At 41.0% G+C, this 72089-nt stretch overlaps 3 protein-coding genes across 5 annotated transcripts in view; 2 read left to right on the top strand and 1 right to left on the bottom strand.

Annotated features, from left to right (window-relative positions):
• The window catches only part of LOC106091151 (uncharacterized), a 613012-nt gene extending 606977 nt beyond the window's left edge, over positions 1-6035 (top strand). For 2 of the 3 annotated variants that reach the window (XM_059361085.1, XM_059361084.1), the window contains 3 exons: positions 4473-4679; positions 5207-5408; positions 5485-6035. In XM_059361085.1, the coding sequence (XP_059217068.1) occupies positions 4473-4679; positions 5207-5408; positions 5485-5590 (515 nt within the window). In that variant the 3' untranslated portion in view covers positions 5591-6035. The remainder of the gene's footprint in view (positions 1-4472; positions 4680-5206; positions 5409-5484) is intronic. The other variant, XM_059361086.1, reaches the window with a different exon arrangement.
• A 24638-nt stretch (positions 6036-30673) lies between these two features.
• LOC106091149 (zinc finger protein Xfin) lies at positions 30674-48836 on the bottom strand. Its single transcript, XM_059370767.1, has 4 exons — positions 48139-48836; positions 47775-48079; positions 41794-42135; positions 30674-30967 (listed from the first exon to the last, which is right to left on the bottom strand). Exons 1-4 carry the CDS (start codon positions 48791-48793, stop codon positions 30833-30835), a joined length of 1437 nt encoding a protein of 478 aa, XP_059226750.1. The 5' UTR covers positions 48794-48836; the 3' UTR covers positions 30674-30832.
• A 2861-nt stretch (positions 48837-51697) lies between these two features.
• LOC106091150 (COP9 signalosome complex subunit 3) lies at positions 51698-59505 on the top strand. Its single transcript, XM_013257582.2, has 10 exons — positions 51698-52064; positions 52184-52338; positions 52410-52503; positions 53477-53721; positions 53790-53987; positions 54072-54251; positions 54345-54476; positions 58764-58946; positions 59016-59083; positions 59156-59505. Exons 1-10 carry the CDS (start codon positions 52010-52012, stop codon positions 59169-59171), a joined length of 1326 nt encoding a protein of 441 aa, XP_013113036.1. The 5' UTR covers positions 51698-52009; the 3' UTR covers positions 59172-59505.
• The last annotated feature ends 12584 nt before the right edge of the window (positions 59506-72089 follow it).

Here is a 72089-nt window from a genome sequence, read left to right as displayed (position 1 = left end):
ACTGCTGAAATGATTGAGAAGATAATTTTAAATCGAATGAGGACATTTATTCCAGTTAAGACTACAACGGCTAAATCAGACGATAAAAGTTGGTATAACCAGACATGCAGAGATGCTGTCAGATCTAAAGGGATGCCACTTAGGAACTGGCGCTTGGATAAAAATGCCAAAACTGAACTGCTGCGCAAGCAGGCAAGAGTTTCGTGTGGCAATGTGCTTAGGCGCGAAAAATTTCTTTAGGAACACGAGGCGGTAAGAGCTTTTGGTTGTTCGTGAAAAGGGCAAAGGGTAGTTCTTAATCTATTCCAACTACTGTTAAGGACGATCAAATGTTCACTGACCCGGTTGGTAAGGCTAACCTGTTGGCTGATATATTTGCAGGGAACTCTTCCCTGCTGGATAGCAATCAACCACTCCTCTCAATCGAAAATGTATCTGGCGTCATGCCCCAGATATTTTTTCGAACTCGTGGAGTTAAAAGGGTTCTTGAGAATCTAGACGAAAATAAATCCCCGGGCCCAGATGGCATATCAACACTTGTCTTGCGCAAGTGTTCTTCGACGCTCGCTCGTCCATTACGCAAACGTTTAAACTTTGCCTACCGTGCGGGAGTCTTCCCGGCGCGTTGAAAGGTTGCGAACGTTCAGCAAATACTCAAGAAGGGTGAGGCAAAAAACCCTACGAATAATCGGTCAATTGCGATATGCTCCACTTTCTCCAAGGTTATGAAGAACATGGTTAATCACCATCTTGTAAGGTATTTAGAGTCTAATGGCCTTCTTAGCGACCAACAGTATGGGTTCCGCAGAAATCGCTCTAGGGGCGACCTCATGTTACTTCTATCGGAACGTTAGAGTCGCTCAATCCACCAGTTTGGTGAGAGTAAGGTTGTGGCTCTGGATATCTCCAAGGCATTTGATAGGGTCTGACACGGTGCACTACTCTCAAAGCTTGTCGCATTTGGTGTAGGTAATGGCTTCATTCGATTTATTACGAGCTTTCTCAGAGATCGCTCTTTACGGGTCGTTAAAGATGGGTTCTCATCCAATGTGCATAAATTGACCGAAGGTGTACCCCAGGGCTTTGTTCTTTCTTCTTCTCTTTCTCTTATTTTCATCATCGATCTCTTGAGTCAGAATCCGAATCCGATCTACTCATTTGCGAATGACAGTAATCTCTGTCATTCGTACTCATTCGACTATAGGCCGAATCTTTGAGAGATTGAGGACAAGAGGCGGGTTATGGATGATACACTTTGCCAGGTTTTGCTGGCCATTTCTGAGTGGGGTCGAATGAATCGAGTAGATATTTAATGCACGGAAGACTCAGAGCTGTTTATTGTCGCACAAACAATTTGCTGACCCATTACGATCATCTCTATCGATTAACGGGATAGATGTAGAGCAATCAGAAGCTCTTGATGTTCTGGGCACGAAAATACAATGTGATGTCCGTGTATTTGAAGTGCCGAAAGAAGCATTCAAGTGTTTAGGGTTCCTTAAACGGTGTAAGAATGACTTTCATAAGGCCGAAAATGGAGTACAACTCACATGTATGGGCTGGAGCTACTGAATCGTATACAGAGGAGAGCGATGACGTTGATTGGGGACAGTAGGGTATTCAACTCTATTGGCCCCCTTGAACTTCGTCGCAATGTGGATTGTTTGGCGCTGTTCTATCGGTTGTTGTTGTTGTTGTTGTAGCAGTGTGTTAAACACTGAGACGACAGCCCTTGCCGATGAAGAACTCCATCGGGTCAATCCGGTGCGTACAACCGGCTGCCATGGGATTGTTCGTCTGATATTTGTCTTCTTATTCCTGATGTAAGGATGTTTGTCAGGGATACTAGACATTCCAAAAACTCACACCCGTTTGTAATTGATTGGCCAGAGATCTGCACAATGCATTATAGAGAGAATTCGTATTTCGCCCGAACCGTTCGTATGAGGAATCGACTTCCGGCTAATGTTTTTACCAACCACTTTGACATCCAAAGATTTAAGACAAATCTCAATAAGCACTACATCCTTTTCCCTCCGACAACATGCACGTTTTATGGGCTCAAAACCTTAAATCGAGAGATCGGTCTATATGTCAGCTATATCCAAATCTGGACCGATCTGTGCGATATTGCAGAAGTATGTCGAGGGGCTTAACTTAACTCACTGTCCCGAATTTCGGTGGCACAGGACAATGTGCTTTTTATGGGCCCAAAGCCTTAAATCGAGAGATTAGTCCATATGGCAGCTATATCCAAATCTGGACCGATCTGAGCCAAATTTAAGTGGGATAACGAAGGCCCTAACACTACTCATCGTCCCAAATTTCGGCGACATCGGACAATTAATGCGCCTTTTATGGGCTCAAAACCTTAAATCGAGAGATCGGTGTATATGGCAGCTATATCCAAATCTGGACCGACCTGACCCATATTGCAGAAGTATATCGATGGGGTTTATATAGCTCATTGTCCCAAAATTCGGCGACATCGGACAACAAATGCGCCTTTTATGGGCTCAAAACCTTAAATGGAGAGATCGGTCTATATGGCAGCTATATCCAAATCTGGACCGATCTGAGCCAAATTGTAGAAGGATGTCGAGGGGCTTACCTTAACTCACTGTCCCAAATTTTGGCGATGGTTCCAAAACCTTAAATCGAGAGATCGGTCTTATGGCAGCTACATCCAAATCTGGACCGATCTGAGTCATATTGCAGAAGTATGTCGAGGGGCTTAACTTAACTCATTGCCCCAAATTTCGGCGACATCGGACAATAAATGCGCCTTTTATGGCCCAAAACCTTAAATCGAGAGATCGATCTATATGGCAGCTACATCCAAATCTGGACCGATGTGTGCCATATTGCAAAAGTATGTCGAGGGGCTTAACTTAACTCATTGTCCCAAATTTCGGCGACATCGGACAATAAATGCGCCTTTTATGAGCTCAAAACCTTAAATCGAGAGATCGCTCTATATGGCAGCTATATCCAAATCTGGACCGATCTGTGCCATATTGCAGAAGTATGTCGAGGGGCTTAACTTAACTCATTGTCCCAAATTTCGACGACATCGGACAATAAATGAGTCTTTTATGGGCTCAAAACCTTAAACGGAGAGATCGGTCTATATGACAGCGATATCCAAATCTGAACCGATATGGGCCAAATTGCAAATAGATGTCGAAGGGCCTAAGACAATTCACTGTCCCAAATTTCAGCAAAATCGTATAATATTTGTGGTTTTTATGGGCCTAAGACCCTAAATCGGCGGATCAGTCTATATGGGGGCTATATCCAAATTTGGACCGATCTTGACCAAATTGAAGGAGGATGTCACAGGCCCTAAAACAACTCACTGTCCCAAATTTCAGCAAAATTGGATAATAAATGTGGCTTTTATAGGCCTAAGACCCTAAATCGGCGGATCGGTCTATATGGGGGCTATATCTTGATATAGTCCGATATAGCCCATCTTCGAACTTAACCTGCTTATGGACAAAGAAAAGAATCTGTGAAAATGTCAGCTTAATATTTCTATTTTTAAAGGCTGTAGCCTGATTTCAACAAGCAGACAGACAGACGGACGGACATGGCTAGATCGTCTTAGATTTTTACGGTGATCAAGAATATATATACTTTATAGGGTCGAAAACGGATATTTCGATGTGTTGCAAACCAAATGACAAAATTAATATACCCCCATCTTTCGGTGGTGGGTATAAAAAAATATGGACCGATGTGGCCCATTTGCAATCCCCAATGACCAACATCAATATTAAGTAAATTTTGCAAAATTTTGCCCATGAACATTCCACTAAGGAACAGGGCAAAACTTCTCACATATCAATGAATGCAGTCCGATTCAAGTTTTAAGCTCAATGATAGGGGGCCTCCTTTTTATATCCGAGTCCGGACGGCGTGCCGCAGTGCAACACCTCTTTGGAGAGAAGTTTTACATGGCATAGTACCTCACAAATGTTGCCAGCATGAGGAGGGGAAAACCACCGCTGAAAATTTTTTCTGAGGGTCTCGGCAGGATTCGAACCCAGGCGTTCAGCGTCATAGGCGGTCATGCCAACCTCTGCGCTTGATATTTTGCACAGTTGCTTGTGCAAAATATCAAGCGGCCAGCTCTAGGTGGTCGACCGCTATCGTTATTTCGACAGACGGACGAATGGACATGGCTAGATCGACTCAGATCATCGAGACGATCAAGAATATATTTGATTTATGGGGTCTTTGACGAATATTTCGAGATGTTACAAGGGGAATGAATAGATTAGTATACCCCCATCCACAATTTGCTGCTCAATGATATGTTTAGATATGAGAAAAAATATGAACTTAAGTCCTTGTAAAAAAAAGTAAAGTTTAACTTGAAAACACATAGTTTCTATACAATTTACTTGATATCATCCCATTATTCATCACTTTAATAATGACATTGATTTTGTTGTTGTTCGGTTTAGGTTTGACCATCACAGCATGCCCTCTATCGCCGGACTCCAAGGCCTATGAATTTGTGGAGATATTCAGTGCTGGCTGGAATGAGCGTCCCAATTTTGCCATTGCTAATCGTTCCAAAGCCATCAGTGTAGAGTTCCTAAGACCAGAAAATGGTGATTTCTCTTTTAATTGGATGGAATTGATACCTGGGCCAACATTAAGTATTGCAGGTAAGTGCACTTGTGTGTGTTTGTATGTGCTATGATAAATTTTACATGGATGGCAAAAACTAAACCGCACAGTGTCTTGGATTTAATAAAAACTGGATTTTCATAGAATATTTGATTAAGATTGATTTCTAAAGCAGCAAATTATTCAAAATCAACAAGTTTTGCCAAAATACGATAGCTTTTGGAGTTTAACAGATAATTTTAAGAAAATTTTTAGACAAAGCCACTAAAATTGTGGCACTCGATTCATTCGCCAATTCATTGGAATCACTTGATTTTATAGAGGAACCCAAATTATTTCACATATTGGCAAAGAAATCGAATGACCAACTTTAGTGGTTACGGCAGTTGTTTTTAATAGAAAATTTCTTAATTTTTTTCTTTCATATCTTTAACAATTTTCCACACTGTGTTTTTAGTTCAAAATTTCCTTGCCGCTCATAAGGTTGTGTTGTGTGTGTGTTTTGTTTTTAAGCAATTTATAACGTCTTTGTCCTTGACTTTCTTTTTTTCGGCATGCGCTGCAGAAGACTGTCAATTCAAATGTACCGAGCTGAATGCCTGCGTGAATGCAAGTGTCTGGTGTGACGGCATACAACATTGCCCTTCAGGTGATGATGAAACCTTCCTGCAATGTTCGGCCATAATGAAGTTACCCACAGAGATATTGGCCACCCTGTGTCTGATCATAGTGCTCTTCTGTTGTGCATTTGCAGCATTTGCCTACAAGTAAGTGATGAAGTTGATGACGTTGAAAAAGGATTCGAATTTTTTTTATTATATTTTAATGAATTTTTTTTTACAGAAAAATCAAAAGAAAATTTAGAGGCTCTTCAGTGCTGCAAACTCGTCTTAAGTCCCTTAGTTCCATGGACACCGCTGTGTTGGATGAAAAGGAGGTGATTTGCTGACAAAGCGACAATTCTGTGCGATATGTGGAAATAGATAGGGTCACTACAGTCTGACCACATTCTACAACAGCCACCTGGAGAAAATATTGCACAGAATTGTGTCCCTATTTGCAGTAGACTGTTTGTTAAAATGCTAACAAAAAAACAAAAAAAAAACAACAAACAAGCAACAACTATGACTATATACTAACATATATAAATACACACACACACACACACATACATACAAACAAACAAACAAACATACTAACTTAATATAATAATTGAAAAAACTAACTACAGAGACATTACTACAAGAGCATACGAATTAAGAAAGAGAGGTAATGGGAGAGAGCTGCAGAGACCACTCTCTATCTCTCTCTCTCCCTTGGTCACTTGTTTTTAAGGCAACTGTTAAAATGGATATTTTAATTTTCCACTCGATTAAGAACTCAAGTGAGACGACGACGACGACGATAGAGATGAACTGATGAAGGCTCTCTGCAGTATAAGCGGTAGATCAAACACTTTGTTAAAACTCACATATTTTCTACGTAAAATTTCATACATATTAATTTTGTGAATAGTTAAGAACCAAAACTTACTCCTTCAAAAGGTTTTAATTAGAAATACCACAAATGAAAACAAAAAAAAACCAAAAAAAAAAAAAAAACAAACAAAAAACATTTAACCAAAGCAAATGTAAGCAAGAAATCAATGGAAATCTTGACTAAACTCAATGAGATAAGTTAGGCTGACCAAGGTAATGGATACCTCTACATTTTGAAAAACTGACTGATAGCTAAGGGTTAAAATTCGTAAAGCACACTGAACACTATATACAAAGTTGTTAGCAAAAACAAGTGAAAGCTTGCTAAGTTCGGCCATGCCGAATCTTGGGAACCCACCACCATGGATTCTGCAAAAAATTTATCAAAATAAGTTGAGTTGAAGGGCGTAATTTTATTCCACATACCAAACTTCCGTTAAATCAGCCACAATTAAAATTTCTAGGAACCGAACAAGGATGATCGAGAGCCCGGTTACAAGCTATATCAGGTTTTGGACTGATTTGGAACACAGTTGTTGGAAGTCGCATGCAAAATTTCAGCCAAATCGTGCAAGAATTGCGGCTTGTAAGGACTCAAGAAGTTGAACCGAGAGATCGCTTTATATGGGACTACTAGCCGAACTGGGCCCGCTCCGCTGCGCCTTCTTTAACTCTCTAATATCTTTTTAGGTTTGGGACACTTCGCCCTGAATTTGTATATCGTATTCGTGCCACTGTAGCTTATGTCCGCCAAATCCTGGCGATAACATCGGACAAAATTTAAAGTGATGGTGATCCCTTCTTAATGCTGGCGACATTTGACATGCATGGTCATGTAAAAAATTCTCCCCAAAGAGGTGTCGCACTGCGGCACGCCATTCGTACTCGGCTATAAAAAAAGTCCCGTATTATTGAGTTTAAACTTGAATCGGAAAGCTTTCATTGATGTATGATGTGTACTCCACATCGGTGTCGGTGTCGGTAAATATGAACTGTTTGGACGGTGTTTTGGGGCTGGGGAACTTTGCCCTAAAAATTGATATCAAATGCGTTCTTTACTCCCCAATACCGTTAATTAGAGCTCCATATTGCCATAATCGGAAATGAAGTTCAGTTTACGGGGGTGCTTTAGGGCATACCTCCAAACACTTGGCTCCAAAATAAGATATCAAATTCGTTTTCCACTTTGAAATAACTTTCATTTGAGTCCTATATTGTCATAATGGGTCAATCAACCTATTTGACTTATTTTTCGAAGGAAAAGCGCCACCTAGGCTTGAGCAAAATTTTAATGTCATATTCGTAATCTACTCCCAAATACCTTTCATTTGAGCCCCATTTGGACATGGTCGGCTAATATGCCCATTCGGGGGTACTTAGGGGTGGGGCTACCTCCCATTATATCTACTTTCGAATACTTTTCAATTTGAGGCCCATATTTACACGAACGTCGAATATATGTACTTAGAGGAGTTTTTGGGTTGGAGAAGCCAGCTGGGTACTTGGACCCAAATTTTAATACGATATTCGTTTTCTAGTCTCCAATACCTTTCATTTGATACCCATATTGAGCCCATCGGTCCACTTTTGGTTTTGGATGGCGTTGTTGGGGTAAGGGGAAGGGACCGCCCCCATCCAATATCTAAAAATTATATAGCCTATGTTTCCTTCCAGAAAAACTTACATAATCTGTGAAAATTTTAAGAAAATCGGTTCAGCCGTTTTTTATTCCACGGAACAAACAAAAAAACCGAGTCCCCTTATTGGCATGATGGATCATATGCCGATTTAAGGCGTTTTTTCGGGGTAGGGTCACCCCCTATACTGCGATTTGATTTTGTATACCAGATTCGTCATCTACTTCCGAATACCTTTCATTTGAGGCCCACATTGACATGATCGTCCAATATGTGTGTTTGGGATAATTTTGGGGTTGGGGCGGTCCGATGGGCACTTAGACCCTTAGACTTAGGCTTGTAAGTGCTCAAGAAGTCAAATCGGAAGATCGGTTTATATGGGAACTGATTTAGACCATACTTGGCACAGCTGTTGATGGTCAAACCAAAACAGCGTATGCAAAATTTTAGCTATATCGGATAAGATTTGCGCCCTCTAGTGGCTCAATAAGTCAAGATCCAAGATCCGCTAATACGGCAGCTATATCAAAACATGGACCGATTTGGCCCATTTCCCATCCCCACTGACCTACACTAACAAGAAGTACTTGTGCAAAATGCGTTATTTCGACAGACAGACGGGGCGGGCGGATGGACAGACGGCTTGGTCGAAGCCATCGAAGAGAGCCATTATCCAAGCGATTATAGACGGACAACAGTCTACCAATGTCAGAGTTATTACCCGTGGCACAATTACCATCAAGGGGCATATGTAGGCTTTTCGGCTCTCAACAATCCCAGATTTGGCTGCTACTCCCAAACATTTTAGGTATGGGTCACCATCGTCAATTGCATACTCCTACGGAGTATGGTCAAGATCAGACTTTATTTGGATATGGCTGCCATATAGACCGATCTCTCGATTTAAGGTTTTGGACCCATAAAAGGGGCATTTATTATCCGATTTTTCCAAAATTTGGAACAGTGAGTTGTGTTGGGCCACTTGACATTCTTCTTCAATTTGGCCCAGATCGGTCCAGATTTGGATATAGCTGTCATATAGAACGATCTATCGATTTAATGTCTTGGGCCCATAAAAGGCGCATTTATTGCCCGATTACGCCGAAATTTGTGACAGTGAGTTGTGTTAGGGCCTCCGAACTTCTTCTTCAATTTGGTTCAGATCGGTCCAGATTTGGAAATAGCTGCCATATAGACCTATCTATCGATTTAAATGTACTTCTTGAGCCCCTTTAGAGCGCTGTTCTTATTCGATTTGGCTGAATTTTTGTACAATGACTTCTACTATGACCTCCAACATTCCTGCTAAGTATAGTCGGAATCGGCACCCATATAAACCGATCTCGGGAATATACTTCTTGAGTCGCTAGAGGGCGCAATTTTGTACCCGATTTTGCTGATATTTCGCACAATTACTTCTACTATGGCTGCCAACATTCGTGCCAAGTATGGTTTGAATCGGTTTATAACCTGATAAAGCCCCCATATAAATCAATCTCCCGATTGTATTTCTTGAGCCCCTAGAGGGCGCAGTTCTTACACGATTTGGCTGAAATTTCACACAATGACTTGCACTATGACCTCCAACATTCGTGTCATGTATGGTCAGGCCGCCTGAGTAGCCGAGTTGGTAGCGTGCTTTAACTACCAGTGCAGAGGTCGTTGGTTCGATTCCCGCCAGAAGCCTTGGTCTGTCACTACTGTGGTATCACAATGGACTTAAAATAATCTAAGTGAGTCTGTAAAGGACTTCCACAAACCATGGTGGGAATCGGCTCATAACCTAATATAGCTCCCATATAAACCGATCTCCTGAATGTACTTCTTCAGCCCCTACAGTGCACAATTCTTACCCAAATGATTTGAAATTTTGCTCATTGACTTATACTATGATTACCAACATTCCTGCTAAGTATGGTCGGAATCAGCTTATAACTATACATAGCTTCCATATACACCGGTCATCCGAATGTACTTCTTAGACCTCTATTATGTCCAAATCTTAACCGATTTTACAGTAATTGCGCACAATAACTTCCACTATGACCTCCAAAATTCGTGCCAAGTATGGTATTAATCGGTTCATAACGTGTTATAGCTCCCATATAATCCAAACTCCTGAATGTACTTCTTGAGCCCCTATAGTGCACAATTCTTAGCCAATTGGTTTGAAATGTTGCTCATTGACTTCTACTATGACCTCCAACATTCATGCCACGTATGGTCAGAATCGACTCCAAACCTGATTAGCTCCCAGATAAACCGATCTCCCGAATGTATTTCTTGAGCCCATAGAATGTGCAATTCTTATCCGACTTCTTTGAAATTTTGGACATTGACTTAAACTAGGTCCATAGTTTCACATAGATCCCATATAACCTATTTCTCGATTTGACTGCTTGAGTAACTACGTAAAGCAATTGCAATTTTCCCGCTCCATTAAGGAACAGGGATAAACTTCTCACATATCAATGAGTGCTTTCCGATTCAAGTTTAAGCTCAATGATAAGGGGCCTCCTTTTTATAGCCGAATCCGAACGGCGTGCCGCAGTGCGACACCGCTTTATGGAGAAGTTTTCACATGGCTGTCATACCAAATGGTACAGTATCTCCGAAATGTCGCCAGCATTAGGAGGGGATAACCACCGCTGAAAATGTTCATGATGTTCTCGCCAGGATTCGAACCCAGGCGTTTAGCGTCATAGGCGGACATACTAACCTCTGTGCTACGGTGGCCTAAGGAAAGCAATTATTATCTATTAAATCGTGCAAAAAACTTGACAAATGCGATCCATGGTGCAGGGTATAAAAGATTCGGCCCGGCCAAACATAAAACGCTTTTACTTGCAATGACTTCTAAAAGTCGGTACATAACTTGATGTCATTCAAAGAGCGTGTCAAATTCGATCTATGGTAGAGGATTATAAGATTAGAATTTAGAGAAGTTATGCCAAGGAAAGGGTCAAAAGCGGACAAAATGTGCTCTACTCCTTCCGCAACTCAATAAGAAGGAGACTTAGGCCTACGACGGTGCACAGTAGGTTAACGGCGATTATTCGGCCAATTCTCATCTATGCATGTCTAGTGTGGCATAAGGCTCTCCACAATTGTGTGCTCCTCAAGATGATCGAAAAGGTACAGAGTACCGCCCCAATGCAGGAGCAGCAGCCCAATTAGACTGTCACGATGTGCTCAGTCAGAAGGCGCTGAAGGCTCTGGCGTCTGGCCAAGTGAGTTCGAAACTGGTTAGTAGATGTAAAGAGCTTCTTCGAATTTTGAGAAAGGCTGTCCCAGGCCATAAAGGTTTGGCGGGGAATGGTAGGGTGTATGCCTTCTACGATGAAGGCGAGAGTGAGACGTGTGTTGGTGCTGTGGGCTGCAGGGTGACAAAGAGCCTATGGCCTAGTATTTCAAAAAACAGGGCGTCGCACGGTGGGATAGAATCGAAAAAAAAAACAAGTACGGCCGGGCCGAATCTTATATACCCTCCACCATGGATAGCATTTGTCGAGTTCTTTGCGCGGCATCTCTTTTTAGGCAAACTAAAAATAATGAATAAGAACTGTTGTGCTATTGGCGCTATACAAAATTATAGTCCGATTCGGGCTATAAATGAATTTAATGATGAACATTGTATTGTAGAAGTCATTGTGTAATATTTAAGTATATTCAGATGAGAATTGAGCCTTGTAGGGGCTCAAGCAGCAAAATGGGGAGATCGGTTTATAAGGGAGCTGTATTAAGCTATAGATAGACTTCGACCATATTGAACACGTATGTTGGAGGTTATGGGAGAAGCCGTTGTACAAAATTTCTGCCAAATCAGAAGTGAATTGCGCCCTCTAGAGGCTCAAGAAGTCAAGGTCCCAGATCGGTTTATATTGCAGCTATATCAAGTTATGTACCAATATGCGCCATACTTAGCACAGTTGTTGGAAGTCATAAAAAAACATCTCATGCAAAATTTCAGCCAAATCAGATGAAAATTGCGCCCTCTAGAGCAATATTCGGATGAGAATTGCGCCTTGTAGGGGCTCAAGCAGCAAAATGGGGAGATCGGTTTATAAGGGAGCTGTATTAAGCTATAGATAGACTTCGACCATATTGAACACGTATGTTGGAGGTTATGGGAGAAGCCGTTGTACAAAATTTCTGCCAAATCAGAAGTGAATTGCGCCCTCTAGAGGCTCAAGAAGTCAAGGTCCCAGATCGGTTTATATTGCAGCTATATCAGGTTATATACCAATATGCGCCATACTTAGCACAGTTGTTGGAAGTCATAAAAAAACATCTCATGCAAAATTTCAGCCAAATCAGATGAAAATTGCGCCCTCTAAAGGCTCAAGAAGTCAAGACCCAAGATCGGTTTATATGACAGCTATATCAAAACATGCACCGATTTGGCTCATTTACAATCCCAACCGACCTACACTAATAAAAAGTATTTATGCAAAATTTCAAGCGCCTAGCTTTACTCCTTCGAAAGCTAGCGTACTTTCGACAAACAGACGGATGAACGGACGGACAGACGAACGGACATGGCTAGATCGACTTAAAATGTCATGACGATCAAGAATATATTTTTCCTTTATAGGATCTTAGACGCATATTTCGAGGTGTTACAAACAGAATGACGAAATTAGTATACCCCCATCCTATGGTGCAGGGTATAAAAACTAATAAAAATTCTGCCGTTTGAGAACGGGTATAGACATTTGAATGAGCTGAAGTGTTGGAGGCCACCATAGCTCAGTGGTTAGCATGCCCGCTGATGGCGCTGAACATCTGGGTTCGAATCCTGGCGAGAACATCAGAAAAAATATTCATCGGTGCTTATCCCCTCCTAGTGCTGGCGACATTTGTAAGGTACTATGCCATGTTAAAACTTCCCCCCCATAGAGATGTCGCAATGTGGCACGCCGTTCGGACTCGGCTATAAAAAGGAGGCCCCTTATCATTGAGCTTATAATTTGAGTCGGGCAGTACTCATGATATGTGAGACCTTAATGGAATGTTCAAGGGCAAATTTTTATAGAGCTGAAGTCTTAGCCAGATCATGTGCAAAATGTCAAGGCCCTGGGCGGTCCGAACGCCTTTAAGTTGCCATATGGCAACACCTGGGCGATCCGAGTTAAATTCATTATACCCTGCACCACAACTGTGGTACAGGGTATTATAGATTTGTGCGTTTGTTTGCAACGCTAAGAAGGAGAAGAGCTAGACCCATCGATAAGCATACGGATCGGCTTAGAATCACTTCCTGATTCGATTTAGCTATGTCCGTCTGTCTGTCATGTATTCTTGTCATCAAGGTACAGGTCGCATTTGTTGCCCGATTTTCACAAAATTTTGCATAAGTGTATTTTTTTGGCCCAAGGACGAACGCTATTGATTTTGAAAAAAAAATCGATCCAGATTCAGATATAGCTTCTATATATATCTTTTATCCTATGTGCCTTTTAAAGCTGTAGAAGCCACAATTTTGATCCGATCCTTACAAAATTTGGCACGAAGTGTTTTTTTTAACGACTCAAAATGCTTGCAAAATTTTATTGAAATCGGTTCAGATTTAGATATAGCTCCCATATATAACTTTCATCCGATATGCCCTTTTAAAGCTGTAGGAGCCACAATTTTGGTGCGATCTCTACCAAGTTTGGCATGAAATGTTTCGTGTGACGTCCCAATATGTGTGCAACATTTCATCTAAATCGGTTCAGATTTAGATATAGCTCCCATATATAACTTTCATCCGATTTGACCTATAAAGGCTGTAGAAGGCACAATTTTGGTCCGATCTTTACAAAATTTGGCACGAAGTGCTTTTTGTGACGTCCCAATATGTTCATCATAATCGGATCAGATTTATATATAGCTCCCATGTATATCTTTCATCCGATATGCCCTTTTAAAGCTGTAGAAGCCACAATTTTGTTCCCATCCTTATAAAATTTGGCACGGAGCGTTTTATTTAACGTTCTCATATGTGTGCCAAGTTCCATCAAAATCGGTCCAGATTTAGATATAGCTCCCATATATATTTTTCATCCGATATGGCCTTTTAAGGCTGTAGAAGCCACAATTTTGGTCCGATCTTTACAAAATTTGGCATGGGACGTTTTATTCAACTTCCTCATATGTTTTTTACTTCAATATCCTTCAAATTTTTCAAACATTTTTCCCAAAGCCTACAATTTCATATAGTGTACAGTGTGTATAATGGTGTCTTTTAACCGCGCTTTCAATTTCCAACTAAATACTTAACTTAATATTAATAAATACTAGTCTTATGGTTTTAGGTTAAAACAAACATTCTTTTCTCCCCAGCATTTATTATGCGACGCACAAAATTGAAAAACTAATTAGTAAGACAAAAACAAATTCATAATTAAATGGAAGAATAATAAATGTATTGAAATCCACTAAACTAATATTAAAAAAAAATGGAAAATAAAATTTAAATACTCGTAAAATGTAGAATGTGCGAGTATTGAGGTGGTAGTTATGTAAGTAAAAAAAATTAAATAAATTGTAGCATAAACAATTAGTTATAAAATAAAGAACAAATAATGATTTATTTTTAGTTATTATTCATCATTATTTATTATATAATTTTTCAAAAATATTTAGTTATGAAATAATTTTTGTATTGCTGTAAATGATTTAAACAAACTGTTACATTAAAGTTTTAGCAAGTCAACTCGAGATCCAAGATCGGTTTATATGACAGCTATACCAGATTATGAACCGATTTGAACCATACTTAGCGCAGTTGCTGGAAGTAACACCAAAACACTACGTGCAAAATGTCAGTTAAATCGGACGAAAATTGCGCCCTCTAGAGGCTCAAGAAGTCAAGACCCAAGATCGGTTTATATTACAACTATATCAGGTTATGGACCATTTTGAACCATACTTAGCACAGTTGTTGGATATCATAACAAAACACGTCGTGCAAAATTTCATTCCAATCGGATAAGAATTGCGCACTCTAGTGGTTCAAGAAGTCAAGACCCAAGATCGGTTTATATAGCAGCTATATCAGATTATGTACCGATTTTAACCATACTTGGCACAGTTGTTGGATGTCATAACAAAACACGTCGTTCAAAATATCATTCCAATCCGATAAGAATTGCCCACTCTAGAGGCTCAAGAAGTTAAGACCCAAGATCGGTTTATATGTCAGCTATATCAGGTTATGGACCGATATGAATCATACTTAGCACAGTTGTTGGATATCATAACAAAACACGTCGTTCAAAATATCATTCCAATCCGATAAGAATTGCGCACTCTAGAGGCTCAAGAAGTCAAGACCCAAGATCGGTTTATATGACAGCTATATTAGGTTATGGACCATTTTGAACCATACTTAGCACAGTTGTTGGATATCATAACAAAACACGTCGTTCAAAATATCATTCCAATCGGCTAAGAATTGCGCACTCTAGAGGCTCAAGAAGTCAAGACCCAAGATCGGTTTATATGACAGCCATATCAGGTTATGGACCGATATGAATCATACTTAGCACAGTTGTTGGATGTCGTAACTAAACACCCCATCCAAAATTTCAGCCAAAATCGGATAAGAATTGCGCACTCAAGAGGCTCAAGAAATCAAGTCCCAATATCGGTTTATATAGCAGCTATATCAAAACGTGGACCGATATGGCCCATTTACAATACCAACCGACCTACACTAATAGGAAGTATTTGTGCAAAATTTCAAGCGGCTAGCTTTACTCCTTCGCAAGTTAGCGTGCTTTCGTCAGACAGACGGACGGACATGGCTAGAATGGCATATAATGTCACGACGATCAAGAATATATATACTTTATGGGGTCTCAGACGAATATTTCGAGTAGTTACAAACAGAATGACGAAATTAGTGTACCCCCCATCCTATGGTGGAGGGTATACAAATATTGAGCTGAAACTTTGCACAGATTCTTTTTTTGTCCATAAGCAGGTTAAGTTCGAAGATGGGCTGTATCGGATATAGGCCCTGATATAGACCCCATATATACCGATCCGCCGATTTAGGGTTTTAGGCCCATAAAAGCCACATTTATTATCCGATTTTGCTAAAATTTGGGACAGTGAGTTGTGTTAGGCCCTTCGACATCTTTCTGCAATTTGACCCAGATCGGTCCAGATTTGGATATAGCTGCCATATAGACCGATCTCTCGATTTAAGGTCTTGGGCCCATAAAAGGCGGATTTATTGTCCGATTTCGCCGAAATTTGGAACAGTGAGTTGTGTTAGATCCTTCAACATTCTTCTTCAATTTGGCTCCGATCGGTTCAGATTTGGATACAGCTGCCATATACACCGATCTCTCGATTTAAGGTCTTGGGCCCATAAAAAGCGGATTTATTGTCGGATTTCGCCGAAATTTGGGACAGTGAGTTAAGTTAAGCCCCTCCACATACTTCTGCAATATGGTACAGATCGGTCCAGATTTGGATATAGTTGCCATATAGGCCGATCTCTCGATTTAAGGTCTTGGGCCCATAAAAGCTACATTTGCTACCCGATTTTGCTGAAATGTGGGACAGTGAGTTGTGTTAGGCCCTACAACATTCTTCTTCAATTTGGCTCAAATCGGTTCAGATTTGGATATAGCTGCCATAGAGACCGATTTCTCGATTTAAGGTTTCGGGGGCATAAAAGGCGCATTTATTGTCCGATTGCACTGAAATACTCAGATTTTTTTAGGATCAAGTGTCTGGGGTACAACCTTATCCCCGAAAACACCTCTAAATCGGGCATCATGAGAATATCGGGCTAAAATAAAATCTTTTGGGAATGGAGTACATCTAACATCTAAACTTAAATGACTTAATGTCACTCTCCGAGCGATTTCGTAGGCCAATAAAAATCATGAGGCCTATGACAATATTATCATACTGTTAGTCAAGCGATGTACATACACTATTTTCGTAGCATGGTATTTCACTAAAAGCTCTTTAATTGTCGAAAACAAATATTCAAAGGTTAACTTTGTTCCATATAAAGTAAAAGAAGGCGTAGCGGAGCGAGCTCGCTTCAGCTAGTATTGAATATTTATACCCCACACCACCACTGTGATACAGGGTATTATAAGATTGTGCATTTGTTTGCAACGCCAAGGAGGAGAAGAGCTAGACCCATTGATAAGTATACCGATCGACAAAGAATAACTTTCTGATTCGATTTAGCCATGTCCGTCTCTCCGTCTGTGAGTCCATGTATTCTTGTAATCAAAGTGCAGGTCGCATTTGTTGTCCGATTTTCACAAAATTTTGCATAAGTGTCTTTTTTGGCCCAATGACGAACGCTATTGATTTTGATAAAAATAGGTTTAGATTTAGATATAGCTCCCTTATATATGTATCGCCCGATTTTTATTTAAATGGCCACAGTTACTACAATTTCAAACCGATCTGCACAAAATTTGGCACCGATTGTTTTGTTACTGATCTAAACATATCTGCAAAGTTAAATCAAAATCGGTTCAGATTTGAATATAGCTCCCTTATATACGAATCGCTACTACGGCCCTTTGCACTTAAGTGGCCGTAGTAGCTACAATTTTCAACCGATCTATACAAAATTTAGCACGAAATGTTTTGTTACTGATCTTAACCTATCTGCAAAATTTCATCAAAATCGGTTCAGATTCAGATATAGCGCACATGTATATGTTTCGCCCGATTTGCACTTAAATGGCCGTGGTAGCTACAATTTGCAACCGATCTGCATAAAATATGGCAAGGATAGTTTTGTTACTGATCTTAACCTATCTGAAAGATTTCATCAAAATCGGTTTAGATTCAGATATAGCTCCCATATATATGTATCGACCGATTTGCACTTAAATGACCGTAGTAGCTACAATTTTCAATCGATCTGCACAAAATATGGCAAGGATAGTTTTGTTACTGATCTTAACCTATCTGCAAAATTTCATCAAAATCGGTTCAGATTCAGATATAGCCCATATGTATATGTTTCGCTCGATTTGCACTTAAATGGCCGTAGTAGCTACAATTTTCAATGGATGTGCTCAAAATTTGACATGGACTGTTTTGTTACCGATCTTAATATATCTGCGAGATTTCATCAAAATCGGTTCAGATTTAGATATAGCTCCCATATATTGGTATCGCCCGATTTGCACATAAATGGCCGTAGTAGCTACAATTTACAACCGATCTGTACAAAATTTAGCACGAAATGTTTTGTTACTGATCTTAACATATCTGCAAAATTTCATCAAAATCGGTTCAGATTTAGATATGGCTCCCATATATATGTATCGCCCGTTTTGCATTTAAATGGCCGTTGTAGCTACAAATTTCAACCAATCTGCTCAAAATTTGGCATGGATTATTTTGTTAATGGTCTTAATATATGTGCGAGATTTCATCAAAATCGGTTCAGATTTGGATATAGCTCCCATATATATTTAACGCCCAATTTGCACTCAAATGGCCGTAGAATCTACAATTTTCCAACGATCTGCACAAAATTTGGCATGGATTGTTTTGTTGGTAATCTTAACATATCTGCAACATTTCATTAAAATCGGTTAAGATTTGGATATAGCACCAGTGCAGAATTATATATAGCTCTCATATACATGTATATATTGCCCGAACTTATAATTGCAGCGTAGGGGTAGGGTATTATATAGTCGGCTCCGCCCGACTTTTGTCTTTCCTTACTGGTTTTTTAACATCATAATTAACCGCAATTTCAAAATTCATATTTTTATTTCACAAAACAATATAATGTACAATACGTTTAAGTCATAAAAAACTTATTTAATTTTACCGTTACCTTATATACCATTATTTTTATAGAGATTTTTTTTTCGTCGCATTATGAAAACAAGTTATGCCATATTTTAACTAAATTAAGTACAGTTTAAAGAATTATGGAAAATGCATTTGTTACAATTTTAAGTAAAAATTATTAAAATATAAAAATTCTAATGTGTATAAATAAAGAAATTATTTTTAAAATATAAATCAAAATTACATAAATATATATGTTTTACGATAAAAGAAAGCCCACCCTATCTTTTTATATTCAAATATATTTTGTGTTAAAAAAACAAAACGTTAAAGAACAAAAATTAAAACTAAATCATGTTAGTGAAAGAAAATGAAAAAATCAACACTGCCCTTGAACAAAAAAAAAAGAGAAAACACATTCAAAAAATAACAAATTTTTAAAATTTATTAAATTTTATTGCGTTTTTCTTTCTCGTTCCTTTCTTATACATACACCTTTGTTAGACTATGCTTAGTTTCAGAGTAAACTATTTGTTTTTTATGTTTTTAAACTTTATAAAACAAAAAATGTTAAATGAAGTCAAATCTTAGTGTAATAAGTGACATATATACTCGTCGTACATCATCTCTATTTCGAATCAAATACACAGACAATAAAAAAACCAAAAACTAAACAAATAACTACTAATATTTTTTGTTATCATTTTAGCAAAAAGAAAAATAACAAGAAACTGAAGAGAGAAACATAAAAAAAGCTAAATTTATTTTTGAACCGCCAAAAACATTAAGTAGAAAAATGAAAACACTCTATTACTCTAAGAACAGAGATATGGCTCAATATAAGCAATAAAGTAAGACGTTTAAATTAGAGATGATATGAAAAAACAATGCCCTAAGGCATTAATATTTGATAAATTTTAATTGAAAATTTATATAGGTGTATGTGAACTCAAATTTAATGCCCTTTCATGTAAAAGAAGAGAAAACATATATAAATATTGTACTATATAAGAACCAATTACAGTGCGTGTGTGTGCAACAAAATGCTTTAAAGCTAAAGATGGTATACCCACCACCGTAGGATAGGGGGTATATTCATTAAGTCATTCCGTTTGTAACACATCGAAATATCAATTTCCGACCCTACAAAGTATATCTATTTTGGATCGTCGTAAAATTCTAAGACGATTTAATGATGTCCGTGTGTCTGTCCGCCTGTCCGTCTGTCTGTTGTAATCATTCTACACCCTTCAAAAATTGAGATATTGTGATGAAATTTGGCACAGATACGTCTTTTTGAAGCACGGTGGTTAAGTTCTGGAACGGGCCAAATCGGACCATATTTGGGTATAGCTGCTATATAGACCGATCTGACGATAAAGGACCTTATGCCCATAAATGCTTTATTTTTTTATCCGATTTCGCTGAAATTTGAAACAGAGAGTAGTTTTAGGCCTCCCAACATCTGACCCAAATATGGTCCAGATCAGACAATATTTAGATATAGACCGATCTGGCGATAAAGGGTCTGAAGCCCATAAAAGCTTTATTCTTTTAGCCGATTTCGCTGAAATTTAAAACAGCGAGTAGCTTTAGGCCTCCCAACATCTGACCCAAATATGGTCCAGATCAGACAATATTTAGATATAGACCGATCTGGCGATAAAGGGTGTGAAGCCCATAAAAGCTTTATTCTTTTAATCGATTTCGCTGAAATTTGAAACAGCGAGTATCTTTAAGCCTCCCAATATCTGACCCACATATGGTCCAGATCGGACAATATTTAGATATAGCTGCCATATAGACGAATCTGCCGATAAAGTGTGTGAAGCCCATAAAAGCTTTATTCTTTTAACCGATTTCGCTGAAATTTAAAACAGCGAGTAGCTTTAGGCCTCCCAACATCTGACCCAAATATGGTCCAGGCCAGACAATATTTAGAGTCTGAGGGTCTGAAGCCCCTAAAAGCTTTATCCTTTTAACCGATTTTGCTGAAATTTGAAACAGCGAGTAGCTTTAGGCCTCCCAATGTCTGACCCACATATGGTCCAGATCGGACAATATTTAGATATAGCTGCCATATAGACCGATCTGCCGATAAAGGGTGTGAAGCCCATAAAAGCTTTATTCTTTTAATCGATTTCGCTGAAATTTGAAACAGTGCATAGTTTTAGGTCTCCCGACATCCGTCCCAAATATGGTTTGGATCGGACTATATTTAGATATACCTGCCATGCAGAGGCAGAGTTTGCCTCTGTTCTTTAGTGGAATGTTCATGGGCAAAATTAGCATAGCCATGCAGACCGATCTCCTGATAAAGAGTATGAAGCCCATAAAAGCTTTTTTTTATTCGATTTCGTTGAAATTTGACCCGCCGCCATCTGACCCAAATATGATTAAGATCGATTGTTATTGAATTTGTTCGCTCCATGATCTTTTCGTCTAAGTTTCGGTGTTCCTAGTCGGGGTGAACCGTCAGTTGTGCTTTCATATGACTTAGGGCTCAGGAAGTCACATCGAGAGATCGGTTTATAAGGGAGCTATATCATGTTTTTGGCCGTTTTTAACCGTACTTGGCACAATAGTTGGGAGTCACAACGCAGAACACCATGTACAAAATTTCAGACAAATCGGACAAAAATTTCGGCTCCAGATGTCCAGGAAGTCAAATCAGGAGATTGGTTTATATGGAAGCTATATCGGGTTATAGACCGATTTGGACGGTACTTGGCTCCATTGTTGGGAGTCATAACAGAGCATTATGTGTAAAATTTCAGCCAAATCGGACAAAGAATGTGGCTTCCATGGGCTCAAGAAGTCAAATCGGGAGAACGGTTTATATGGGAGCTATATCAGGTTATAGACCGATTTGGGCGGTACTTGGCTCCATTGTTGGGAGTCATAACAGAACACTATGTGTAAAATTTCAGCCAAATCGGATGAAAAATAAGGGTTCCAGGGGCTCAAGAAGTCAAATCGGGAGAACGGTTTATATGGGAGCTATATCAGGTTCTTGACCGATTTGGATCGTACTTGGCACAGTTGTTGGAAATCATAACAGAACACCATTTGCAAAATTTTAGCCAAATCGGACAAAAAATGTGGTTTCCATGGGCTTAAGAAGTCAAATCGGGAGCTCGGTTTATATGAGAGCTATATCAGGTTATAGACCGATTTGGGCGGTACTTGGCTCCATTGTTGGGACTTATATAGTCAAAATTTCAGCCAAATCGGACAAAAATTCCGGCTTCCAGGGGCTCAGGAAGTCAACTCGGGAGATCGGTTTATATGGGAGCTATATCAGGTTCTTGACTGATTTGGATCGTACTTGACACAGTTGTTGGAAATCATAACACAACACCATTTGCAAAATTTTAGCCAAATCGGACAAAAAATGTGGCTTTCATGGGCTCAAGAAGTCAAATCGGGAGCTCGGTTTACATGGGAGCTATATCAGGTTATAGACCGAAAATGTGGCTTTCATGGGCTCAAGAAGTCAAATCGGGTGCTCGGTTTATATGGGAGCTATATCAGGTTATAGACCGATTTTGCCGGTACTTGGCTCCATTGTTGGGAGTTATAACAGAATACTATGTGCAAAATTTTAGCCAAATCGGATTAAAATTGAGGCTTCCAGGGGCTCAAGAAGTCAAATCGGGAGATCGGTTTATATGGGAGCTATATCAGGTTCTTGATCGAATTGGACCCTACTTGGCACAGTTGTTGAAAGTCATAACCGAACACTATGTTAAAAATTTCGGACAAAAATTGTGGCTTCCATGGGCTCAAGAAGTGAAATCGGGCTATATCCAAATCTAAACCGATACGGCCCATTTGCAATTCCCAACGATCCACATCAATATAAAGAGTATGTGAAAATTTTCAAGCTGCTAGCTCTACGCGTAAGATCGCTATCGTGATTTCGATAGATGGACGGACAGACGGGCATCGCTAGTTGGAACCAGAATTTCGAGACGATCAAGAATATACTTTATGGGGTCCTAGATCAATATTTCAAGGAGAATTGTAATTTTGGTTCACGCTTTGGCATACCCGCCATATAACTCTACCGCCTGACTTAAGGTAATTTGAAGTTTTTGACCAGGAATCCAGAGCGGGTGCCTTTTTTTTGCTCTGCTCCCCCTCTGTCAAAAATATTTCCGCTCCGCTCCCGCAATTTTTTTTTTCGCTCCAAGATCTTCTCCCGCTCCTTTTAAATTAAATTGACTATTTTTTACAACTACAAAGGGCAAGAGATATATACGAAATATCCATATATTCTTGATCAGCGTAAATATATATACTTTATGGGGTCCTAGATCAATATTTCAAGGAGAATTGTAATTTTGGTTCACGCTTTGGCATACCCGCCATATAACTCTACCGCCTGACTTAAGGTAATTTGAAGTTTTTGACCAGGAATCCAGAGCGGGTGCCTTTTTTCCGCTCTGCTCCCCCTCTGTCAAAAATATTTCCGCTCCGCTCCCGCAATTTTTTTGTTTTCGCTCCAAACTCTTCTCCCGCTCCTTTTAAATTAAATTGACTATTTTTCACAACTACATAGGGCAAGAGATATATACGAAATATCCATATATTCTTGATCAGCGTAAAAGTCTAAGACGATCTATCCATGTCCGTCCGTCAATCTGTTGAAATCACGCTACAGTCTTTAAAAATAGAGATATTGAGCTGAAACTTTGCGCAGATTCTTTTTTGTCCATAAGCAGGTTATGTTCGAAGATGGGCTATATCCGACTATATCTTGATATAGCCCCCATATAGACCGATCTCTCGATTTAAGGTTTTGGGCCCATAAAAACCTCATTTATTATCCGATTTTGCTGAGATTTGGGACAGTGAGTTGTGTTAGGCCAGTCGATAGCCCTCTTCAATTTGGCTCCGATCGGTCCGATCTCGCCGAAATTTGTGACAGTGAGTTATGTTAGGCCCTTCAACACTCTTCTTCATTTTTGCTAAGATCGGTTCAGATTTGTATATAGCTGCCATATAGGCCGATCTGTCGATTTAAGGTTTTAGGACCAAAAAAGGTGCATTTATTGGTCCAAATCGGACCATATTTCGATATAGCTGCTATGGGTGCATAAATTATGCATATTTCGCCCGAATTTGAAGAAAGGTGGTTTACATACATACCCGAGGTGGTGAGTGTCCAATCTTCGGCCCGGCCAAACTTTTTTACATGCTGTATATTTAATTTTAATATTTGACCGCTTTTTTTTCCAAACATTCAACAAATGTTGTCTTCTTATTTTGTTCAAACAAAATTTGCTTGAATGATAGCAGCTGATTTTTAGTGCGACATTCTCCACCGTAGACTTGGCACGGTGTAAGAAATGCAAAATTTGTCCATTCTCTGTAGGCAACACCATTACAATCCAACATTACACCCGGCGGTGGCGTTACATTTTTTTGGACAAACGAACACAAAATTTTGATTTCAGTGCAACATACCTTGCCATATCTTCCACCTTGGTAACTATATTACACTATATAAATTTTAGCATAAGAGAATTGCTTCTTACCTTCATCAGCGGGGGACTTTAATGCGCATCACACTTCATGGCATTCTCCCCTAGGTAACGAACAGCGTGGCATAGCTGAGGCAGAGCAGATTGAAGGCTCCACGTTTTGCACGGTGAATGAGGATGCCCCCACTACGATTATGAGCAGGTGCAGCAGCTCGCCAGACATCTCCATTGCATCCCCTGATCTCCTGAGTGACGTATCCTGGCAAGTCGTCAACTCATTGGGGTCAGACCAACTCCCCATAATTCTCACCATCGTCCGACCAAACGACCACATAACCTCTCAGCACCGTTTATCAATCAGATGAAGGCCAATTGAGCTGACTTCAGAGAACATACCAATCGCCGACGCAGTGAACTCCCACCCCCCCCTCGGATGTGCTAGTTGCCGAGAGGAAATTCCGAGACACCATTAACGCAGCAGCAACTCGCTTTTTACCAGCCGGTCGAATACCCCAAGTGCGGCCCAATTTCCCGGCGCAGGCAATGGTACTCGCAAACGAGCGTAAGGGGATTCATTGCACGGACCCCACCAACCCCAGAATCAGTGAGGTGAATCTGGAAATAAACAGGGTAGTCAACGAACATAAGCGGGATTTGTGGGTGTTCCAGCCAATGGAGCAATGTAACTTAGGCACCGCCTTAGGCAAGCTGTGGTCTACTGTTAAGTCACTCTCGAACCCTGGTAGACGGGATGACAGGACCCCAGTCACTTTTGGCTACCTAACCCTGACTGATCCGAAGAGATGCTCCAGGTTGTTCAACCGTCAATTTATTGTGCATCCCGAAAGTGACAGGGCAAGGAGGAGAGCCATTCGCCGTATTCGTGGTCTCCGAGCCGATGAACAGCCATCACAATTTACCGTGGGCGAAGTTACGGATGTCCTCCGTGGCGCCAAATCATTCAAGCCGTTGGACCCCGACGGAATCTCTACCCTGATGTTGAAGAATCCGGATTTACCTGGAGTTGAGTACCTTACTACTGTCCTCACCCTGTCTTTGAACACTCTTATAGTTCCCGATGTCTGGAAATGGGCAGAGTGATCCCGCTACTGAAGCCTGGAAAGGACCCGAGTTTGGGGGAGTCGTAGAGACCGATCTCCCTTCTCTTACCAGTAGCAAAGACGCTTAAGGCATTACTCCTCCCGAGCCTCGTTGGAGAATTTCCCTTCGCCGAGCACAACATGGATTTCGAAGACTGCATAGCACAACAACTGCTTTGCATGCCATCACCGTGGCTTCAATCAGCCCAGGCCTTGTGATAGGACGGTCCTCGTGGCACTGGACCTTTGGAAGGCATTCGACACGGTCAGCCATGCCAAATTATTTCAGGAACATTGCCAACACGTCCCTCCAGCCAGGCCTGAAACACTGGGTCGCGAATTATCTGTGTGGTCGCCAGTCGTTTGTGGATTTCAGGGATAAGAAGTCGAAGCACCGTAGAGTGAAACAGGGAGTTCCCCAAGGTGGGGTGATATCACCGGCACTGTTTAACCTCTACCTATCCTCCATTCCACCCCCTCCAGACGGCATAGAGATCGTATCATATGCGGACGATTGTACGATCATGGCATCAGGCCCCTCACCCATTGATGACATCTGCGATAGGTGAACGTCTACCTCAACGAGCTTGCCTCGTATTTAGCTGCAAGAAATCTGAAGATATCCGCACCAAATCTTCAGCCACACTGTTCACTACAAATACGCGTGAGGTGAATACTGAGCTGACTGTGATGGTCGATGGAAAAATGATTCCGACCATCAAGGGTTCCAAAATACTTGTCATCACATTTGACATCTCTTACACATTCTCCCCACATGCCACGGCAATTTGCAATAAAGTCAAAAGTAGAAAGAAGGTCCTCAAGTCACTTGCCGGCAGCACTTGTGGTGCAGACAAGGAAACCTTGTTGACAACGTACAACGCATTTGGCCGGTCTGTGGTAAGTTATGCAGCGCCAGTGTGGTCCCGTCAGCATTGTGGAATAATATTCTGATCTTTCAGAATGCCGCCATTCGAACTGCGACGGTCTGTCTCCTCAGTTATCATGTGGACCACCTCAATCAGGAGACAAAAATCCTACCAGTGCGAGGACATAACTACATGCTGTCTAAGCAATACCTTTTGGGCTGTTATCGCAGAGACCATCCAAATCATCATCTTGTGGATAGATATCCACCGCCCAGAAGCCTTAAGGTAGATCTACATGATGTAGAGCGTGAGTTCAGCGCTACAAGAGAGAACCTCTAGATCAAGCGGTATATCAAGCAGGTCTAGACAACATTCATGCAGACACTGTAGCAGATGCGTTAAATGGCTATCGGGTGAATGTAGTTCTTGGAGAACGACCGCCTCCCATTGCACCTGAAAAAATTGACCTCCCCCGGCAAACCAGAGTAGTTCTGGCTCAATTACGTTCCGGCAGATGCAGCCGCCTCTGTAGCTGCCATAACACGAGGCTTGAATTTGGCTGTGGATTTGTGGTTAGTCGGAGACTGAAACACCTTGTCTCCAGCTTTAATCCGGTGGATGAGAGGCTAGCCACAATCCGCATAAAAGTCAAATTCTTCAACATCAGCCTTATTTTGGACCATGCCCCGACGGAATACAAAGACGAGCAGACCAATGATATTTTCTACGAGCGCCTAGAGAGAGAATATGAACGCTGCCACACCCATGATATTAAAATCGTTTTGGAAGATTTTAATGCGAAGATAGGTAAGGAAGACATCTTTGGTCCAACAGTCGGAAAGTTTAGCCTCCACGTCCAGTAATGGGTTGAGGCTGATTGACTTCGCCGCGGCAAAAAAGATGGTAGTTAGAAGCACCAGATTTCAACATAAAAATTTTCACACGGCCACATGGCTGTCACCCGATCAAAACACGAGGAATCAAATTGATCACGCTGTGATAGATGGAAGCACAGTCATTCAGCGTGTTAGATGTACGATCGATCCGTGGAGCGAATATAGATTCGGATCATTACCTTGTTTAAGGAAAGGTTCGCACCCGTTTGAACATGGCGAGGAAAGTGCGATCTGACACCGCACGAAAGCTGGACATTAAAGAGCTGCAAACACAACAAATGACAGCGGCAAGGAAATGGAAAGCCGTGAGTGTGAGCAAATGGAGATCTACAGGAGTCAGAATGAAGTCCGAAAATTCTACCAAAGAATTAAACATCAAACCGATGGCTTTGGTGCAGGCACATCCTCGTGCAGAGACAAAGAAGGAAATCTGGTAACTGACACAGATAACATCCGGAGGATATGGAAAGAACATTTTACCCAACTGCTAGTGTCCGACGTTGGCGGCAAAGAGGATACCGCAGAACCTATCCCTGATGATGGTATAGAATGTTTATCTCCTAGTCAGAATGAGGTCCAAGTAGCAGTGACCCGACTAAAGAACAACAAGGCAGCAGGAGCCGACGGGTTACCCGCTGAACTATTTAAGACCGGAGGCGACACGCTGATAAGGCGTATGCATCAGCTTATCTGCGCAATCTGGCTAGAAGAACGCATATCCCGCATAATTGGAATTTCAATAGACTATGTCCCGTACACAAGAAAGGAGACAAGACGGAATGTGCCAACTACAGAGGAATAAGTTTACTTCCCATCGCATACAAGATACTCTCGTGCGTACTGTGTGAAAGATTAAAACCTTAAGTCAATGAGATTATTGGGTCCTATCAATGCGGCTTTAGACCTGGTAAATCCACCCTAGACCAGATATTCACACTGCGCCAAATCCTGGAAAAGACCCGAGAAGGACAAATCAACACCTACCATCTCTTTGTTGACTACAAAGCCGCCTTCGATACTCCTTTACGTTCAAAGGTATTTCAAGCCATGTCTTAATTTGGTATCCCTGCAAAATTTATAAGATTCTGCAGGATGACACTTGCTGATATGCGTTCTTCAGTAAGAATAGGAAAGAATCTCTCCGAACCATTTCAAGGTTTCAGACAAGATGACAGCCTATCGTGTGATCTCTTTAATATTCTGCTGGAGAAGATCCAACGAGATGCATATGTGAATAGATATGGCACACTTATCACAAGAGAACACATGCTACTCGCCTATGCTGATGACATCGGCATCATAGGTCGGTCACCGGAAGTAGTAACTGCAGCCTTTGAAAGAATCGAAAGAGAGTCAGTGAAAATGGGTCTGGCAGTAAATGGAGATGAAACGAAATCGATGGTTTCAACTCCCAAAAAGCCTTGCACAACCGAGCAGATAAAGAAAATGGAGAAAGTTGGTAACCACAACTTTGAGACAGTCAGTAACTTTATCTACCTCGGCACCGGCGTAACCGCAACGAATGACTGGAAAACAGATGCTACGTTGGACTTGGTAAGCAGTTTAGAAACAAGGCCACCCACCTCTCGATAGACGAAGATTGCACTATACAAAACACTGATACTACCCGTGCTGTTATATGGTTCTGAAGCATGGGCACTTGTGAAAACAGATGAGGCAGTGCTTGGAGTTTTTGAGAGAAAAATTCTTCGTAAAATATATGAACCAGTTTGCGATAATGAAGAATATAGGCGACGTTCATGTTGTCAAAATGGATGAAGAAGCTCCAGCAAAGAAGTCTTTTGAAGACAAACACTGTGGTACACGCAAACCGGCAAGACCAAAAGCCCGATGGAAAGATCAAGTTGTGGGAGACACCTCGAAACTTGGTGTCAGAGATTTTAGAATGAGCGCAGAAGATCGAGGCGTTTGTAACGCTATTCTATGTTCGGCTAGTGGAACAAATGTTCTGTCATAGCCAATTAAAGTAAAGTAAAGTAAAGATGCAGTCGCCTCAACTCCTACAGAGCAAGGATTGATGCTGGCATGCAAGATGTATGTCCCGATTGTAACCAGGGACCGCAAGATACACGTCGCCTGTTTAACTGCCCAGCCAGACACACTCGACTTAGACCCAGTTCCCTGTGGACGCACCCCATCTTAGTCGCAGAGTTTCTGGGCGCGGAGTTCCTGGGTCGCAGAGTTCCTGGGTCTTGAATCAATCACACAAAAGATAGAACACAACAAACTGCTACAAGAACAACAACAACTATCTTTCCAGAAGATGGAAAGATGAATCGTTCCAGCTTCTAGGATTTCAAAGGAGTCGGGCTTTGTTGTCATTCACAGAGTAGGAGTCTTCATTGTGTAAGGTTGACTTGGTCTTTCCAAGCTCCTTAAAGGCAAGGAGAATATGATCCCTTTCTGTGCGTATTTCGGATTTTCCAAACTCCTTAAAGGCGGGAAGCTTTATTTCGCTGTATTCTGCTACTGTTGTAGTTTCAGCAGAGGTGATGCGGGGAATTTGGATCATAACGACGCGTTGCCACTATGGAAGCATAGTCAGGCATCTCTATGGAAATATCTTACATCTTGATCATATCGGTGAGTTGCCTCGTCGGCTGATCTTCATCTTCCTGGGATTTTTTTTTTATGTCAAGAACTTTACGATTTTATCTCTCTCCTAGTATATGTTATTGATCGCCTTTTAACTCGGTGCTAACGTTGCATGTATTTATTTTAAGAACGCTGAACGCTTGGGTTTGAATCTTGGCGAGACCATTAGAAAAAAATGTCAGCTGTGGTTTTCCCCTCCTAATGCTGGCATCATTTGTGAAGTACTATGCCATATAAAACTACTCTCCAAAGAGGTGTCGCACTGCGGCACGCCGTTCGGACTCGGCTGTAAGAAGGAAACCCCTCATCATTGAGCTTAAAACTTGAATCGGACTGCACTCATTGATATGTGAGAAGTTTGCCCCTGTTCCTTAGTGGAATGTTCATGGGCAAATTTGCAAGTACCATAAATTTGGTCCAATATCTTTTTTTGTTTTTGAAAAACAGAAGATTTTATTAGATACAGAGCCTTAAAAATATTATTAAAAAAAATCGTTTTTTTTTCTTTATTCGCTTTTAAACAGAATGTTGCACACACATGGTTTTTGTTTTATGAGACAAAAAAAACTGAATTGAAATTATATACCCAAAAAATTAAAAATAAGATTAGACAGGAAAAACCATTAAATGAATTTAAATTTCAAAGAAAAAATAAAAAAAAAAAACATAAAATAAACACAAAATTGTTGGATTAGAAAACTAAACTAAATTTAATTAAATATTCATTTCTTTACCATCTCATCAAATCCGACCTAAAGCCATTAGCTAATGAATCACAAGTCACTACATGAAAAACAAAAGTAAAGAGAAAAAAAAAACTAAAAACAAATTTTAGATTAACTCATTTTGACGTACGTTAACATTTAGCGTCGTTTTTATATAAAACAACAAAAAAAAGAAATAAACAAAATAAAACTTAAAGTTAAAAACGAAAACAAACCCCCCTTAAAAACTGAAACTAAAAATCTCCCTAGAAGCAAAGAAAAAAAAAACAACAAATCGAGTTGCCCTTTTAAACAGATCAAGATCAAAATAAATCCCTTAAAAATTTAACAAAACAAAAAAAAATAAAAACAAAAAGAAAAAACACACACACACACACAAATGAAGAAACTCTTATATAAAACGAGTACTATGTTAAAAATTAATACTACAACTGTAATTAAACTAGAAAACTTAATATATTTATCAAAAAAAGATAAAATTAAAAAAAAATTGCGTTGCAAATCATATCATAAAACCGATTAAAAAAAAATAATAAAATAAAAAAAACAAATAAATAGAAAATCAATTATACTTAGGGTGTTTTTTTCTTTTCTTTCTAATTTGTATGGAAATAGGTGGGAAATTGTGAATCCTCCGTGGGTGCAGGTATAGTGACACCACCAGTGTCAACGGCTGGCTCATGTGGCAATGAGTCAATGCTCTCCAAAGGTAGAAAGCAATCGGTGGAGGCCTGAGAAAAATATAAAAATATATAAATAATTAAAAAACAAAAAACCCTTTGCCAGTCTTAAAGTACATTTGAATATCGAAAGGCAGCTGAACCAAAAAAGCACAACCCTGCAGTTGCAGGAGGGAAAAATGTTAAGACATGAGTGTGGGTGAATCGAGATAAACTTCGAAAATTCTGCTAAAGAAGTAAACATCGATAAAGAAGGATATCTGGTAAGTAAAACGTTTTCAGACGATTTCGACGATGAGCTATAAAAAAAAACAAGTAAAAATTGTTGGAAGTCATAACGGAACATCACATGAAAAATGTAAGCCAAATTCGACAAAAATTTCGGCTTCCAGGGGCTCAAGAAGTCAAACCCGCATATCGGTTTATATGGGAGCTATATCATGTTATAGACCGATTTGAACCGTACTAAGCACAGTTGTTGGAAGTCATAACAGAACTCAACAGGCAAAATTTCAGCCAAATAGGACAAATATTACGGCTCCCAGGAGCTCAAGAAGTGAAATCGGGAGATCGGTTTATACGGGAGCTATATCAGGTTATAGACCAATTCGCACCGTACTTAGCATAGTTGTTGAAAGTCATAACAGAACGCTATGTGCAAAATTTCAGCTAAATCGGACAAATATTACGGCTCCCAGGAGCTCAAGAAGTCAAATCGGGAGATCGGTTTATACAGGAGCTATATCAGGTTATAGACCAATTCGCACCGTACTTAGCATAGTTGTTGAAAGTCATAACAGAACGCTATGTGCAAAATTTCAGCCAAATCGGACAAAAATTGCGACTTGTGAGGGCTCAAAAAGTCAAATCGGGAGATCGGTTTATATGGGAGCTATATCAGGTTAGGGACCGAATCGGACCATACTAGGAATAGTTATTGAATGTCATAAAAGAACACTATGTGCAAAATTTCAGCCAATCGGACAAAAATTGCGGCTTCCAGGGGCTCAAGAAATCAAATCGGGAGATCGGTTTATAAGGGAGCTATATTAGATTATATACCGATTTCGGCCAAACTTAGCATAGTTGTTGAAAGTCTTAATAGAACTCAGCATGCAAAAATTCAGCCAGATCGGACAAAAATTACGGCTTCCAGGGGCTCAAGAAGTCAAATCAGAAGATCGGTTTATATGGGAGCTATATAAGGTTAGGGACCGATTTCGACCGAACTTAGCATAGTTGTTGAAAGTCATAACAGAACGCTATGTGCAAAATTTCAGCCAAATCGGACAAAAATTGCGACTTGTGAGGGCTCAAAAAGTCAAATCAGGAGATCGGTTTATATGGGAGCTATATCAGATTAGGGACCGAATCCGACCATACTAGGAATAGTTATTGAAAGTCATAAAAGAACACTATGTGCAAAATTTCAGCCAAATCGGACAAAAATTGCGGCTTCCAGGGGCTCAAGAAATCAAATCGGGAGATCGGTTTATAAGAGAGCTATATTAGATTATATACCGATTTCGGCCAAACTTAGCATAGTTGTTGAAAGTCTTAATAGAACACAGCATGCAAAAATTCAGCCAAATCGGACAAAAATTACGGCTCCCAGGAGCTCAAGAAGTCAAATCGGAAGATCGGTTTATATGGGAGCTATATCAGGTTATAGACCGATTTCGACCGTACTTAGTACCGTTGTTGGAAGTCATAACAGAACACTACGTGCAAAATTTCAGCCAAATCGGACAAATATTACGGCTCCCAGGAGCTCAAGAAGTCAAATCGGGAGATCGGTTTATATGGAAGCTATATCAGGTTTTAGACCGCTTCGGACCGTACTTGATACAGATGTTGGAAGTCATAACAGAACACTATGTGCAAAATTTCAGCCAAATCGGACAAAAATTCCGACTTGTAAGGGCTCAAGAAGTCAAATCGGGAGATCGGTTTTTAGGGACCGAATCGGACCATACTAGGAATAGTTATTGAAAGTCATAAAAGAACACTATGTGCACAATTTCAGCCAAATCGGACAAAAATTACGGCTCCCAGGAGCTCAAGAGTCAAATCGGAAGATCGGTTTATATGGGAGCTATATCAGGTTATAGACCGATTTCGACCGAACTAAGCACAGTTGTTGGAAGTCATAACAGAACTCAGAATGCAAAATTTCAGTCAAATCTGACAAAAATTGCGGCTTCCAGGGGCTCAAGAAGTCAAATCAGAAGATCGGTTTATATGGGAGCTATATAAGGTTAGGGACCGATTTCGACCGAACTTAGCATAGTTGTTGAAAGTCATAACAGAACGCTATGTGCAAAATTTCAGCCAAATCGGACAAAAATTGCGACTTGTGAGGGCTCAAAAAGTCAAATCAGGAGATCGGTTTATATGGGAGCTATATCAGATTAGGGACCGAATCCGACCATACTAGGAATAGTTATTGAAAGTCATAAAAGAACACTATGTGCAAAATTTCAGCCAAATCGGACAAAAATTGCGGCTTCCAGGGGCTCAAGAAATCAAATCGGGAGATCGGTTTATAAGAGAGCTATATTAGATTATATACCGATTTCGGCCAAACTTAGCATAGTTGTTGAAAGTCTTAATAGAACACAGCATGCAAAAATTCAGCCAAATCGGACAAAAATTACGGCTCCCAGGAGCTCAAGAAGTCAAATCGGAAGATCGGTTTATATGGGAGCTATATCAGGTTATAGACCGATTTCGACCGTACTTAGTACCGTTGTTGGAAGTCATAACAGAACACTACGTGCAAAATTTCAGCCAAATCGGACAAATATTACGGCTCCCAGGAGCTCAAGAAGTCAAATCGGGAGATCGGTTTATATGGAAGCTATATCAGGTTTTAGACCGCTTCGGACCGTACTTGATACAGATGTTGGAAGTCATAACAGAACACTATGTGCAAAATTTCAGCCAAATCGGACAAAAATTCCGACTTGTAAGGGCTCAAGAAGTCAAATCGGGAGATCGGTTTTTAGGGACCGAATCGGACCATACTAGGAATAGTTATTGAAAGTCATAAAAGAACACTATGTGCACAATTTCAGCCAAATCGGACAAAAATTACGGCTCCCAGGAGCTCAAGAGTCAAATCGGAAGATCGGTTTATATGGGAGCTATATCAGGTTATAGACCGATTTCGACCGAACTAAGCACAGTTGTTGGAAGTCATAACAGAACTCAGAATGCAAAATTTCAGTCAAATCTGACAAAAATTGCGGCTTCCAGGGGCTCAAGAAATCAAATCGGGAGATCGGTTTATATGGGAGCTATATTCGATTATAGACCAATTTCGACCGAACTTAGCATAGTTGTTGAAAGTCTTAATAGAACACAGCATGCAAAAATTCAGCCAAATCGGACAAAAATTACGGCTCCCAGGAGCTCAAGAAGTCAAATCGGAAGATCGGTTTATATGGCAGCTATATCAGGTTATAGACCGATTTCGACCGTACTTAGTACCGTTGTTGGAAGTCATAACAGAACACTACGTGCAAAATTTCAGCCAAATCGGACAAATATTACGGCTCCCAGGAGCTCAAGAAGTCAAATCGGGAGATCGGTTTATATGGAAGCTATATCAGGTTTTAGACCGCTTCGGACCGTACTTGATACAGATGTTGGAAGTCATAACAGAACACTATGTGCAAAATTTCAGCCAAATCGGACAAAAATTCCGACTTGTAAGGGCTCAAGAAATCAAATCGGAGATCGGTTTTTAGGGACCGAATCGGACCATACTAGGAATAGTTATTGAAAGTCATAAAAGAACACTATGTGCACAATTTCAGCCAAATCGGACAAAAATTACGGCTCCCAGGAGCTCAAGAGTCAAATCGGAAGATCGGTTTATATGGGAGCTATATCAGGTTATAGACCGATTTCGACCGAACTAAGCACAGTTGTTGGAAGTCATAACAGAACTCAGAATGCAAAATTTCAGTCAAATCTGACAAAAATTGCGGCTTCCAGGGGCTCAAGAAATCAAATCGGGAGATCGGTTTATATGGGAGCTATATTCGATTATAGACCAATTTCGACCGAACTTAGCATAGTTGTTGAAAGTCTTAATAGAACACAGCATGCAAAAATGCAGCCAAATCGGACAAAAATTACGGCTCCCAGGAGCTCAAGAAGTCAAATCGGAAGATCGGTTTATATGGCAGCTATATCAGGTTATAGACCGATTTCGACCGTACTTAGTACCGTTGTTGGAAGTCATAACAGAACACTACGTGCAAAATTTCAGCCAAATCGGACAAATATTACGGCTCCCAGGAGCTCAAGAAGTCAAATCGGGAGATCGGTTTATATGGAAGCTATATCAGGTTTTAGACCGCTTCGGACCGTACTTGATACAGATGTTGGAAGTCATAACAGAACACTATGTGCAAAATTTCAGCCAAATCGGACAAAAATTCCGACTTGTAAGGGCTCAAGAAATCAAATCGGAGATCGGTTTATACGGGAGTTATATCAGGTTATAGATCGATTTTGACCGTACTTGGCGCACAGCTGTTGAAAATCATAGCAGAACAATATATGGAAAATTTCAGCCAAATCGGACAAAAATTGCGGCTTGTAAGGGCAAGCGTGGTGTTTATACCCAAGCCCGGCAAGGCAAGTTATCGACACCAAAAGCCTACAGACCCATAAGCCTTACGTCCTTTCTACTCAAAACCATGGAACGTATTGTGAACACCATGAAAAAGAGACTGTCCTGCACGAGATTGTGCATAAAATAGAAGAATCCTTCGATGCCAAAACGTACACCCTGGCGGTATGCATTGACTTCGAGAGGGTTTTTAACAATGTGCGGACCGACACACTGATCCAATCCTTAGACCAGTACCGGGTGGACCCGGTCCTTAGAGATTGAATAAACCATATGCTAAGGAACAGGTGGATAAATTGTGTCCCATGGCATAAATATAAGGGAGAAAGTTGCACAGGGCACGCCACAGGGGGGCATTTTATCGCCACTCCTATGGGTGACCACCATTAATGACCTATTACGGATGCTGACTAAGGAGGGAGTTGAATCCGTCTGCTACGCAGACGATGTTATAATACTTCTAAGGGTAAATATCCGAACGAGCTATGTAGAAACGCAGAAAGGGTCTTGCATATGGCATATGACTGGGCTAGACCCAGAGGTCTCAATATTAACCCGGAGAAGTCTGAAATGTGCCTGTTCACGAGGAAGGCGATGGTGGGCCAATTTAACGCACCACGTTTCCTCAATACGACGATTTCGATATCTGACATGGTCAAATACTTAGGTGTGATCTTGGACAGGAAACTGAATTGGAAGTGTCACATTCAGGAGCGTACTGAGAAGGCTCACGGACTTTGGGCACTATGTAGACGGGCTGTTGGCTCGAAATGGGGCCTGAATCCTAGGATAGTCCACTGGCTCTACAGGAGCGTGATAAGACCAATACTCACTTACGCCTCAGTGGTTTGGTGGACTACTATGGAGAAAAAGTGCAACGTAAGGACCATACCGCAGGTTCAGAGAACATGTTGTCTTGGCATAAGCGGAGCGATGAGGACCACGCCCTCTAAGGGACTGGAGACTATTCAAGATATTCGACCCATTACATACAGATTAAGTGTGATGCAGCCACTGTGGCTATGAGTCTTAAGGCGATGGGAGAATGGATTGAGGATGGGAGCAGCTCATACCATCGCAGTATAATCGAGGCAACGATAGGAAACCTGGAAGGAAGTGAAGAGGTTTCCGATCGGTTACCTGAGATGAACCTTGGGGTCGAATGCGAGGCACTGCTGCCAGCACCACAGTCTTGGATTGACGGAACCCCAGTATTGCCATTTGGAAGATCATGTTACACGGATGGATCAAAGCTAGAGGACAGAGTGGCCCTGGGGTTTACATTGAGAACCCAGGGACTGAGATCTGTTTTAGACTGCCTGACCATAATACGGTCCTGCAGGCGGAGATCCGGGCGCCCACGGAATGCGTGAAGTGGTGTGGTACTAGCGCGAGGACGTCGAGTGTAAACATTTTTACCGACACATAGGACTACGAGCTCACTTAAAATCGGTGCGGAAAGTTATATCACGTGTAGGGTATACGGGGAAAATGATGAGACGTTGGAGCATTTCTTTTGTCCGGCTTTCGCGTCTAACAGATACCTGCACTTAGGTGGAGCCACAATAACAGACATGAACCAATTTAGGGGAGTGGTGTTGTAAACAATTAAGGATTTTGTAAGTAGCACGGAATTCCTCGATGTTCGAGGAGGCTTTTAAAAAAATTTATTTTTAGAGGTTACTTTATAGTTTTTAGAGCGCACAACAAGCCGATTACTGGCTTAGGTGTATGTCCATAGTGGCATGAGGCGAATTAATATCTGCACCCTGTTTTCAACCTAGCCTAACTTAAGGGATCAAGAAGTCAAATCAGGAGATCGGTATATATGGAAGCTATACCAGGTTATAAATCGATTTGGACCGTACTTGATACAGATGTTGGAAGTCTTCGCAGAACTCTACATGCAAAATTTCAGCCAAATCGGACAAAAATTGCGGCCTGTAAGGACTCAAGAAGTCAAATCGGAGGATCGGTTTATATGGGAGCTATATCAGGTTATAGACCGATTTGGACCGTACTTGATACAGATGTTGGAAGTCATAACAGAACACTGTGTGAAAAATTTTAGCTAAATCGGACAAAGCCCCCTAAATGGCTTCCAGGGGCTCAAGATATCAAATCGGGAGATCGGTTTATATGGGAGCTATATCTAAATCTGAACCGTTATGACCCCATTGCAATCTCCCACGACCTACATTAATGGTTAGTATCTGCGCAAAATTTCAAACGGCTAGCTTTACACGTTACACCTGATAGAGGTCTATCAGGATTTCGACAGATGAACGGACAGACGGACATGGCTAGATCGACTCAGAACGTCGAGACGATCAAGAATATAGATAAGTATACCTCCATTCTATGGTGATGGTTAAAAAAATTAGGGGATCGATTAATTTAGAAGCAATTTCAATGCATAGACCTATTAAAACCAAATTTCCCAAAGTTAGTTGGAAATCATGAGAGAAATTATTGTAAACCAGTAAAAGCGTGCTAAGTTAGGCCGGGCCGAATCTTGGATACCCATCACCATGGATGCCCCCAAAAATATACCCTTATTAACTGAGTTTGTATTTGAATTATTTTGGACTCAAGAAGTCATATCGGGATATGGGTACTTAGGAGGGCCTATATCACCATATCGACCGATTCGGATAATACTTGGCACTGATGTTATAAGTCATAACAAAGGGTTTTGGGCCAAATTTCAGTCAAATCAGGAGAAAATTTAGGCTTCTTAGGGCTGAAGAACTCAATTCCGGGGATTGGTTTATATATGGGGGCTATGCCTGTTTGTAAACCGATTCAGATCATACTTAGCCAAATCTAATGAAAATTGAGACTTCTAAGGGCTCAAGAAGTCAAATCCAGGGATCAGTTTATATGGGGGCTTTATCTGTTTAAAGGCCGATTGGACTCATACTTGGCACAGATGTTGAAAGTCATAACACAATTCTTTGTTCCAAATTCTAACCAAATCTAATGCAAATTGAGGCTTCTAGGGGCTCAAGAAGTCAAATCCAGGGATCGGTTTATATGGGGGATTGCAATCATACTCGGCACGCCATAACACAAGTCATTGTTCCAAATCGGATGAAAATTGCTTCCAGGGGCTCAAGGAGTCAATTCGGGGATCGGTTTATATGGGGGCCCATTTGCAATCCCCTACGACCTACATCAATAAAAAGTTCTACAACAAATAAATGTTCTAAATTTCAAGCGGCTGGCTTTACTCTTTTGACCGCTATCGCGACTGCGACCGACGGACAGACGGACATGGCCAGATCGATTTAGAATGCCGAGACGATCCAGAGTATATATACTTTCTGGGGTCGCAGATCAACATTTCGAGGTATTACAAACGGAATGCCTAGATGGTGGGTATAAAAATGTTAGCCCAACCGGATGAAAATTGCGCCCTCTATAGGCTTAAAAAGTAAAATCGTAAGATTTTATAACGAAGCTATTTCAGGTTATTGGCCGATTCTAACGATACTTGAAATACGCAACAAGAAGGACGATTGAAAAATTAATAGTTGGGATATATTCAGGATCGGATCGCTAATTTTTTATTCGATTTTGCAAATAGTGGAACTTTGCCGATAGTATCGATAGGAAAAATATCAATCGAAACTCAAACAGCTCTAGTCAGAATGCTGCTGTATGACCAGCCAGAGGCATATTGCAAATATGACCATGAACATGACATTAAGGAACAGCGGGCATACTCCTCTCATATCAATCAGTGCTGTCTGCTACAAGTTTTAAGCTAATGATTAGCAGCCATAGGCTGTCTCCTTAGATCATGTGATGTTTTAGCTAAATCCACTGGGCTCTTCGCATCAGTCGTCCAAATGAAAATCAAGTGGATAGACAACTAAGGGTCAGGTACATCAGTTTGGATCTTCATGATATAGAGCATTGATGGGCGCACACACATAATTTCCAAGCCCGCGAGCTTATGTTCTTGGGTACGTACACAATAATGTGAAATAGGGTGTGTGTGGGTGTTACCACTTCTTGATCTGAAACTGAAACTTTTAGCGTTCAAAGCACTTAGATCAGACAGCGTAACAGGTAGGTTTAAACTGTGTTTATGAAGATACGGTAGCAGAAAAGCTAAACAGCTTCCAAGTGAATGTCGAGATCGAACGCAACAAAAACAAGTAGGAGCGTGCTAAGTTCGGCCGGGCCGAATCTTATATACCCTCCACCATGCATCGCATTTGTCGAGTTCTAAGCGCGGTATCTCTTTTAAGGCAAAACAAAGAATATTGAATAAGAACTGTTATGCTATTGGAACTATATCAAGTTAGAAGTCAAGTTGTAGAAGTCATTGTGTTATAAAGGGTGATTTTTTTGAGGTTAGGATTTTCATGCATTAGTATTTGACAGATCACGTGGGATTTCAGACATGGTGTCAAAGAGAAAGATGCTCAGTATGCTTTGACATTTCATCATGAATAGACTTACTAACGAGCAACGCTTGCAAATCATTGAATTTTATTACCAAAATCAGTGTTCGGTTCGAAATGTGTTCATTCACCGTAACGTTGCGTCCAACAGTATCTTTGAAAAAATACGGTCCAATGATTCCACCAGCGTACAAACCACACCAAACAGTGCATTTTTCGGGATGCATGGGCAGTTCTTGAACGGCTTCTGGTTGCTCTTCACTCCAAATGCGGCAATTTTGCTTATTTACGTAGCCATTCAACCAGAAATGAGCCTCATCGCTGAACAAAATTTGTCAAAATTTGAACACATTTCGAACCGAACACTGATTTTGGTAATAAAATTCAATGATTTGCAAGCGTTGCTCGTTAGTAAGTCTATTCATGATGAAATGTCAAAGCATACTGAGCATCTTTCTCTTTGACACCATGTCTGAAATCCCACGTGATCTGTCAAATACTAATGCATGAAAATCCTAACCTCAAAAAAATCACCCTTTATTTCAGTTCATTCGCAAAATCGGGAGATGGGTTTATGTGGAGCTGTATCAAGCTATTTATCGATTCAGACCATATTAGACAGGTAAGTTGAAAGTCATGGGAGAAGCCGTTGTACAAAATTTCAGCCAAATCGGATGAAAATTGCGCCCTCTAGAGGCTCAAGAAGTCAAGACCCACGATCGGTTTATATGGCAGCTATATCAAAAAATGGACCGATTTGAATCATACTTAGCACAGTTGTTGTAAGTGACACCAAAACACTACGTGCAAAATTTCAGTCAAATCGGATGGGAATTGCGCCCTCTAGAGGCTCAAGAAGTCAAGACCCACGATCGGTTTATATGCAGCTATATCGAAAAATGGACCGATTTGAATCATACTAAGCACAGTTGTTGTAAGTGACACCAAAACACTACATGCAAAATTTCAGTCAAATCGGATGAGAATTGCGCCCTCTTGAGGCTCAAGAAGTCAAGACCCACGACCGGTTTATATGGCAGCTATATCAAAACATGGACCGATTTGGACCAAACTTAGCGCAGTTGTTGAAAGTGATCCCAAAACACTATGAGCAAAATTTTAGTAAAATCGGACGCGAATTGCGCCTTCTAGAAGCTCAAGAAGTCAAGACCCACGATCGGTTTATATGGCAGCTATATCAAAACATGGACCGATTTGGCCCATTTACAATCCCAACCGACCTACACTAATAAAAAGTATTTGCGCAAAATTTCAAGCGGCTAGCTTTACTCCTTCGAAAGTTAGCGTGCTTTCGACAGACAGACGGAAGGACAGACAGACGGACGGACATGGCTAGATCGACTTAAAATCAAGATCAAGTTCAAGAATATATATACTTTATGGAATCTCAGACGCATATTTCGAGGTGTTACAAACAGAATGACGAAATTAGTATACCCTCATCCTATGGTGGAAGGTATAAAAAGGTGTTCTTACTACTAACGAATAGGTGAAGGTATGTAAACCCATATGGCTAATTTAACTGATGAACTAGAATTAATGGAATGAATTAAATGAAACCTGCTGATGAACTGAGTCTTTCTATCTAAATTGCAATATTGGTTGTTGCTATAGCAGTGTGAGGCGGCAGCCCTTGCCGATGAAGGACTCCATCGGGTCAACCCGGTACGTACGGTACCGGCTGCCGGAAAGATTTGCTAACTTATCACTGCTATAACCAACGCGACATTTCGCCTTATTTTTATTTATTTTTTGTTTCAAATAATAATAGCCTTTTTTTTTTCTTTCTCACTTACCTCATTGCTTTTGTGCACTTTTCTTGTGCTCGCCTCTTCATTGTTGCGTATCAAACCCTTGCGATGATCTTCTTTGTGAGCTTTCAATTTGTCCTCATTGACTGTGACATAACTGCATAAATCACATGCGATTTTCTTATAACTCTCCACATGGTTAAGACGCATATGGTGTTTGTAAGCATTTGCTTGAATGCAGGAAAAATCGCACAACGAACATTTCAATTTAACAGCATCCCTGTTGTGGCGCATCTGATGTTTGTGCAAAACACTTGGATCACGTGTGGAAAATTTGCAGGACTTACACTGTAATGGTTTTTCACCAGTATGCTGGCGCATGTGGATCTGCAAAATAAAAAAGAGATATGTAAAAAAATAAGCAAAGCCGTGAGATAAGTTTGGGCGAGACGAATCTTATATACCCGCCACCATGAATCGCATTTGTCAAGTTCTTTGCAGGTTATCTCTTGATATCACAAATTTCATCGAAATAGCGAAATAGAATGAACAATGCTCCTTTTATGGGCTCATTACTATATATCGAGAGATCGGTCTATATGGCAGCTATATCCAAATATGCTCCGACTTGGATGATGTTCGACACAAAGGTGAAGAGGTCTATCAAAACTCCATGTCTCAAATTTCATAAAAATCGGATAAAAAATGCTCTTTTTATGGGCTCATTACTCTATATCGGGAGATCGTTCTATATGGTAGCTATATCCAAATATGGTCCGATCTGGACGATATTCAACAAAAAGATTTAGGTTTAGAGGTATCAGAACTCGCTGAGCCAAATTTCATCCAAATAGAATTTAAAATGCTCCTTTTATAGGCTCACTAGCTGACCCCGGCCCGCTCCGCTGCGCATTCTTTTACTTTATGTGGAACAAAAGTTTCCTTGGAATATTTATTTTCGACCATTAAAGATCTTTTAGTGAAATACCATGCTAACTTGACTAACAGTTTAGCAATATAAGTGCCTTTATCTGAATCCCATATGATCTTTATTGGTCTACGAATTTAAGTTTATATGTAAGGTGTACTCCATTCTTAAAATACTTCATTTCAGCCCGATATTCTCATGGTGTCTGATTTAGTGGTGTTTTCGGGGGAGAGGTGGTCCCCCAGATACCATGCCCTGAAAAAATATCAGCATCGTGCTCTTCTCTAAAATACCATTTATGTAAACCCCATATAACCATTGGCTTAGGAGGAGTTTACAGGATGAGACGTCCCCCAAACACATGGCCCCAAAATAGGTTATCAAATTCGTTTTCTTATCTCAAATACTTTTCATTTGAGCCACATATTGGCATGGTCGACAAATTGTTTCCCTTTGGGGGTGTTTTGGGAAAGGGGTGATGCCCTAAATACATGGTCCTACATTTTGATATCAAATTCGTATTCTACTCCCAAATACCTTTATTTGAGCCCCATGTTGCAATGGTCACTAAAAAATTGCTGTTTGTGGGGTATTTTGGGAAAGGAGTAGACCCCCAGAAAATTGGTCCCGAAAATGGATATCAATTCTTGCTCTACCCCCCAATACCTTTCATTTAAGCTCCACATTGACATGGTCGGTAAATATGCCCGATTTAGGGTTGTTTTGCGGATTGGAGTGGTCCCCCAAACACTAAGCCCGGAGTATATATCAGCAACGTGCTTTATTCTCATATATCATTTATTTGAACCCCATATTGCCATTGGCCTCAAAATTGGATATTAAATTCGTTTTCTAATCTCATTTAAACTCCTTATTGCAAAAGTCAGCACATATGTCCGGTTTGGGGTATTGGCCCTAAAAACTATGAATATGTAGTTCCACTCTCTTTAAGACCCAAATTGTCTTGGTGAGCAAATACGTCCTATTATGGTGGTGGGACGTCCGCTAGACAGTCGGCCCCTAATGTTGATATCAGATACGTGGTCTACTCCCACATACCTTTAATTTGAGCCCCATATTTCCGTAGTCGGCAAACATGACCGGCTTGGGGGTGTTTTGGGGAATGGACGGCCACTCAGTGAGTTGGCCTTTAAACTATGTATCAGATTCGTGTTCCACTTTAAAAACCCTCTTATTTGAACCTCATATTGCAATACTCAGAAAGTACTTACTATTTGGGTGGTGTTGTGGGGCTGGCGTGGCCCCGTAGACACTTTTCCCGAATGTTGATATAAAATTCGTGCTTTACTCCCAAAGATCTTTCATTTGAGCCCCATATTGCTATGGTCGTAAATTTGTCCCCTTTGGGGATCTTTTTGAGGAGAGGCGGCCCCCCAAAGCACTTGGTCTCATATGTGGATATCAAATTCGAATTTTACACTCAAATGCCTTTTATTTAAGCCCCATATTCCCATGGTCAGAAAATAAGTCCTGTTTGGGGGGTGGTTTGGGGAAGGGGTGGACCCCCAGAAACATGGTCCCACATTTGGATATTAGATTCGTATTCTACTCGCAAATACCTTTCATTTGAGTCCCATATTGCCATGGTCGGTAAATATGTCCGATTTAGGGGTGTTTTGGGGGTTGGGGTGCTCCCCCTAACACTTGGTCCGACAATTGCATATCAGATACGTTTTCTTATCCTAAATACCTTTCATTTGTCATGATTGGTCTAAATATATGTTTGGTAGGTTTTAGGGTGGGGCGGCCCTCCTAGGTACCCCATCCGAAATTTGGATAACAAATTTTTATTTTTAGGGCACTATATGAGAGCACACAAAATTTCGCTTAAATCGCACCACCCACCTCCGAGATCTGGCGTTTTTGAAAATTAGGGTAAGGGGGAGGGTTCGCCCCCCTCCATATATCAAAAAATGTAGTACCCTTTTTTCACCACGGGATCATTATGCACCATCTGTGAAAATTTCAAGAAAATCGGTTCAGCCGTTTCTGAGTCCATAAGGAACACACCAACATAGAAACAAACCTACAAACAAACACAAATTGATTTTTATATATAAGATTAGACTATATTCGGAGATCGGTCTATTTGGCAGCTATACCCAAATATGGTCCGATCTGGACCACATTTGACAGGAATGGGTAGGGTAGTCTACCAGAACATACTATGCCAAATTTCATCGAATTCGGGTAATAAATGAATCTTTTATGACCTCAAAACCCTAGATCGGGAGATCGGGCAGTCGGTCTATAGGGCAGTTATATCCAATTACAGTCCGATCTGAACCACACTTCACAGAAATGGGTTGGGGACTACCAGAACTCACTGTGCCAAATTTCATCAAAATCGGATGAAAATAGACTCATTAGACTATATCGGGAGATCGGTCTACTTGACAGTTATATCCAAATATGGTCCGATCTGGACCACATATGACAGGAATGGGTAGGGTAGTCTACCAGAACATACTTTGCCAAATTTCATCGAATTCGGGTAATAAATGAATCTTTTATGGCCTCAATACCCTATATCGGGAGATCGGGCAATCGGTCTATAGAGCAGTTATATCCAAATACAGTCCGACGTGAACCACACTTCACAGAAATGGGTAGGGGACTACCAGAACTCACTGTGTCAAATTTCTTCAAAATCGGATGAAATATGGCCAATTTATTGCCCCAAGACTTTAAGTCGGTAGATCGGTCTATATGCGGAAGTTATATCTAAATACAGACCGACCTCAACCACACTTTACAGAAATGGGTAGGGGTCTACCAGAACCAACGGTGCCAAATTTCATCGAAATCGGATGAAAAATGGCCAATTTATTGCCTCAAGACTTTAAGTCTGTAGATCGGTCTATATAATAAATAATTAAAATACGATTTTATGCGATCAAAAGGTTAGGTTTATATACAAATAATATGAAATCATCAAATATTTTTTGGACAAATTTTTTGTACCCAAGATATCTGCAAAATTACAATAAATACCCAGCTTTTGGGTATATATGGGTAAAAACCCTGTTATTTACCCAATTTGCCGGGTAAATACCTTTTAGGAATTGCTAAGCTATTGCAGCTACACTGGGCTTGGATGTTGGAGACCATTGTAGATGCTATTGTGCAAACTTTTAGCCAAATCGGATAAAAATTACGCCCTCTGGAGGTTCAAGAAATATAATCGGGTGATCGGTTTATATGGGAGCTAAATCGAGTTATGGCCAGATTAAGACCATATTTGCCACTTACGTTGAACGTATGAAGACGTTGTACAAAACTTCAGCCCAATGAGACAAAAACTGCGTCTTTATGGGCCCAAGAAGTGCATTCGGGAGGTCGGTTTTTATGGGAGCCATATCAGGTTTTAGACCGAATCAGGCCACACTTAGCATGTATGTTGAAGGTCACAGATGAAGTCTTTGTGAAAAATGCCAGCAAAATTGATGAAAATTGCGCCTCTACAGGCTTAAGGAATAAAATCGGGAGGTCGGTTTATATGGGGAGTCATATCGGGTTTTGGATCGATTCGGATCATACTTAGCACATCTATTGAATGTCATAGGAAACGTCATAGTACAAAATTTCAGCCAACTCCGATAAGAATTGCACCCTCTAGAGACTCAAGAAATAATCGGAAGATCAGCTATTTCAGGATTTAGACAGTAGATGGACGTACACGGATAGTATAAGCAACTCGCGTGCGTATTGTTGTTATTTTGCATTTGGTTGATTGGTCGGGATTTACTGCCCCTCATACAAACACAATTTATTATTTTAAACTGTGTTAGTGTGCCCATCACTGTTTTAGACCAGTTCGAACCGTACTTAACACATCCGTTGATTGTCATAAGAATTGCACCCACTAGAGGCCCAAGAAATATAATCGGAAAATCAGTTTATATGGCAGCTACATCAGGTTTTGGATCGATCGATTTGGACCATACTTGTCGAATCGGTTGGGTGGCATAGAAAACATTATAGTACAAAATGTCAGCAAAATCGGATAAGAATATGGGAACATGGACCGATATGGTCCATTTACAATCGCAACCGACCTACACTAATATGAAATATTTGTGCCAAATTTTAAGCGTCTAGCTTTACTTCTTCGAAAGGAAACGTGCTTTCCACAGACAGACGGTCAGACGGATGAACATGGCTAGATCGGTAAAATGTCATGACTATCAAGAGTTTGTATACTTTACTAGCCGAACCGGGCCCGCTTCGCTGCGCCTTCTTTAACTCTCTTATATCTTTTTAGGGTGGGGACACTTTGCACTGCTACACGCCGTTCGGACTCGGCTATAAAAAGGAGGGTCCTTATCATTGAGCTTAAACTTGAGTCGGACTGCACTCATTGATATGTACAAAGTTAGCCCCTGTTCCTTAGTGGAATAAGGGGGAGGTTCCGATATCAAAAAATTATATAGCCTATGTTTCCTTCTAGACCAACCTACACAATCGGTGAAAATGCCAAGGTGGAAATGGGGTCTTGGAGCAATATTTCGATGTGTGACAAATGGAATGACGGCGTTAGTATACCCTCATCCTATGGTGGAGGGTATAGTAATAATTCTGTTATTAGCCAAATTGGAATAACCCAAATTACCACAAACGCCATCTTTGGGATTGAAATTAGAGTAGTAAATGCCCTAAATGACTAAAAACACTAAAGCTACTAAATTTATCCATTACCAGGTGATGAAATATACATCCACCACACTCAACACCTCAACCTTCATAGTTTGAAATAGGTTGATGGTTCAGCTGCTTTAAATGTATGGACTATTTACAGTTTTAAGAGACTTGGCACAACCCATAAAAAATAAGGATTCTCAGTTTTATTCAAAATGTCCAAGTGGAAAAGTGATTAGATTGATTGTGGCGAATCAAAAGGAAAGTCTCATGTTCCAGCTAAATGGAAAAACTTACACCGTGGACCTCATATAAAGACAAATGTTTGAGGCTTTTCCTTTAAAAAAAAAAAAAAAACAGTCTTGCGTTCACTTCATCTTACTTGTGGGAGATGTTCCCCACTATTAGCTTAAACCTATCTACGCTGGGCTCTACTTACTATGAGACTAGCCTTGCGTGCTGTTTTCTTGCCACATACGTTGCATATGAACGGTTTGATCTTATTGTGCACTGTCTTTATGTGTTTGGATAGGGTTTTTCCATTCACAAATTTGCGCTCACATATCTCACAGATCTTTTCGGAGTAGTATTTGTTTTTGCGCACAACGGTTTTAGGAGTTTCCTCCACCCTGGGAAGTGAAGCTTCTTGCATTTGTTTGAGACGCTTCTCCTTCACAGCCTTAAGGGAACGCAAAACACGTGGACGCCATTTCTTGTGAACTCTCATGTGGCGCCATACCAAAGCTGAAAGGAAATAGGAAAGAAAAGTGACACATAATAATCCAATTCCACTTAGTGCCTACCAGAAGCATGAGACTTAAATTCGCATATAGGGCATTTAAGTAGATCCACATCCATTTGATGTGATTTCCATAGGTGAGCCGAACATTTTCTCCAATTATCCAGAGACATGGAGCATATACTGCATTTAAACGTGTTTGCATTCTGTAAATGACAATTTAAATGTTTTTCCCGTTGTGTCCCAGTCTCGAATTTATAGAGACAACTAGGGGTAGCAGTGCATTTTAGGGTCATTTGTTTTCTCAGTATTAAACGAAAATCTTTAAATGGCACCGGTTTCATTTCCATGGGTTTTGGAGGGTTCTCTTCCAGTACCACGTCGTTGTTAGTTGTAGGCATTTGAGTTTCCTTGTTCATTACATGTTGCGTTTCTTGGGCCCTTGTCTGCTTAGTCCTTTCGGGGGTTTCTTTCTTTATATCTATGGGCACACATTTGTGATATTCTATCATGTGGCCCCTTAGATCTTCCTCTAAGTCATATTGGCGATAGCATAGACCACATACAAGAATTATACGTGGCAAAGGTGAGGCATTTTTTATATTGGAGGCACAGTCATCTTCACATACGGGTGATTCAGGGCAATATTCTATTAACGAGTCTAAATCATCTGTGGCAATTTCTGTTTCTCGCGACATTTCCTTTTTTATTCCAGCCATCACTCCACCGAAAATTGGTCAGGGCCGTCAAATGGTCTAACCTGAAACGTTTTTTATAAGAAGTTCCAAATTTCGATATAGATAATTGTGAAGTTGATAAATGTTTTAATGCTTCTTCAAAAAGTTGGAAAAGTAATATTATTACTACCTGCCTTTTTTTGGTTATTCCTTTTTAAATTAACGAGCTTCTATGCAAAAAGTTACAAAAGAGAACAATTTTTTATTTGCTCTATGTTGCCCTGTTAAATGTCAAAACTATTCCAGAGTTGTTTACTGCCATACAAATGCATCGTTTTAAATGTATTCAGCTTATTGGAGTTTTTATGGTTTTACTACACTATTTATTATTTTCCCACTTGATATAACCACATTTTGTTGCAAAATTAAGACGGACACAATTTTATAAAATAAAAACCGAACACAAGAAATAGTTTACGGCACACAAAACAAAACAAACTCCCAAACTGAACAGCTGTTATAAGCGAACGAGTGTTGCCACGCGATTACAGTGCGTGGTTAGTTAATCGGATAGTCAACTGGTAACTACCAAATACGAATGCTTCGATTACACATACAGTGTGTCAATTAAAGCTGCTATTACACGATAAACGCCTGGTTATGCTAAATGGTATGTGTAGAATAAATGTAACATTAATCTAGAAGGCAAATTATGCTAAGTACAAAACGTAGCATTTGCATTTCGAACAAGAGAATTTTATAAACAACAAAGGGCTGAAGGTCGGAGCAAAGGACCTTCCACGAATTTCTTTCCTGTCAATCCCATGGCAGTCGGTTGTACGTACCGGATTGACCCGATGGAGTCCTTCATCGGCAAGGGCTACCGCCTCGGTGTACAACACACTGCTACAGCAACATGTCTCTCCTGTGAGCGCCACACAGGCTGGAACTTTGAGCTCCAATCTGTGTGGTGCCCCTAGATGTCACGAGAAGCTAAGCTGTGAGCTATTGGGCTCGTCCACAGGTTCCGGATAGTGGAATGCTCCATATGGCGCGGACAATCAGCGGTGTCGAGTGGAGAGTCACAGTTAGAGGCCGGGCGGCACCTGCTCTGGTATAAATACTGATTATCTATGAATATGACAAGGAGAATTATTGGCTCCTTTAAATAACCAATGGTGGTATGTTCCTGCGGTGATCGGTCCCTTGGCCCGGAAAAGGCTTGCTCACGTTCAGGAGCTTGACAAGGATCGTTACCTCCACATATAAATATGGCCACAACAACGACGTACTACTGATACGAAGCAAATGTATGTCGACGATCAGCGACATCATGGAAAGGTCACTGTCTTCGACACTCAGGATTTTTGTGTATAGTATGGCGACCCTCAAGGCCTTGGTAGTGGTACTCGCAGATGAGCGTGATTCGTTGTATGGACCCCACCAAACCCAGAATCAGCGAGCTGAATCTGGAAATAAATAGGATAGTCAACGAATATAAGCGGAATTTGTGGCTGGAATACTTGGAGCAATGTAACTTAGCCACCGGTGTGGGCAAGCTGTGGTCTATGGTCTCTTAAATCACTCTACAAACCCGGTAGACGGGATGACAGGACCTCAGTCACTTTTGGCAAAATAACCGTGACTGATCCGAAGAGATGCGCTAGGTGGTTCAACCGTCATTTTTTATGCATCCCGAAAGTGATGGGTCAAGGAGGAGAGCCATTCGCCGTATTCGTGATCTCCGAGCCGAAGAGCAGCCATCACAATTTACCGTGGGCGAAGTTACGAATGTTATCCGTGGCGCCAAATCATCTAAGGCGTTGGGCCCCGACGGAATCTCTACATTGATGCTGAAGAATCTGGATTCACCTGGAGTTGAGTACCTTACCACTGTCCTTAACCTGTCATTGAACACTCTTATAGTCTGTAAGATGATCAGAGTGATCCCGCTACTGAAGCCTGGAAAGGATCAGAGTAAGCGGGAGTCATACAGACCGATCTCCCTACTCCCACCAGTAGCCAAGACGCTTGAGGGACTTCTCCTCCTGAGCCTTGTTGGAGAATTTCCATTCGCCGAGCATCAGCATGGATTTCAAAGACTGCATAGCATAACAACTGCTTTGCATGCCATCACCGCACACATTTGCCGTGGCTTCAATCAGCCCAGGCCATGAGATAGGACGGTCCTCGTAGCACTAGACCTATCGAAGGCATTCAACACGGTCAGCCATGCCAAACTCTTTGAGGACATCGCCAATACGTCTCTCCAGCCAGGCCTAAAGCGCTGGGTCGCGAATTATCTGTGTGGTTGCCAGTCATTTGTGGAATTTAGAGATAAGGTATCGAAACACTGTAGAGTGAAACAGGAATTCCCCAAGGCGGGGTGATATCTCAGGCACTGTTTAATCTCTCACTATCCTCCATTACGACGCCTGTAGATGGCATAGAGATCGTATCATATGTAGACGATTGTTCGATCATGGCCATTGAATACATCTGCAATAGCAGAGAATATGCGAGACAGAAGATAACTACAAAGGGAATGCAAACAAAAATCTGACATCTCAATACCGTCAAACCTGGCCGGCTGTTAACAGCTGTTCACGTGCATATAGCGAAAAACACGATTAATCCATTCTTATCTGTTCGCACGATAACTTACCAGTACAATATTGCACTGATATTTTATCCAGAACATCTGATTTGCACTGGATGAGACTTGTTACAATTCAAACCAATTTATTTTTTTTTTTTTTTGTCAATAAATCAAAATCAGTATTATCGAAATATATAATAATTATTAATTTTGCGTTACAAAGCAACCCCTGGTTTCCCAATCGATTAAACGATTATTTTTTTATCCACCGAAAGTCGACTTTGACTTTTGCATGCAAAAAGTTGAATAATCGATTAGTCAAAAATCGACTTTTAGATCCCTATTCGACACCTAATATTTATAAAAATTTTTGTTATAGATAGTTCGGCAAATAAATTGATCAAGTTTTAAAATATTGCCATATAATTTCTTATTACTATAGAAACCTATGTGGTTAAATTAGAGCTAACAAGAGACAACAGTGCTACGATTTGTATTGAAACTGTGTAGACTTTGCCAAATAAGGGCAATTTTGTCGAGAGTCGGCAAAAATTTGCTTGCAAAGAAAAGTATGCTAATAATTTGAAACCGCAATACAGAAAACCTTTATTTCGCATCATCCGGGGTCTGTTGAATTGTGCAAAACAATAACAACAAAGATGGCCAGCGCCTTGGAAAACTTTGTCAATAGTGTGAGGAGTCTCAGTTCGTCGGGTGAGTAGTAATTGTGGTATGACGGTGGTGGTTGACACAATGATGTTTGTTTGTGTGCACTACTTGCCGGAGGTTATGTGCATTTATGTTTTTGTTGTTTGTGTTCTCTCAATGACTAGGTGCCTTTGAAGAACTGGCCACTCATCTTTTGGATACTACCGAAATATTAACAAAAAATTGGAATATTCTCGATAATGTCCTGGAGACACTGGATGTGCAACAACATTCGCTGGGAGTACTTTATGTGCTGATAGCAAAGTTTAACAGTCTGCCGGTAATTATCAATTGATTTTAGAGATAAAAATATGCAACTAATTTGGCGATTCTTTTTATTATTTTGTTTAGAACTCCAATGCTGATGTGGATATCCTGTTGAAATCTGTCAAAGACTTTATACAGCAGTGTAACTCGTATCAAGTTCGTTTGGCGGCTCATGCATGTAAGTTTAGACAATAGGACACAAAAAATTTTACTTTGTTAAAACCAGGCCACCAGGTACGTTTTGACCTGATTGACAGCTTGCCTTATATGTGCTACTAGCGAGGGAAAATAGTTTTGGCGCTGCGGATGGCATAAACTTACTACGTCCACGGTGGATTGTGATCCATAGATGGTGTCATATTAAACAGCCGTCCAGCTAAATATCATGAGTTAAATTTTTGACCGATTTGTCTAAAAATAAGGTTCTGATAATTCCTGGTATTCAGATTTGACTTCTAGGACACACACCGAAGATACTCAATTATTAACCAATTGATCTTAGGTTAGGTTGAAAAGAGGGTGTCGATATTAGTCCGCCCCATGCAACTATGGACATACACCTAAGCCGGTAATCGGCTTGTTGTGCGCTCTAAATACTAAAAGGCAAACTCGAAAAAGAAAAATCCAAAATCCTTAATTGTTTTCAATACCACTCCTCTAAGTTGGTTCATGTCTGGAATTGTCTCTCCATCTAGACGCAAAAGCCGTGCAATGACAAAGGAAAATCTCCAACGTCTCATCACCGTCCCCAAATGTCATACACATGCTATCACTTGCCGCACCTATTTTATATAAGAGAGCTCGTAGTCCTATGTGTCCCGTTATGATACCAATAGCTATACTGACCTTGCTTCCTTTCAGTAATAGCCTCGTCTTCTCACGATCTGGATCCCCCCATAGGATTTCGCTGTCCTACCGACCGTTTCGCTATTCCACAATGTTGCAGGCGCATTCGTCGCCCACTCCCCTAACTCGGACTGCGTCGAACCGAAAGGCTTTCGAAGTTTCCTCTGGCCTTCACCGCCAAATCGTCCGCCCTTTCATTTCCCCTTACTCCGCTATTAATCTGAAATTTGAAAATTTTAAATTTTAAAAATTACTTCAAACTGAAATGTGCATTTAAAAAATCTTTTATTAATCATCATTTACAGATTATGAATTATGCCATCAATTTACAAATACCATGGTTGTACAACCCCGTTGCATACATGGCCTTACAACGCTCGCTGCTGCCATCGATAAGATACGCACAAGTGATACCCAGCTAACGCCAATTCATGCAGATTTGTGCCAGCTGAGCCTTAAATCGAAATGTTTTCGCGTAGCACTTAAATATTTGGATGTTGATATAACAACAATATCAACAGCTGCCGAGACCAGGGGACAAAATCAAACGGTATGAAATGGAAAAAAATAAATTTCGTTATTTTTACTAACGTTTTTTTTTTTGATCATTTATCATAGGATACAACAAATAATGATGCCAAATACTTTTTACTTTATTACTATTATGGTGGCATGATATACACTGCTATGAAGAACTATGAGAGAGCCTTGTACTTTTTTGAAGTGTGCATATCGACTCCTGCTATGGCCATGTCATACATAATGTTAGAAGCCTATAAGAAATTCATATTGGTTTCATTAATATTGCACGGAAAGGTGATATAGAATAGACACAACAATGATTTACAGGCATTTTTCATAAATGTTTAACACATTTTGGTGGCTTTGTATTTTTTTTAGATACAACCTATACCCAAATATGCATCTCAAGTCATATCGCGCTTTATGAAACCCATTGCCCAGGTCTATCATAATCTAGCAGTGGCTTATGCCACAACATTTAGCGAAGAAGTGCGAAATTGCATTAGTAAATATAGTGAAACATTTCAACGTGATAACAATATGGGTTTAGTTAAACAGGTAAGACTGGCATGTAAAATATTTTTAAACTTTATTCCACGTCAATAATTACAACATGTTTTAAATGGGAAATTCTTTTGTGTGTTTTGACAGGTTGCCACTTCTTTGTATAAGAAAAACATCCAGAGATTAACAAAAACCTTTTTGACATTATCTCTCTCCGATGTTGCTAGTCGTGCCCAATTACCATCAGCTGCCGTAGCCGAGAAATACGTATTTAATATGGTAAGTAAAGATAATTATTACAATGCAATGCAACAAAGTGATTGTTGTTGTAGCCACATTTTCATGTGGAGGTGGCGATCCTGGTCAAAAGCTCCTGTAGGTGAGCAAGCTCGTTCCGATCCAAATGACCGTTCGCCGCGGGAATAGGTCGGCCATTGGTTATTTAAAGGCGCCAGTAACTCGCCTTGTCATATCGAGCATCATAGGCATTCCGTTTTTGTCCAAGAGCCAGTGCTGCCCGGCCTCTCACTGAGACTCTCCGCCCGATTCCGCTGTTAATTTTTTTTTTTATATTTTTTCGTCTGCTTGATTCTGTTGAGTATCCAGATCCAGGAACTCTGCGACTAAGATGGGGTGCGTCCAAAGGGATGTGGGTCTGAGTCGAGTGGGTCTGGATGGGCAGTTAAATAGGTGACGTGTATCGTGCGGTCCCTGGTTACAATCGGGACATACATCTTGCACGTCGGCATCAATCCTTGCTCCTTAGGAGTTAAGGCGGCAGGATCTACCGCTTCGTAGTTGAGCCAGAACTACTCTAGTTTGCCGAAGGAGGTCAATTTCTTCGGGTGCAATGGGAGGCGGTCGTTCTCCAAGGACTACATTAACCCGGTAGCTATTTACCGCATCTGCTGCCGTATCTGCATGAATGTTGTCTGGGCCCGCTTGATATGCCACTTGATCTAGAGGTTCTTTCTTGTAAGCGCTGAACCTCACGCTGTAGATCATGTAGATCTACCTTAAGGCTTCTGGGCGGGGGATACTTATCAACAAGATGATGATTTGGCGGTCTCTGCGATAACAACCCAAAAGGTATTGCTTATAGCTATGTCCTTTGCAATGTTAGGATCTTTGTCTCCTGATGGAGGTGGTCCACATGAGAAGAGAGCCTCTCGCAATTTGAAGGGCGGCAATCTGACAGATTTGAATATTATTCCACTGCTTGTCAGAAAGATGACAATACCACACTGATTCTGCATAACTTACCACAGACCGGCCAATGGGTTTGTACGTGGTTAACACGGTTTCTTTGTTGTTGTTGTATCCACATTTTCATGTGGAGTTGGCGACCCTGTTAAGCTCCTGTAAGTGGGCAAGTTCGTTCCGCGCCGCGGAAACAGAATGGTCATTGGTTATTTAAGGGCGCCAATAACCCGTCTAGGCACTCAGTATTTGTGCAAGAGCCGGTGCCGCTCGGCCTCTCACTGAGACTCTCCGCTCGATACCGCTGATTGTCCGCGACTGCCGTTGCAGCCACTCCGTATGGACCATTCCACTATCCGCAACCTGTGGACGCGCCCTGTGGCTCGCAGCTAAACTTTTCGTGACAGCAATGAACACCACACGGATCGGACCTCAATGTTCCAGCCTGTGTGGTGTTCACAGCTATCCCGTGCCGGGAAGGTTTCTTTGTCAGCACCCCAAGTGCTGCCGGCAAGAGACTTGCGGACCTTGTCCGGAGAATGTTTAAGAGCTGACAAATGTGACGCCAAGTATTTGGGACATTTAATGGTCGGAATAATCTCTCCATCGACCATCACTTTCATCTCAGTATTCACCTCACCCATATTTTTAATGAACAATGGGGCTGAAGATTTGATGGCAGATATCTTCGGAAATATGAGGTAAAATCGTTGAGGAAGACGTTCAAGCTGTCGATGGTGTCTTGATGCCGTGGTCGTAAAATTGTCCCCATATGATACGATCTCTATGCCGTCTGGGTGGTTTGAATGGAGGATAGGTAGAGGTTGAACAGTGCCGGAGATATCACCACGCCTTGGGGAACTCCCTGTTTAACTCTACAGTGCTTCGACTTCTTATCCCTAAATTCCACATATGACAGAAGATAATTCGCGACTTAGCGTTTCCGGCCTGGCTGGAGGGACGTGTTGGCAATGTCCTCAAATGGGTTGGCATGGCTGACCGTGTCGAATTTCTTCGTAGGTCCAGTGCTAAGAGGACCACCCTATCACACGGCCTGGGCTGATTGAAGCCACGGCAAATGTGTGCGTTGATGGCATGCAAAACAGTTGTTGTGCTATGCAGCCTTCGAAATCCATGCTGAAGCCCTTCGAATGGTAATTCTCCTACGAGGCTCGGAAGGAGTAGTCCCTCAAGTATCTTGACAACTGGTGAGAGAAGGGAGATCGGCCTGTAAGACTCCTCAAAACTCGGTCCTTTCCAGGCTTCAGTAGCGAGATCACTCTGACCATTTTCCAGACATCGGGAACTATAAGAGTGTTCAATGACAGGTTGAGGGCAGTGGTAAGGTACTCAATTCCAGTTAAATCCAGATTCTTCAACATCAATGTAGAGATTCCGTCAGGACCCTTGGACCCCTTGGATGATTTAGCGCCACGGATGACATTCGTAAGTTCGCCCACGGTAAATTGTGATGGCTGTTCATCGGCTCGGAGAGCGCGGATAAGGCGAATGGCTCTCCTTCTTGCCCTGTCACCCTCGGGATGCACAATAAATTGACGGTTGAACAACTTGGCACATCTCTTCGGATCAGTCACGGTTATTTCGCCAAAAGTGACTGAGGTCCTGTCATCCCGTCTAACGGGGTTCGAGAGTGACTTAACAGTAGACCACAGTTTGCCTAAACCGGTGTCAAAGTTACATTGCTCCAAGTGTTCCAGCCACAAATTTCGCTTATGGTCGTTGACTACCCTGTTTATTTCCGGATTCAGCTCGCTAATTCTGGGGTTAGTGGGGTCCGTACTACGAATCCTATCACGCTCGTCAGCGAATACCACTACCTACGCTGGGAAATTAGACCGCACTTGGGGTATTCGGCCGGCTGGTATAAAGCGTGCTGCTGCTGCGTTAATGATGTCTCGGAATTTCCTCTCGGCAACTAGCACATTTGAGGGGGGTGTCAGTTCACTGTAGCGGCGACTGGTGTACTCTCTGAAGCCAGCCCAATCGGTCTTCTTTTGATTGATAAACGTCCGGCACTCAGAGGTTATGAAGTCAGGTGGTCGATCGAAGGTGTGAATTATGTGGAGGTGGTCTGATACCAAAGGAATGATGGCTTGCCAGGATACGTCACTCAGGAAATCAGGGGTTGCAATGAAGATGTCTGGCGAGCTGCTACATCTCCTCGTTATACTAGTGGGGACATCCTCATTCACCGTGCAAAACGTGGAGCTTTCAATCTGCTATGCCACAGCTATGCCCCGCTGGTCGTTCCCGAGGGGAGAATGCCATGAAACGTGAAGTTCATTAAAGTCTCCCAGAACTAGACAATTATGGCCAGACAGTAGCCCACTTATGTCGGGCTTTTACGCTTCGCCATTAACTGGGTCACAACTACCGACCGGCGGTATGTACCGGACTTGACTGCTATCCCCATACACTCCATGTTGGGGTTATTAGCGCCAGGCGCACGCTAGTTGGATCTATACTGCACGATATGGTGCATCCGAGTGCAATCCCATGGCAGCCGGTTGTACGTACCGGATTGACCCGATGGAGTCCTTTATCGGTAAGGGCTGCCGCCTGAGTGTTCAAAACACTGCTACAACAACAACAACGAAGACCCACCTTCAATCCTTAAGCAATCCTTACGGAGCATATTGTATCCTTGACAACTGTGCAGGCTGCAGTTGTTGTTCAGTTTTCAGCTGGACCCCTGCAACCAATATGTTCTTCCACAGAAAATCCACTACCTCGTCGATCTTGTCTCTCAGACCATTGCAATTCAATTGTAAAAAGGATATACTTCCCGGCACTCGCCTAACTATATTGCCGCACGGGAGAGGTCTGACGACGCCGACGCTTGTGACCAACTGCTGTCTATGTTCGCACAGCACCTTGCAACATAGTCAGTGTGACTATATTCCAGTAGTAACGTAAGGGCGAAGCAAGATCGGAAATGTATCCACTCCATGTACCGGTTACACCCCGCCGACACCGACCGATGATGGGGGTGGTTCTGGCAAAACGAACAGGACCATGGACCGGGTTTCTTCAATTCCGGCACGGACCAGAAGCGTGCGGAGCAGACACCCTGGGATGTGCCTCTCCCATGACAAAAAAAGAACGAACACATACACTGAGATGGCAGCCCTTGCTGATGAGGGAGTCCACCAGGTCAATCTGGTGCGTACAACCGGCTGCCTTGGTACTGGCATCCTTCTCCTCCAAAAACAATGAATTAGGTCTTTTGCCACCCAGCAACTTAGCCCACGTCAACGAATATATGTACCTCTGGTCTGCTCGTCCTTGTCTTTGTGTGATTTTAATGAGTCTCTTTTATTTCTTTTAATTTTTTTCCACTTCTAGATCAAGTCCGGCGAAATCTATGCTACAATCAATCAAAGAGATGGCATGGTTATATTTAAAGATGACCCGCAGAAATACAATTCAAATGAGATGTTCCTGAATATACAAGACGATATGGATAATGTTATGGCCCTAGTGAAACAAATTAACAAAATGGAAGAAGACATTATTTTGAATCCAATTGTAAGTTGGTGTCTTTTTTAAAAAATTTATTATGCCTAATGGACTAAAACCTAATTTTGCCCATTTCAGTATATTAAAAAGGCCGTAGGAAATCCTGACGATGAATTGACGTCTCAAAATGCAAAAGCTTTTGCGGGGTAAACATGATCTTTTCCTAAGCTTCCAAGTAAATATGGCTAATAACACTTTCCCATTTTTTGTTGTTGCAGAGATCCCATTGATTGATCATATCATTCAGCCCATGTTTTAAACCGTTCAGAAGCTTTTATAAGTTCTCATATGAAATTTAAACAATGCAGCACATATGTCATCTTCAGCAGCCTTATGCTCGAACACATTATTTCTCCATTGTTTAATAGTGATAAGAAATTTCGCAACATATTCACAAACAACATAGCTACAGCCAACAATAATAACAACAAAAACTGCACTTCGATACGACACTGTGGCACAACCAACCAATCGCAACCACAACAACTACTTTGCCTATTGAACATTATTATAAATAATTGTTTTTAAAAGAAGAAAAGTAAAATTTACAAAAGAAAAATAACATCAACCTTAATTTTGTTTTTCATCAGATGAAACTCTAAATACTCAAAGTCCTTAGCTGGCACAGATTATTTGGACGTCCAACATCAAGTTAAGTTTTCATATTTTTAAATTATAAGGAGTAAAGGCGAAATGTTATTTAAAGTTCTTTCCAAATGTTTTGCAAAATGCTGAAATGAACTGCCATTTGGAATGGAAGCACTGAAATTGAATAGCCAGCTACTCAAAGTCGCATACGTTGTAAGTAGTAGTCAACTTCAAGTAGTAGTCAAGTCAGTACCATCAGTAAATAAACATCGGAATTTTTCAAACAAGTAAGAGACTCAGTAATTGAACATTCAATCGGGGTAAGTTTAAGTTAGTCATTTTTTTCCTTTTTTTTTTATTAATTTTACTTTATTATTTTTTTATGTAATTTTTAATTTTTCTTTAGTTTTTTTTTTTTTTAAATTAATTTTTTCTTTGTTGTTGTAGCCACATTTTTAAGTGGTTGGTCTGCCATAACAGCCCAAAAGGTATTGCTTATAGTTATTTCTTCGCAATGGTAAGATCTTTGTCTCCTGATGGAGGCTGCCCATCAAAGGGCAGCAATCTGACTGATCTGAATATTATTCCACTGCTTGTCACAAAGCTGATGAGACCACACTGGCTCTGCATAACTTACCACAGACCGGCCAATGGGTTTGTACATGGTTAACAAGGTCACTTTGTAGTTGTTGTAGCCACATTTTTATGTGTCGTTCCGGTCCAAAGGATCGATCGCCGCAAAAACAGGGTGGCCATTGGTTATTTAAATGCGTCAATAACTCGCCTTGTCATATCGAGTATCATAGGCACTCAGTTAGAGCCGGTGCCGTCCGGCCTCTCACTGAGACTCTCCGCTCGATACCGCTGATTGTCCGCGACTGCCGTTGCAGCTACTCCGTATATATCATTCCACTATACGCAACCTGTGGACGCGCCCGGTAGCTCGCAGTGTCAGCTTCTCATGACAGCAATGAACACCCCATAAATTGGTGCTCAATGTTCCAGCTTGTGTGGTGCACACAGCTATAGCGCGCCGGGACGAAAATAGTAAAACAGTATAACACTGTTAGTCAAGCGATATATAAATGCCTTTATCTGAATCCCATATGCATCTTTATTGGTCTATGAATTCACTCGGGGTTTTAGGGTCATTAAAGTTTGGATGTTAGATGTACTTCATTCTTAAGACTTTATTTGAGCCCGATATTCTAATGGGGATTTTGGGAGGGGGAAGGCCCCCCAGGGTAGTGATTGGTGTGTTTGGGGGGGGGGGGGGGTGGTCTGGTCCTGAAAGTGAGTATGAATTACGTGCTCTACTCCCAAATACCTTTCATTTAAGCCCCATATTACCATGAACGGCAGCCGGTTGTACGTACCGGATTGACCCGATAAAGTCCTTCATCGGCAAGGGCTTCCGCTTCAGTGTACAACACACTGCTACAACAACAACAACAACATGAACGGTAAATATGGATGTCCGATTTTAGGGTGATTTCGGGTATGAGATGGTCCCCCAGACACTTAGCCCTAAAAATATACCAGCATCGTGCTCTGCTCTCAAATACCATTTATTTAAACCCTATATTGTCATTGGTTTAAGAGGAGTTATGGCATGAAGCGTTCCCTAAACACTTGGCCCCAAAATTGGCTATCAAATTTGTTTTCTAATCTCAAATACCTTTCGTTTGAACACATATTGCCATGGTCGGTGAATTCTTACTCTTTGGGGGTGGAGTGTGGAATGGGCGTTGCGCCAAATACATGCTCCCACATTGATCGGGAATGGGGCGCCCACTCAGTGACTTGGCTCTGAAAATGTATATCAGATTCGTGGTCTACTATAAAATACCTCTTATTTGAGTCCCATATTGCAATGGTCAGCAAATACGTCCTATTTGGGTGGTGTTATTGGGGTGGGGTGGCTCCGTAGACACTTTTTCCCTAAAATTAATATAAGATTTGTGCTTTACTCCCAAAGCCCTTTCATTTGAGCCTCATATTGCTATGGCCGCAAATGTGTCTTCTTTGGAGGTGTTTTTGGAGAGAGGCGGCCCCCAAACACTTGGTCCCCACATTTGGATTTCAGATTCGTATGCTTCACTTGAATACCTATTATTTGAGCCCCATATTGTCATGGTCAGTAAATAAGTCCTGTTTGGGGGTGTTTTGGGGAGGGGGTAGACCCCCAGAAACTTGGGGCCCCCATTTGGATATCAGATTTGTATTCTACACTCAAATACCTTTCATTTGAGTCCCATATTGCCATGGTCGGTAAATATGTCCGACTTAGTGGTGTTTTGGAGGTTGGGGAGGTCCCCCACACACTTGGACAGACTATTGAATATCAAATACGTTTTCTTATCTTAAATACCTTTCACTTGAGTCCCATATTGTCGTGACTGGTCGTTATATCTTCTTTTATATAAAATGAAATTGTTGCCATTTGTTTGTTCCGTATAGACTCAAAAGCGGCTAAACCGATTTTCATGAAATGTTCACAGGTAGGGTTCTAAATTTTTTGATGTCCGAAGGGGGGCGGACCCTCCTACATACCCCAATTTTCAAAAACGACAAATCTCGGAGATGCGTGCACTGATTTAAGCGAAATTTTGTATGCCACCTTATGGTACCCCAAAAACACGAAATTGGTAAAAAATTTTGTGGTCAAATAATCTGGGGGAACGCCCCATCCCAAAACCCACCCGAACGGACATGTGCACTGATTGGGACAATATGGGTATCAAATGAAAGGTAATTAACAGTAGAGTACGAATTGAGTATACAAACGTCACATTTAGTGTCACATCCTTAGAAAAAGCCCCAAGAGAACACTTTCACCGTTTTGGGCAATATGGGCATCAAATGAAAGGTATTTGAGAGTAGAGTTCGAACTTGGCATTAAAATGTTACCCTATGTGTCGAGGGCCCCCACCCCCATAAAAGCCACCCAAAAGGACACTTTAACCGCTTTGAGTAATATGGGTATCAAATAAAAGGCATTCAAAAGTAGTATACAAATCTGAAACAAAAAATTATTTTTTGGTGTCTGAGGCCCACCACCCAAAACCACCCAGCAGGATAATAAAAGATATTTGGAAGCTGAGTACACATCTGTTATAAGAATTTGGTCGGAAGGTGTCTAGGGGTCCTCCCCAATCTAAAAAACCCCCAAAACGGGCATAAATTTCCCAAGTCACAAAATGGGTATCGAATGAAAGGTCTTTGAGACTTGACTACGAATTTGGCATGCACAATTAGGACAGAGTCTGGGACCGGCCCACCCACGAAATACCCTTCAATAGTTTGATCGGGATAATATGTCGATTAAAAGAAAGGTCTATGACAGTATATTTTGAATCTAATGTTGGTATAAGGGTTCAAGTATCTGGGTCACGTCCTACCGTTCTGCAGGACAGGAGATCGCTACAATGAAAGACTCAAATAAATTGTGGTATGGTTCTAAGCGTCGGGGGGCCGACCTTCTCCTCCCAATAAATGCAACGCCAAACTGTCATGTAGAATGAACGAGAATTTATTGTACTCAAATGAAAGGACGTGTCCGAGGGCAATCCCCCTCCCCCTATCCTACCCAACCCATAAACTCCCCCTAAACCAATGGCAATCGGGGCTCAAATTTAAGAAATTTGAGAGTAGAGCACGATGCTGATATTTTTTCAGGGCTAAGAACGGGCTAATGCTGGCAACATTTGTGAGATACTATGCCATGTAAAAGTTCTCTTCAAAGAGGTGTCGCACTGCGGCACGCCGTTTGGACTCGGCTATAAAAAGGAGAACACTTATAATTGAGCTTAAAACTTGATATGTGAGAAGTTTGTCTATTTTCCTTAGTGGAATGTTCATGGGGAAAATTTTTTGTTTGTATGTAAGTACGTGGGTGGCCGCCCCACCTTGCGTACCCCTCAAAACTGGACATATTTGTTGATTATGGCTAAAAGGGGCTCAAATCTGTATCTGTTTCATGGGCAAGTATTTCAGAGACGCCTCACCTCGTAAACTCGCCCTAAACCACACATATATACCGACTATGGCAATATTTTCCGAAATGGCAAAGAGTTTTGCTAGATCGAACATCAAAACTTTAATCTTTATTTATAAGACTAGTCCACACAGGCACGCTCCGTTTTTACAACACTTAGAAATCCTTAGATTTCCAATGTAAACTTCTAAGTTTTATGCTTGCACTAAATTACATTCAGAGAATTTGTTACTAAAATCACCAAAAAATTCTGGTGTAACAACAGAAAGTCTACTAATATCAGAAAACTTATTTCTCTGAGGTAAAGACTAACTCCGATATTCACAAAACATAAAACAGATTTATAGTAGGCAATGACATAGGAAATACTCCAACTGGAATGGAATGCCGCACAATGACTTTTACAGGAGTTGCCTAGATGCAGATGAGGAGGAGACCATCAAGCGCTTGCTATGTACGTTTTGTACGTGTCTGCAAGATATTAGGCTGTCCTTTCGGGGGAGGCGGTTCTTTTGCGATCTGGGTGATATTGCGAACGTTACACTGGAAGGTCTCCTGAGATTTGTTGATGGGGCGGGATGGTTTCGACCTTTCGTGGGGAAGGGCGTTTCACTGCCCGCTTTGGTTCTTCTTTCCTCTTGTTTGTTTTATTCGTGTATAACCTCTGAATATGGTCCGAGGTCTTTCATCGTCGTTCTCTTCTCTTTCTCTTTACGGCATCACAATGGACCAAACAGACCTTCGAGTGAACTCACCTATGTTGGGCATTCATTCATTCAATCTAACCTTCCCCTTCCGAAATGGCTGTGCCGTCCTTTTGGAAGTCAAGCGCTTCCATTGTACCTGTTCCGACTTTGTCTCCCCCCGTAGGATACTGTCTACGGTCTCCATTGAGGTGGCCAGTGTATTTGAAAGCGAGGAGCTCTTTTCCAACTGTTTGGCAGTGTTCTGCTCTTCGAAAGACTCGGCTCTCTTTCTAGCTTCTGTAGAATTGGTTGTAATGTTAGTTCTATCCCTATGAGCATTTCGCACTTTCGCCCGATTGCGCTGCCGGTACATACTCCTCAGTCTGCTTTGTCGTGCTTGCTTTCTTGATCTTCTTGTGAGCTTAGCAAAACCCTCGCTTACTGCTGCCCGTCACCCAGTTGACTTCATTTCTTGATTCTGCTGTTTCATTGACATTGTTGCTGTCTGAGTTTGAATTGGAAACAACACCTTAAGGCTGGAGACGAACGGCCCATCCCTCTGGGTTATCTGCCTCTTCCTCATTCATTAGTCTCATGACTGGTTTTGCGCTTGAAGCATTACTCTCGACTACAGGTGCCAAGGCACACACACCTGTAGGAAGATCGGACAACACCGCCACGGTCTGAAGCCAACACCAATCTGAGCCTTCCACTGAAAACTTACGCAGATCACCAACTGCCTAGTGGATTATTCAATCGTAGCTATCATTGAAAGATTAAAACATATTTTCATAATAGGTAGTTCTTATTCCAAGATACAGATGATTTTTGAGAAGCGAAATGGAAAAACTATCCTTTGTTTTACCAAAAAGAGATATCGGGAAAAGAACTCGATAAATGCGATCCATTGTGGCGGGTTTATAAGATTCGGCACGGCCTAACTTAGCACGCTTTTACTTGTTCTAATTTTACCAACAAATTTCTTTGAGGGTATTTGCTTAACAATTCCCTGTGATATCCTGATCGCAATCACCAATATCTGATTCATTATATGCATGTTTTGTATGAATGCATTATAATTCGATTTAGACAGATAATGACTGATTAGAATGGATAGTGTAATAAGACCTCATCAGATAATGTTTTGGTCTGGGTTCGATAATAAATTTCAACAAATCTGTGATAAGAAATCTACGCTTCAGTCTGGGACATGACGATTAAAAGAACACTCATAAATGGAATATGCAAGTCTGAGTGTGGGGCCTTATCTTTATTCCCTAACATAAATATTTCCAATTGTCCCATGACAAATTATAATGAAATTACAGCAGAGTCAATGCCATTCGCTGAAATTCAATTAAAATCATGCCACTTTTTAAGACTTATTTATCGAAAATTTATTGCAAACTTTTTGTGTGGTCATATCGCAAACCCATAATCACTCGTCGTATCACGCCATTCTAAGCGTAATGCAAGTACCCTACAGGGAGGGCGTGATAATAGAGTTGGCATTCATAATCGCTCCGGTTTTACGTTTCACAATTGTTTGTTGTTTGATCTGATAGGTGGTTCCCATGGTTAAGATTAATTTGCAGAATTGGTGGTTGGCTATATCAATCACTTTAAAATTTTCGATAACAGATTCTAGCGCAATGTTTTATAAAAAAGTAAACAAACAAATTTGTATTGGACAGCTCCTAGAGCTTGTGGTTCAGATACGGTTAACTATGTCAACATCGACCATAACTCAAACAGTTTGAAGTGCATTCGACGTCGATATTCTCGAAAAATGAATCTCGCTAGCAACAATCATCGAATTCCCAACATTTTGTCGAAAATTCCCACAAACGTGGGATGTTTTAGCATTCTTCATAGTTTTCGGATGATTGCTGCTTGGATGTAAAACCAATCGTATTTCCAAAATGGCGACAAATATCCCAAAACTCTTTCAAATGGGGAAAAGTATTTGAAGAGATGGGATGTTTTAGTATTTTCAACAAAAATCCCCAAAATTGCCTCAAATGGGATTTAGATATTTTTCCGATAATTGCTGCTAGAAAATCCAATTCTTAAAATTTTTAATACTCTCCCGAAATTCTCTCAAAAAATGAAAAATAATTGAAAAAATAGTAGTAGAATTTGTTGTTGTTGTAGTCACATTTTTGCATGTAGAGGTGGCGAACCTCCTCAAGCTCTTATAGGCGAGCATGCCTGTTCCGGTCTATACGACTGATCGCCGCGGGAACATGATGACCATTGGTTATTTAAAGGCGCCAATGTCTTGCCTTGTCGTATCGAGCATCATAGGCACTCAGTATTTTAGCAAGAGCCGATGCCTCCCGTCCTCTCACTGAGACTTTCGACACGATACCGCTGATTTGTTCGCGACAGCAGTTGCAGCTACTCCGTATGAAGCATTCCACTATCTGCAATCTGTGGACGCTGCTAAGCTTCTCGTGACAGCAATGAACACCACCCAAAGTTTCAGTCTGTGTGATGTTCATAGTTATCCGGTTCTTTTCCCAATGTTTGCTGCTGGAATGTTAAAAAAAATCAAACGCCATTTAGACAAAAATCTACAAAATCCCAAAATGCCCAAAGGTGATACGTTTCAGTACTTTCGATCTTTTTCCGATATTTGCTACTACTACTAAGTTTCCCAGGTTCATTCGATTAGGTTAGGTTAGTTGTAGGTCCATGCCACTATGGACATACACCTAAGCCAGTAATCGGCTTGTTGTGCGCTCTAAAAACCAGAAAGTAACCTCTAAAAAGAAAATTTTAAGTTAGGAATTCCGTGCTACTTACAAAATCCTTAATTGTATTCAATATCACTCCCCTAAGTTGGTTCATGTCTGGCATTGTGTCTCCACCTAAGTGCCGGTATCTGTTAGACGAGAAAGCCGGGCAATAACAAAGGAAATGCTCCAACGTCTCATCGTCTTCCCTACATGCCCTACACATGCTATCACTTGCCGCACCGATTTTACATATGTGAGCTCGTAGGCCTTTGCGTCCTGTTATGATAGCAATAGCTATACTAACCTCCTTCTTGGTTCCTTTCAGTAATAGCCTCGTCTTCTCATGATCTGGATCCCCCCATAGGATTTTCGACGTCCTACCGACCGTTTCGTTGTTCCACAATGTTGCATGCGAATTCGTCGCCCACTCCCTTAACACAGACTGCGCCGACCCGAAACGCTTCGGGTTAACCAAGTTTATTGACGGTAGTCCTCTGGCCTTCACCGTCTGCCCTTTCATTTCCTCTTTTCTCCGTTATGGCCGGCACCCAAACTATGCGGATTTTGCCGTCCTCAGAGAAGGCGTTAATCTCCTTCTTACACTGCAAGACTGTTTGTGACCTTACTGTCCTGGTTGTTATTGCCCCTATGACAATTTTACTGTCGGTAAAGATGTTCACACTTAACGTCCTCGCTTTACCACCACACCACTTCTCACATTCCGTGATCGCCCGAATCCCCGCCTGCAGCACCGTATTATGGTCAGGCAGTCTAAAACAGATCTCAGTCCCTGGGTTCTTAATGTAAACCCCAAGGCCCACTCTCTCCTCTAGCTTTGATCCATCCGTGTAACATGATCTTCCAGATGGCAATACTAGGGTTCCGTCAATCCAAGACTGTGCCGATAGCAGCAGTGCCTCGCACTCGACTTCAAGGTTCATCTGAGGTATCCGAACAGAAACCTCTTCCCTTCCTTCCAGGTTTCCTATCGTCGCCTCGATTATACCGCGGTGGTATGAGCTGATCCCATCTTCAATCCATTCTCCCATCGTCCTAAGTCTCACACTTAATCTGTATGTCAACGGATCGGATATCTAGAATAGTCTCCGGTGCCCTAGTGGGCATGGTCCTCATCGCTCCGCCTATGCCAAGACACATGTTCTTTGAACCTGTGCTATGGTCCTTATGTTGCACTTTTTCTTCATATCAGTCCGCCAAACTACTGAGGCGATAGTGAGTATTGGTCTAATCACGCTCCTGTAGAGCAAGTGTACTATCCTAGGATTCAGGCCCCATTTCGAGCCAACTACATAGCCCGTCTACATAGTGCCCAACATCTGTGAGTTTCATTCAGTTTCCTGTCCAAGATCCCACCTAACTATTTGACCTTGTCAGATATCGAAATCGTCGTAATTAGGAAACGTGGTGCGTTAAATTGGCCCACCTTCGTCTTCCTCGTAAACAGGCCTATTTCAGTCTTCTCTGGGTTAACATTGAGACCTCTGGGTCTAGCCCAGTCATATGCCATATGCAGGACCCTTTCGGCTCTTCTGCATAGTTCGTTCGGATCCTTACCCTTTAGAAGTATTATAACATCGTCTGAGTAGCAGACGGGTTCAAATCCCTCCTCAGTCAGCATCCGTAATAGGTCATTAATGGTGGTCACATTCGATTAAGGAACAATATCAATGAGTCCAGTCCGATTGAAGTTTAAGCTCAATCATAAGGGGTCTCCTTTCCATTGCTGAGTCCGAACGGCGTGCCGCATAGCGTCACCAATTCGTAGAGAAGCATTAGGAAGGGGAAAACCACCGCTGAAAATATTTATGATGTTCACGCAGGGATTTGAACACAGGCGGTCGGCGTCATAGGCGAACATGCTAACCTTTGCTCCACCAATGTTAAAAAAATCGAATTCCCAACATTTTGACAAAAATTCCCAAAATTCACTAAAATGGGCGAAAATGTTTGAAAAGGTAGGATGGTATAGTATTTTTATACCCATACCACACCATAAGATGGTGCCATTCCGTTTGTAACACCTCGAAATATTAGTCTAAGACCCCATAAAGTATATATATTCTTGATCGTCTCGAAGTTCTGATTCCATCCACTGTGCAAAGTACGTTCCAAATCGGTCAATAACCTGATATAGCTCCCATATAAACCGATCTCCCGATTTGACTTCTTGAGCCCCTGGAAGCCACAATTGTTATCTGATTTGGCTGAAATTTTGCACATAGTGTTCTGTTAGGTTTTTTAACAACTGTGCCAAGTACGCTCCAAATCGGTCTATAACCTAACATAGCTCCCATATAAACCGATCTCCCGATTTGACTTCTTCAGCCCCTGGAAGTCGCAATTTTTGTCCGATTTAGGTAAAATTTTGCACATAGTTTTCTATTAGGACTTTTAACAACTGTGCCAAGTACGGTCCAAATCGTTCTATAATCTGATATAGTTCCCATATAAACCGATCTCCCAATTTGACTTCTTGAGTCCTTACAAGCCGCAATTCTATTACAACTTCCAGCAACTGTGCCAAATACGGTTCAAATCAGTCTTTAACCTGACATAGCTGCCATTTAAACCGATCTCCCGATTTGACATCTTTAGCCCCTGAAAGTCACAATTTTCGTCCGATTTAGTTAACATTTTGCCAAGTACGGTCAAAAAAACCATAGAAACCTTCAACTTAACTTATTTTGTATGAAATTTTAGCAGAATCCATTGTGATGGGTTCCCAAGATTCGGCCCCGGCCGAACTTACCATGCATTAACTTGTTTTAATCATTCCGATGTTTGCTGCTGAAATGTTTAAAAAATCGAATTCCCAAAATTTTAATAAAAATCCCCAATGTATACTCAAAATGGGGAAACATATTAGGATGTTTTCGTATTTTATGATATCATATCACCATAGCGCTCACCATTTACAGTTGCATTGCGATTCGCTTCAACTTTGAAGAACTACGGTCCAATGATGCAACCAGCCCATAAACCGCACCAAACTGTGTTTTTTTTTCGATGCATTGGTAGCTCTTGCAATTTTCTGGCTAATCTTCACTTCAAAATCGACAATTCTGCTTATTTACGTAACCATTTAGCCAAAAATGAGCTTCGTCGTAACATGGAAGAAGCACGCGATGAACTTTCTTAACAGAGCACGCATTTTGATAAATTCAATAATTTGCAAGCGTTGTTCGTTTGTAAGGCGATTCATGGCTAATTTTTAGACCTTACTGAAGATGTTTGACATTGAAACAAAACACGAAACGTTCGTGTGCTGTTTAAACCAGTGTTGCCAAAAAAGATAATAGTTAAAAAATCACCCTTTATTTTCGATATTTTTTCGAGGTTTTCTACTGAAATGTGGAACATATTCAATTACCAAAATTGTCACACATCTCTCAAATTGGTGTTATCGATGTTTGCTACTGGGATGTTAATAAAAACTTATTCCTAAAATTTAAAAAAAAATCCCCGAAATTCCCCCAAGAAGGGTAAAAATATTTGAAAGGTAGGTTCTTTGTATCTTCAACATTTTTCCAACGTTCTCTCCTGGACTATGACAAAATTGAGTTTCTTAAGTTTTGAAATATTTTCCAAAATTTCCTCAAGCGAGGACAAAATTTCAAAAGGTTGATTGTTTTAGTATTTTCCTTATTTAAGATTGGGATATTAAAACAAGTAAAAAGGTGTTAAGTTCGGCCCGGCCGAACTTTGGATACCCATCACCACTTTTTGTCATAATCCGGAAAAAAAATGCATAATTTATGCCCCCATAGCAGCTTTATAGAAATATGGTCCGATTTGGACCAAATTCGACACGGACATTGAGAGGTCTAATAACTACAAGTCATTGTTCAATTTTGTAGAACAAAATATTGGTCTTTGTGGTAGCCATATCCAAATATAGACCGATCTGAACCATTAACGACACGGATGTCGAAAAGCCTAACATAAGTCACTGTGTAAAATTTCAACGAAATCGAATTAGAAATGCGCCTTTTATAGGGCCAAGACTTTAAATCGAGAGATCGGTCTATATGATAGCTATATCCAAATCTGAACCGATTTGGGCCAAAGTGAAGAGGTATGTCAAAGGGCCTAACACAACTCACTGTCACAAATTTCGGCGACATCGGATAATAAATGCGTCTTTATTGACCCATGACCTTAAATCGAGAGATCGGTCTATAGGCAGCTATATTTAAATCTGGACCGATCTACGCCAAATTTAAGAAGGATTTCGAAGGACCTAACACAACTCACTGTCCCAAATTTCGGCGAAATAGGACAATAAATGCGTTTTTGATGGGCCCAAAACCTTAAATCGAGAAATCGGCCTATATGGCAGTTATATCCAAATCTGAACCGATCTATGCCATATTCCAGAAAGATATCGAAAAGCCTAACTTAACTCACTGTCCCAAATTTCGGCGAGATCGGATAATAAATGCGCACCTTATGGGCCCAAAACCTTAAATCGGGAGATCGGTCTATATGGCAGCTATATCCAAATATGGACCGACCTGGGCCAAATTGAAGAAGGTTATCGACTGGCCTATCTCAACTCACTGTCCCAAATTTTGGCAAAATCGGACAATAAATGCGCCTTTTATGGGCCAAAAACCTTAATCGAGATATCGTTCCATATGGCAGCTATATCCAAATCTGGACCGATCTGGGCCAAATTAAAGAAGGATGTTGAAGGGCCTAACATAACTCACTGTCCGAAATTTCACCAAAATCGGATAATAAATGTGGCTTTTATGGGCCTAAGACCCTAAATCGGCGGATCGGTCTATATGGGAACTATATCAAGATATAGTCCGACATAGCCCATCTTCGAACTTAACCTGCTTATGAATAAAAAGGGAATCCGTGCTAAGCTTCAGCTCAATATCTTTATTTGTTAAGACTGTATCGTGATTTCAACAGACAGACGGACGGACATGGTTAGGTCGTCTTAGATTTTTACGCTGATCAAGAATATATACTTTATAGGGTCGAAAATGGATAATGTGTTGCAAACCGAATATACTCCCATCCTTCAAAAAATGAATATACCCACTCCTTCGGTGGTGGGCATAAAAAATCATTATCCAAAAATAATGAAAAAATATTCCATATACCG

This window comes from Stomoxys calcitrans, chromosome 1, assembly GCF_963082655.1.
Source record: "Stomoxys calcitrans chromosome 1, idStoCalc2.1, whole genome shotgun sequence".
NCBI lineage: Eukaryota > Metazoa > Arthropoda > Insecta > Diptera > Muscidae > Stomoxys > Stomoxys calcitrans.
The sequence above is the reverse complement of the archived record's forward strand: the minus strand, read 5'-3'. Positions and strand labels throughout refer to the sequence as shown.

What these genes read in the sequence shown, in the direction of transcription:
- LOC106091150 (XM_013257582.2), top strand. Translation starts at nt 52,010, where the DNA reads ATGGCCAGCGCCTTGGAAAACTTTGTCAATAGTGTGAGGAGTCTCAGT. An exon ending in GAGGAGTCTCAGTTCGTCGG is followed by an intron (nt 52,065 to 52,183) that starts GTGAGTAGTAAT and finishes CTCAATGACTAG; the next exon opens with GTGCCTTTGAAGAACTGGCC. An exon ending in AGAAATACGTATTTAATATG is followed by an intron (nt 54,477 to 58,763) that starts GTAAGTAAAGAT and finishes TTCCACTTCTAG; the next exon opens with ATCAAGTCCGGCGAAATCTA.
- LOC106091149 (XM_059370767.1), bottom strand. Translation starts at nt 48,793, where the DNA reads ATGGCTGGAATAAAAAAGGAAATGTCGCGAGAAACAGAAATTGCCACA. An exon ending in ATTTAAGTCTCATGCTTCTG is followed by an intron (nt 48,080 to 48,138) that starts GTAGGCACTAAG and finishes ATTTCCTTTCAG; the next exon opens with CTTTGGTATGGCGCCACATG. An exon ending in AAGTGCACAAAAGCAATGAG is followed by an intron (nt 30,968 to 41,793) that starts GTAAGTGAGAAA and finishes TATTTTTCTCAG; the next exon opens with GCCTCCACCGATTGCTTTCT.